This window comes from Physella acuta, unplaced genomic scaffold (assembly GCF_028476545.2).
Source record: "Physella acuta isolate Inbredline_101_S28 unplaced genomic scaffold, ASM2847654v3 ptg000802l, whole genome shotgun sequence".
Classification (NCBI taxonomy): Eukaryota; Metazoa; Mollusca; class Gastropoda; family Physidae; genus Physella; species Physella acuta.
The window spans coordinates 305,099-377,187 of NW_026732320.1; the positions used below are offsets into that span (position 1 = coordinate 305,099).

At 34.9% G+C, this 72,089-nt stretch overlaps 1 protein-coding gene and 2 long non-coding RNA genes across 4 annotated transcripts; 2 read left to right on the top strand and 1 right to left on the bottom strand.

Moving 5' to 3' along the window:
• Positions 1–11,097: 11,097 nt before the first annotated feature.
• LOC131951165 (uncharacterized) lies at positions 11,098–13,316 on the top strand. The gene is made up of 4 exons (XR_009388399.1): positions 11,098–11,462; positions 12,025–12,137; positions 12,425–12,482; positions 12,721–13,316. It is a non-coding gene; the product is annotated as an uncharacterized LOC131951165 (long non-coding RNA).
• Positions 13,317–23,628: 10,312 nt separating this feature from the next.
• LOC131951161 (zinc finger protein 723-like) lies at positions 23,629–30,109 on the top strand. Of its 2 annotated transcripts, none has more exons than XM_059313479.1 (2): positions 23,629–23,735; positions 27,390–30,109. In XM_059313479.1, the coding sequence occupies exon 2, from the start codon at positions 27,422–27,424 to the stop codon at positions 29,246–29,248; it is 1,827 nt and encodes a 608-aa protein (XP_059169462.1). In that variant the 5' UTR covers positions 23,629–23,735; positions 27,390–27,421; the 3' UTR covers positions 29,249–30,109. The 2 variants fall into 2 exon arrangements, with proteins under 2 accessions (XP_059169462.1, XP_059169463.1); XM_059313480.1 differs by having other exon boundaries at positions 23,733–23,769.
• Positions 30,110–44,537: 14,428 nt separating this feature from the next.
• Positions 44,538–45,272, bottom strand: LOC131951166 (uncharacterized). The gene is made up of 2 exons (XR_009388400.1): positions 45,016–45,272; positions 44,538–44,680 (listed from the first exon to the last, which is right to left on the bottom strand). It is a non-coding gene; the product is annotated as an uncharacterized LOC131951166 (long non-coding RNA).
• Between the last annotated feature and the right edge of the window lie 26,817 nt (positions 45,273–72,089).

A 72,089-nucleotide genomic window follows, 5' to 3' on the forward strand; every position in this document is an offset into this window, starting at 1 on the left:
ACTCCATAACACTAACTTTCAAAAACACAACAAGCCTAGATTCACTAACTTAACACTGAGCGTTGGGCCGTGTACTTGACCTCTTATCGTGACACGTCTGGCTGTTGACCTAGATACCACTAGGCTTGCGCGCGCTGTAAGAACACGGCGCACTGGATAGAAAAACAACCAAATCAAACTAAACTTAGTGCTTACTGATATAACCAACAACTGGAACGACAGATTAAATCCCGGACGAGCCCCCACTTTGTAACGTCCCCTATCTATCAGCCAGATAGAAGGTGAACGTCCCCGGATTCTTTTTTCGGGGTCATATGCAAATACCTTACGGCCTAAATGGATGAACACTAACACAACGACACACTAGGGCTCGAATTCGATGTCTAGGGAAAACTAGTGATACTATTGTAATTAACACTCATCCAATCTACATACAACCTTTAATAAGCGAACACAGTTGTGGCAGAACACAAGGTTAAACTAGATAGAATATTTAATGTATAAAATATCAAAACCCAACTTACAGAGTGTAGGAAAAAACACTAGAATCTATCACAGATTTCTACACTGCCTAAAAAAATAGCCACAGGCCACACAACACTACTATAGCTTCAAGAATTACTTGGCGACAAGTAATATTATACTAGAAGACTAAATCAACTTAAGAAAGCGTAGCACACACAGGACTTAAGTTCTCTCACGTTCAAATGGTCAGAGTCTATAGCCGGACAATATGGACGGCTGCCTGATCAAGGTAAAACTGCCTGCGACAAGTCTCAAATGGAGACTCACAGATCACTCAAGGCCACTTGAGCTACTGTTCTCGTGCTGGTTGTGTTTCCTATGGTGTGACACTTTACGTGGTTCTAACCACTAGGTCACTAGTGGTGTTCCTAACCACTATGCCACATTACTCGGCAGCAAGCCGAGTTTCTAAGCCACTAGACCACTAGACACCATAGACTCTACTCAGTTTCTCACCGAGTATTCGACCCTCGGCCGCCGCCGTGGCGCGCCGAGATCCTAGCCATTGAGCTATGGGGTAGTCATCTGACCAGAATCATTCAATCAGATCTTAATGGAAAATTTCTATGTCTTAGACCCCTTACTAAGTCAGTGGAAAAACCCCGGTTGTTGCACAATCACTCCATATAAGGTATTATACAATGTCAAAATAAAAATGGAACCTGACTCGACCTAAGTAGGTCACACGCGAATTAATATTTATAACGATATATATGGTATTTTTAAGCTACTTATCAATGTCGTATTAACATATAGACACTGATTAACAAATAATTTGTTTACTTAGAAGTGCTTTTGAAACGTTGCTTGTTTCTGTTAAGGCTTTTTGTTTGAAAAGTAAAAAATAAAACATATAAGCTTGAGACACGCATTAAAGAGACGATGAACGTCAGCTTCAAACCTGATTTTTTTTACATTAATGTTTATTTATGAAGATCTTACCAGTAAGTTCACAAACGAAAATCTACTTTTCTTGCCTTTCGTGAGGAAAATTCCATGATTATATCATCATAGTCCAAACTGGAGGCTATGTCTTTTCTATTGACAGAATCGACAGGCCGCAGAGCCTGTCTTGGGACATCGTTGACCTCAAATAGTTCTTGATCAACTTCAGTTTGGAGAAACTTCTTTCGGCGCTTGCTACTGTGACTGGAACTGTTAGCAAGGTTCTGTAGGCGATCGCCGTATTGGGAAAGGAATCCCGAATACTCCAAATGTACTGAAGGCACTGTTTGGCTGACTTAATACCTTCGGGCAACGCGCCTGCTTGTGTTTTATTAAATTCTTCTCTTAAATTGCGTTTCCTCGCTTTTGATGCACCTGATTCATACTTGCGAAATCTATCTCTGTCTCTTGTAGCCATGGTGTAGAGAGGAAAAATGGTGAAATCACTTTGAAGCAACGTTAAATCTGTCCACAGTGGCGGGTGAGAGTACCGATATTTTCTCAATTTATCGAGTGTTAACAGTGGCATTCAAAGTGTGTGTGTAATATATTAAGCTTTATTAATTGGAAGGGAACTCATTCTTCTTGTATTAGTCTTATAATGTTTGAGTGATGTCCCTTGCATGTTATGTTTCCGTTTTCGATACAGAATAAACAAGGCGTACATAAAATGGCTTCCTCGTCTGTTGTGTTATCTATCTAGAATTATAAAATCTCAATCCACTTCAGTGTGGATGCCGGGGAAAATAGCAAAACATTGATAGATTTCGGAATAAGCTCGAATCGTTAAAAACACTGTTTACGGCTATAGATATCCAAATGAAATTACTCTCAATGTAATCACGGACGCTCAGTAGGGAGGAACACTGGGGTGGGTGACAGTTGGTGTCGTGAGGTAAAGGATAACTGTACATTTAAATCTATGGGATGCCAAACTCTAAAAAAAATCAGTTCGGGTACTACGTTACTGGATCTCTGACCGCGGCCATTCAAGAGAATGTGGGTGTTTATAAAGCGTCGACGTATTACATTACAAGTTAAGACCGCGTTCTCACAAGAGAAGGTCCGTTTCTATAATTAGAAAGTGAACCATGTGACAGCCAGCTTCACCTTATTTATGAGTTTCGCGACGGCATGCTCTGACTGCCGGTAATTTAGACGTTTGAGAAATCAGGAAAACTTTACCATAAAACAGTCTCAGCCCGATGTATCAAACAGTATAGACTTTATAATTTGTGTAGTATGCCTACACTATTTTAAAACAAGGATCACTACGGCCTTAACTATTATAGTGAATATCCCTACAATTAATTAAAAATAAACATGTGCTTAATCACTTTACGAATACCGTTAAAGTTTACCAAAATGAAAATGGACATAATTATTGTATAAATGCCCTTCAAAAATATAAAAATTAATACAAGTATAATGTATTTAAAGATGACCTGACAATACATAAAATGCATAGGAACATAATTACTGTATGGATGCATATCAAACGTATCGTGGTGAATAAGCTCAAAAGATGCCCATACAGTGTATACATTATGATTTTAGGTATACATACTCTGGATTTTCGGGGCATGTCCTCATCCGCTCTCACCCCCTCCTCCTTTGCAAGCCATCATCAGGTCACTGACTGTTTACTACAGACACCCCCGCCTGCTCACTAAAAAAAAACGTCTTCAACGGTCCGCATACAACAATAGTATATCAATTTACGTGTTTTTCCCGATTTTACCTCCCATTTCAGGTTGGGGGCGAATTCACGACCGCCATCTCCAGTCACCTCAGGACAATAGCAAGTCGACCGTGCCAGCGATGTGTGACACTAACGTCTTTCTTTAGAATGACGGTCTGTCCCAGTCCGTGTAGAGGATAACTCACTAACATCAGCCGTGGCCTCAGTTTTAACATCCAACAATTTCGGCCATTTAGTTGGGTTTTTTTTAATTTAATTCAGCAAAGATTATTCAAGTTTACAAACTAATTCAGACAACAATGGCTGTGCTGAAGCGCTGGGCCCCTTCAAGCGCGGGGCCTAGGGCGACCGCCCCGTTTGTTACCCCCTAACGCCGGCTCTGTCTGTAAGTGTGAACGCAAAAGTTTACATGTTCTGCAGATAAAATTGTTCCAGATAAAAAAATTTTTTGGCGGGATTTGTGTTCTGGAAATGTATAGTATACATGTCGTAAGTGTAAACGCGGTGTAGTTTGGGAGCTCTTGTCTTCAAGGGAGATTACTCTAAAAAATATTCAAGATGGGGACCCAAGTTTAGTATCTCAAACGACAAACATCGCAAAATAAGTTAATGTTAGCAGTGTTTTAAGATTATTTACGACTTACAACATCAGATAAGAAAGGTCTAATGTAACTAAAGCTTACACACGTGAACAAGTTAATAGCCATAGGCCTATTTGATGTTAAACATATGTTGGAGAAAAATATTTTATAAAAATTAAAATAGTTAGATTCTAGGGTAAACTATCGTTTTGGGTACGTAAAATCGCCCGCGGCTATTAATGTACAAAAACGTTACCTCATTGTCCAGGCTTTAATAGAAGTATATTGTCATATGTTTGTGTCAAATATTATAGATAAACGAATAATAAACCTAAATCAATGGCTAAATATATCGATATAATAGGCCAGAAATTAACTTTAAACAGCAGTGTCTGAGAGCAAGATTTGCTATATTATATAAACAGCAGCCATTTGTAAAATAGAGTGGCTTCCCCCTGAATCTGGCGCGGCTATAATAAGCTTATAAAAATAAAACTTAGACAAGATGGCTGCTATAGTAAACGAGCCGGCCCGCGGCATAACATACGCCGCTATTTAGTTGTTTCTAATTTTCAATAACTCATAATTTGTTAATTCGACAGTACCAACGCTGACACTGAAAATATTTCTTTAAAACACTATAAGTAGCTCGTTAAGGACCATAACCCCCCCCCCCCTCCTTCCCTCCCCCCTACGTTTAAAATCGTTGGCTCTGCTTGTAAACATTTAGAGTGAACACAGCTCACTAAAACCATGTAGGGGTGGGGAGGTAGGGAGAGCGTTTGCAGCTTGTTTTCTAACGGCTCGAAGAAGAGAATTATATATATAGATGAGCATGGTTGCATCTGTTGGAAACATAGCTAGTCTTCATTTATTACTGAAAAGTTTTAATTCAATTGTTTTAAAACAGGTACATAAATGAAACAAGGAAACATTTTTGTATTTTAAAAAACATAAATCCTCCTCAAAATGTGAAATAATTATTACAATTTAAGGAGTCACCTGTTTTTCACATTACTAGTCGCGCGCGATTTTACGTACCCAAAACGATAGATTACCGATTCTAGATCTAGATCTAGATCAAGAATCTAGAGAATCTAGATTATTCGGTAAAACCCCATTTTAGCGTATTTTATTCCCGGCTTCAAGTTCACCTACAGTTGAGCGTATTTTATTATAAACACAACCGAAACACACAAAAATGTCAGGAAAACACCAGATCTACTTATTTTTTTTTCATGAATGTGATTTTTTATCAGAAAAGGTAAAAGAAAAAACAACATAAAAAGCATTAGAACTATTCCAATTAAATATCGTGTGATTGTCAGCGGGAGAAAAATCCTTACAGGGTCGCGGGTTCACCGTGAGTTCACATTGAGATTGAATTATCAGCATACGTCATAGCTCGGGCAATAGCTATTTGAAATTGTGTTGGGGTCAGTTTTGGGGTTATTGTAAATGCAATCAATATATCTTCAAATACTTTTTTTAATTTGGTTTTCTAATCAAGATTATTTTTATTTCAGTTTTTTTTGCAATAATTCATCAATCTAAATCTATGGAAAACACAAAGGACACTAATGGTATAGTTTCGGAGAGTTCAATGATGGTTAAACAGGAATTGAGTGATGAAATCATAACATTTATGGACATGAATTCAAGTTCAGAAGGAGTACAAACAAATATATCAACACTCTTTTCAAATTCTGAAGATATAAAGCAAAATGTATCAACACAATTTTTCAACAAATACTTTGAGGAAACAATGCCAATTTTAGCTTTAGAAGATAAAAATCTTGATAAAACAAAGCCTTTGTTTCATTTAGAAGAGATGAAACAAGATAACCCAACATCATTTTCATCTTCTGAAGACATGAAACCAAATATATCAACAGCATTTTCAATCTTTGAAGATATAAAACCTGAGATATTAACAATTTCATCTTTGGAGAGTGAACAACAAAATGGTTTCAAAGCACAGCAACAACTTCCTTCCCCACCAGATTTAACTGATTTTAAAGAAAAGTTTGCAGTTTTAAAATCAGATCTTCAAAATGAATTAAAAGAACTCAAGTTATTGCATACAAAATTGATTGATAATCACCCAACAGAATATCAGATCAATGATAAGGGACTGAAGACATACAAGTGTGATATGTGTTGTCAAAGATTTTTCCATTTTGATCACGTTAAACAACACATCAACATTCACACAATGGTGAATCCATATGGTCATGATTTTCATCAGCAAGAAATTGTTATGATCAGTGATGTTCAACAGATTAACAAAATAAACCTAGAACAGGTATACAATAAGTCTAGTTTGTCTAAAAATTTAACTACAAAGCCTGGTTTATCCACACACACAAATATTCATTCTGGAATTAATAAGCAATATGATTGCTATGTGTGTCATAAAAATTATCATATTAAAAATCATTTAGCAAACCATTTAGAGAGACCATATGAATGTGATGTGTGTCTTAAAAAATTAAGTACTAATGGTAATTTTTCAAATCATAAAAAGATTCATTCAGGAGAAAAACCATTTGAATATGATGTGTGTAATAAAAAATGTAATCATAAAGGTCATTTATCTACACACCTAAATATTCATTTACCAGAGAGAACTTTTGAATGTGATGTGTGTCACAAAAAATTTAGGTATAAACGTAACTTATCAAAACATAAAAATAATCATTTACCTGAGAGACCATATGAATGTGATGTGTGCCATAAAACATTTAGGCATAAACGTAATTTATCAAATCATAAAAATATTCATTTACCAGAGAGACCATATGAATGTGATGTGTGTCACAAAAAATTTAATCATAAAGGTGATTTATCAGAGCATAAAAATGTTCATCTACCAGAGGGACCATATAAATGTGATGTGTGTCACAAACAATTTAATTATAAAAGGAGTTTATCAAAACATAAATATACTCATTTACTAGAGAGACCATATGAATGTGATGTGTGTCACAAAAAATTTAATCATAAAAGTGATTTATCAAAACATAAAAATATTCATTTACCAGAGAGACCATATGAAAGTAATGTGTGTCACAAAAAATTTAATCATAAAGGTGATTTATCAGAGCATAAAAATGTTCATCTACCAGAGAGACCTTATGAATGTGATGTGTGTCACAAAAAATTTAATTATAAATGTTATTTATCAGAGCATAAAAATGTTCATCTACCAGAGAGACCATTTGAATGTGATGTGTGTCACAAAAAATTTTATCATAAAAGTGATTTATCAAAACATAAAAATATTCATTTACCTGAGAGACCATATGAATGTGATGTGTGTCTCAAAAAATTTAATCATAAAGATCAATTATCTAGACATCAAAAAAAACATTTACCAGAGAGACCATATGAATGTGATGTGTGTCACAAAAAATTTAATCATAAAGATGATTTTTCAAAACATAAAAATATGCATTTACCAGAGAGACCATATGAATGTGATGTGTGTCATAAAAAATTTAGTAAAAAACGTTCTTTATCTACACATAAAAATATACATTTACCAGAGAGACCATATGAATGTGACGTGTGTCATAAAAAATTTAAATCTAAAGGTCATTTATCTACACATAAAAATATTCATTTACCAGAGAGACCATATGAATGTGATGTGTGTCACAAAAAATTTAATTTTAAAGGTGATTTATCAGAGCATAAAAATATTCATTTACCAGAGAGACCATATGAATGTGATGTGTGTCATAAAAAATTTAATCGTAAAGGTAATTTATCTACACATAAAAATATACATTTACCAGAAAGACCATATGAATGTGATGTGTGTAACAAAAAATTTAATTTTAAAGGTGATTTATCAGAGCATAAAAATATTCATTTACCAGAGAGACCATATGAATGTGATGTGTGTCACAAAAAATTTAATTATAAAGGTAGTTTATCTAAACATAAAAATATTCATTTACCAGAGACCATATGAATGTGATATTTGTAATAAAAAGTTTGCTCGTAAGTCTAGTTTATCTGCACACACAAATTTTCACTCAGGACTTGAATGTGTTGTTGGTCATTAAATTCTCTTTCACAAGGATCTTCAATTATCTATATATAAAATTATTGCTTTTTTACTAATACCACATTGTGTAGGCTGAAAACACACCATTAATGTTTGTCATACAGGATATAATACTCTTCATAGTATTATTTGTCAAACAAAGTATTGGGAATGATTAATATGATATCTAGACATTTCATTTTGAAGATAAGTAAAATTAATGTATTATTTGTAACTAATGTTTTTAAATTGTGTGCATCTATGTTGTAAACATGAAATTTAAACAAAGTTAAAAAAGTTATTAAAAATGATTTAACATGATAATTTTTAAATATTCACACAAAGGAAGAAATACTTCATGGAAAGAATGGATGTCATGAATCACTATAGTACATTTATTATATTGTACTAGGTGTTTTTGGCTAGCTTTGTTCAGGTTTTTTGTAAAAAATGATGCCTAAATTCTTACCCATTACATTACTTATACAATAATACTAACCAGTAATAAACAACAACACTTTAAATGTACAATTATGATTTGAATCATTGAAGTAATATTTACTCTGTATTTTTTTTATATTGAATATATTCCATTTTATGTAATTCTAAATTTTGTATAAATAATTATATAACCCATTAAGTTAATCATAATTATAATAATTGAAGTGAGCAACAAAATGTATTAATTAATGTAGCTGAAAATTATTAAATTTTTAAGACATAAGATACAATTTGTTAATATGATTGAATCAGCTGTTATGATATATAGATCTAGACCAATATATATATATATATATATATAAATATATATATATATATATGTATATATATATATATATATATATATATATATATATATATATATATATATATATGTATATATATATATATGTATATATATATATATATATATATATATATATATATATATATATATATGAATGTATGTGGGTTTGCTTGTTGATTTGTCCTTATGGCATTACTACCATTGATGAATAGGTTTCTTTCTGTATGTGTTGGGGAGGGGCGGATGCGGAGAAAGATTCAATTTCACAAGGGCGGCGCACCAGCAAGCTATTTTTCTCTATATTACGGTATATAAAAAGTCTGATGCGGTTTGATACCGTTCATCCTAGTGCCCTAAATTTTTGGAGAGTTGATGAAAATACAGCTGTCTTAGCACTTGGTATCTGTTAACTGGTCGTCCTGCATACTGGGTAATGGGTACTACTATATTCAGCGGTAAAACTGCAACAGGCGCAGCCGCCGGCGCCCAGCGATTGCGGGGCCTAAGGCGCCTCGGACTCCCCTGTGAGCATTTTATCGCCTACGTTCATTTGAAAGAGTGCGCTAGGCTATGGATAGAATGGGGTTCTATAACAACTCACTAAATTAAATCATGCAATAGGCTATGTATACATTGGGGTACTATAGTATTTTAGTATCCGGCGCCTCGGCAGAGTGCGATTAGACGCCCTAGGCTATCATGTGAGCACTGTGGCGCCTACGTTAGTTTTAAAGAGCACCCTACAATATTGACTCATAGGCACAAGACATTCGAAGATTTAAAAATTAAACAGAACCAGGGTCCGTACACGGTGCCCCTGCATTTATTTAACCAGGAGCTCCCGAGAGCGCCGCTCTACTTTCCACACTCATGGGCTGTCGCCGAAGTGTGATCTGCCTCACTAATACGGAATGTGATTAACATACACTCAAAGGTTTTATACAGCACACATGCTGGTAGGCAGTAGCGTGGCGGGGGGGGGGGGGGGGGGACATATGTCCCCGGGCGCCGACCTTAGGGGGCGCCAAATTGAAAGTTTGATGGGGGGTGCAAATGAAATGTTTGAGGGGGGGGGGGGAGGTGCAAATCGAAAGTTTGAGGGGGGTGTTCGCCGGGGAGGGTCGCTACGCCTCTGCTGGACGGTAATGTGGGCAAATCCTTTCCCCGACAAATATGGCCCAATAAATATCGCTCAGGTATTGTTTACGTTTAAATAGCTTCGTGTTAGGCTATACGTCTAAGAATATAGGAGTGGTAACGCAATGATAAAACCCTCTCAAAATATTACAGCAGACTATATATATATATATATATATATATATATATATATATATATATATATATATATATATATATATATATATATATATATATATAGATAGATAGACCTTAGACCAGTAAACAGAGTTTCTTCCAGGCATCTTCGGGGGGGATCGGGCGCTTTAGTAATATATATATATATATATATATATATATATATATATATATATATATATATATATATATATATATATATATATATATATATATATATATATATATATATATATATATATATATATATATATATATACATATACATATATATATATATATATTTATATATATATATATATATATATATATAATATATATATATATATATATACATATATATATATATATATATTATATATATATATATATATATAAATATATATATATATATATAGTATATAGAGAGAGAGAGAGAGAGAGAGAGAGAGAGAGAGAGAGAGAGAGCACCCCATGCGAATGGCTATCTCTGTATTTGTCAATGATCAGATCACTGAGTAACATATAGATATACCCGCACTTCCTGTGTGGATCAGCCGACTAACTCAATGATAATTGCTCCGTCTCTAAGCAGTTTGAATCTATAAATAGAATAACAAAAGGAAGGAAACGAAATTTTAAACTGATTTCCGCCATTAAAAAAAATAACATGAAACCTACAGTTAACGACACATCGCATAGGAATTTAAAATAAATATTAGGCCTATAGGTTTAATACATATTGCATAGAATATAGAAATTTAGATCTAGTGTTCTGGTTAGTAGTTATTTCATGTTTATTAGAATATAGTCTAGAATCTAATCATACGGCTGCATAAAAAGAAAGTTTGAAGGAAATAGAATAGGAATCTAGAGAAGCGGATGTAAAAAGGTTAAATTAGTAATTTACATAATTTTTATTGTAGTTTCACTGTTTGTTAGGCCCAATTATTAAATCTTTAGATCAGAGGTCCAGCTTGATCATGTGTGGTATCTATTGTGGTGCATTGGAATGAAAAGCCCACATACTTAAATATAGAATCTAGTAGGCCTATACTATAACTGTACTGCCCTATACTTTAAATTTGTTGCCACAAGAAAAAAGCCTATTTACTATTAGGCCTATTAGTTATAATTTAATTAAATTGAAATATTTGATTATCTTTATAGTTTATAGTGAATGCATGCTAATGAGCGTTATTCAAGCTGCTATTATATTTAGGCTCATAGGCCTATATACTCTATAGCTTAGGCTATATACTATAGACTATATATTATATACCAATATTGTGCATAAAACTTAAAGCATGTAAGCATACACAATAATAATTATCATTAGACCTATAGTAACTTAGACTCGTACTATTTAGTACTACTTTAATACTACCTTTAAACTATTAGGCATAATGAAATAATGATTAATGATTTCAGTGTTTTCCGCACTCGAGAGGAAAGAGGTTGCAGGGAACTTAGAGACTAATCTTTGCCAACATACTGGATTTCTGGTGATGACAATAGCAGCAGATAGTATGCGGCTCAGTTAATACTAAAAACAATTGATTTTAGTAATTAGTGGTAAGCTCTTTTTTAAAATAATATATTATAACATGGTATCGCAAAGGTTCAGGTTGTCCAATAAATGGTAATTAGAGTCAGGTTTAGGACTATAGTTTAATGCTTGGTTAGTAATATGGATCAAGGTGGGATAGACATAGAAATGGAAATACATAGAATTTAATGTGTTCATTCGCAAACGTTACCATTTAATTTTCTTTAGGCCTGCTATTTATTGCTGAAAAATAAAATCACTATACTTATCCACTATATTATGTTTAAATAAAGTGAGTTTAGATCAGTCGAGTAAATAAATTTAATAGCAAGACATAGCTAAAATTTACAATGAATATATATATATATATATATATATATATATATATATATATATATATATATATATATATAATTTGATTGCTATTTTATAAAAGTATGTAAATCACAGACCAAACATTACTTTGTATTGTGTCTACAACTTAACGAAAAATGCTACTACTTTGATGGATTGCACTAAATAAGGGTTAGCTTTAATTTAATAATTTGTGAGATATTCTTGCTAATCTATGTGTAAATTGCTTTTCAGGACTATGAGTGTGTGTTTGGCCATCCAGATTTCATAACTACAACTGATGTTCAATTACAAGGGATATTAATCAGTCTCCGTGGACTATACACTGTGCCTAGTTTCATCCTCAGGTAACTGTACTATAGGCATAACCCATTTTTTAAAGTAATTATTATAGCAAGAGATAGCATTGTATGTTATAATAAATATAATGGATTTTAATCCAAAATATTTTATTAATTATTGTCTTTTTTTAAATTCTAATAAATCAGTGAGTTGTACAACATAGAGGGTATTATATTTGAATGATAATTGAAACACATATTGTTATAGAGCTCAAAACTATGTACTTATCTAATATAATTAATATACTGAAACAGTTTTATTGAAGCATATTATTTCATATTTTACCACACAGAGACTGATGTGTAAGCTTAAAGTAAAGACATCAAATCAAAGTATCAGCCATCAAGAGGGTAAATATTGATAGTCTACTTCATTAATCTTCAATATGAATGAATACAATTTTAAATCTATAATCTTTGCTGATAATGTTTGTTTCTTGTTATTCATCATGTTCAGTGCTTTATCTTTTCAAAGTAATTAGTTATAGTAAAGAAATATTAGAGATAGTAATATAAATTTGTAATTTATTTTTCTTGCAAGTTCCACAAAAGAAAGTATCAAAATATTTTGCCTTTATTTCATTTACAGAAAAACATTCAAAATCATATTGTGATACACAAGTCAAGCAAGTCTGACCAGCATTTTGATACAGGCCAAGAAAAAGCTGGATACTTGATTGGAAGGGTCGCACAAAAAAAATGAGTTATCACTAGGGAAACAATCTCGCAATACAGTTCACTGTTAGGACAGCAAGCCAAATACTTCTAAACTTATTTGAATCATTTTTGCTGTTTATTATAATTCATCCAATTGTCTTATTAAATATATAAATTTATATATATACACAATTCCTAATATAGAATTTCTAAAAATGTTTTATTATAATATTTAAAAATGAAACAAACATGTTCCCATAACACAGCCACATAATGTCAACATGTTCCCAGAACACAGCCACATAATGTCAACATGTTCCCAGAACACAGCCACATAATGTCAACATGTTCCCAGAACACACAAAATGGCAACATGTTCCCAGAACACACAAAATGGCAACATGTTCCCAGAACACAGCCAAATAATGTCAACATGTTCCTGAACTCACAAAATGGCAACATGTTCCCAGAACACACAAAATGGCAACATGTTCCCAGAACACACAAAATGGCAACATGTTCCCAGAACACAGCCAAATAATGTCAACATGTTCCTGAACTCACAAAATGGCAACATGTTCCCAGAACACACAAAATGGCAACATGTTCCCAGAACACAGCCAAATAATGTCAACATGTTCCTGAACTCACAAAATGGCAACATGTTCCCAGAACACACAAAATGGCAACATGTTCCCAGAACACAGCCAAATAATGTCAACATGTTCCATGAACTCACAAAATGGCAACATGTTCCCAGAACACACAAAATGTCATTATGTGCCCAGAACACACAAAATGGCAACATGTTCCCAGAACACACAAAATGGCAACATGTGCCGAGAACACAAAAAATGACAACATGTGCCGAGAACAATGCCCCTTACAGATGACATGTTCCCAGAACACAGCCCGTAGTTGGTCTGCCATAAAAAGTTAACAATACTTTACTTTTTCCTTAACAATTTTACAAGCAGGTAATAAAGCCATACATCTTTACTGTGGATATAGCCAATAAATAGGGTAACCTTCACTATATGCAATTTGTAGTTTTCAATGCCTGTCCCATGCATATTATTTAGCCTATTGTTTTGGGTCTTGCTTCATTTACTCAATTAATTATATAGGCATGAGCATTTTCATTTTAATCTGCAAAAGCTACATTCTGTACATTATTATTTTCAAACTACATCATATATTTTTCTCTTCTCTGATAAAAAATATTCCTCATATTGTTTGTGTCAAGTATTTTATTTTTATCTATGCAATGCTATATTCTTATTTTATAATAATTACTTTTATACACATTCTTTTGAAAACTGTTTTTTATTGATTTGTATCATTTTCTTTATTTCTGAAAAATAAAACTTTGTTTGGGAATCCTTTTTATGTTTCTGTACAAATTAATAAACATAAATACCTACCAGGCTTAATATCCAGCAACATTAAACAATTAAGTAGGGCCTATTGTTAGTAATGGTAAATTATATACTAATTAATGTGATTTCTCCTGGCCACCTTGTTCTGAATACCTTCAACTGTGTCAATGTTGCTACCAACTCCAACAATTAAAACTGAAGCCATTTACTATGAAGTAAAACTTGGGTGTAATCCAAATCCACCCAGTTGCCGGGGGCAAGGTACCAAACATGATGTCCAGTAGAGGGTTAAGAAAGTATCATTATTAAATCACTATTAAACCCCTCCTCGCCTACGCCATTGCTTGTATGCATATGGACGTTATCGGAATTTACTGTATTGCTTATAAGTCGAAAATGCGAAAAAGACACGTTTAACATTACTAGTTTGAAGAATAACATTCATGTTAGCCGAAACAGGTGTATTCTAAAGTTGTTTAAATTCATTTTATTGTTCATTACGATTATGATGTCGTAAAATATAGGCCTATTTAAAAAAAAGCATAACTAAAAAGTGTTTAAACGCATTTTCTTCTTAGAAAAGCCGCACATGCATGATATCATTAACATTACGGCAAATCAAACCCTTGAAGAAGCCCCATCAACCATTCAATTATTACGATGGGCAACAAATAAAACGCCCGCATCAAGGTACAGTCCTTATGCTATCGACATTAGCTCAACCCCGGCAACTAACGTGTCCCAAAACCAAGAATTGAAATCTTGACCCATTATTCTGATTAATTAGTGGTTAAACATCTTTAGGCATCTGAAAACGTTAGTTTTTAATCTAGTGTACTCAAAAAGGAACAACATAAAGCTTTATGCCGCCTTAAAAACCCAATCCCATGTTACGCAAGGCGTCGATAGAGAAAGAATAAGGCTTTGAGTCAGAACAGGCAAGGGCTTAGATAACTGCCAAAATACCTAATCTGTAGACCTCATAAGTCTAGACGATATATTTGTTCCTCTGTTTTTAGACTTTCAGAACAAATGCATGTGATGTGGTCAGTAGGTACAAAAAAGAGAAAAGTAGTTTTAATCTAGAGACTTCAAACATTTCTGAAGGACCGAATTTGAACTTGTAGGCCGTGGTGTCGATGCCAAAGTTTAGCGTCGTCCGCAAAGATAAGCTATCGTTATATCATCTCTATGCCCATATTGTGACAGATATTTACCAATGTGTCTAATATAGGACAGAATACATAGCTACTCAACAGAGATAAGCGCAATCACTTGTCCACGACTTAAGAAACCACCGTACTGCAAAACCCACCTAAATGGAAAATGTCTTAGATGTGTGTTTTAATACAAATGTGTACCTCGTCGCGAGTTAGGACCAGGGGCGTAGCGAGGGGGGGGCGGGGGGTGCGGACCGCACCGGGTGACACCATTTAGGGGGGTGACACCAAGGCAAAAAATAGCAAAATATATAGAGAAAAACTCGAGGGGGGGGGGGTGCAAATCGAAAGTTTGAGGGGGGGGGTGCAAATCGAAAACTCGAGGGGGGGGTGCAAATCGAAAACTCGAGGGGGGGGTGCAAATCGAAAGTTTGAGGGGGGGTGCAAATCGAAAATTTGAAAGTTTGTCCCTGGGAAGGGTCTCTATGCCTCTGGGGGGGGGGGGGGGGGGGGGGGTGACACCATTAAGTGCCGCACCGGGTGACACCCGACCTCGCTACGCCACTGGTTAGGACCTGTAGGTAGTCTGTTACTACTCTATATCTAAAAACAATAAAAAGATAACGTGAATTTTATTTGTTCAATTTCTTGGTTAACTGTATTTGTTGCATCTTGTTCAATTTTGTTAATATTGATTAACCTAAAGGGTTCAAATGTAACAAAGAAAATTGTGACTAAGTTTCCGGGTGCGGGTATGCGGACACTAGTTAAAGTAGGCCCTATATATCTATTTATATTTATAGAAATGAAAGATTGTTTATCTGTTTGTCCTATATGAATAAATAATTGAGGATATCAGTCATGTATAAATCTGTTTTCTTAAATTTTACTGAAGAATGAGGATTTTTAAAAAATTGTCTACCCCTTTTGGCGCCCCATTCGATCTGGGGTCTCTGACAGGAAGCAATGCAATTTTTCTCCATAAAAATAAAAGCCAGATGCAATTTGACACTGTTCGTACGAGAGTCATAAAATTTTGGGTAGTTGGTGAAAAGGGTTTCGAGAAAGAAAAAAATTCTTAAGTGTGGCACCCTGGGAGGGTTCGATTTTTCTCATACGATTATGAGCTCAGAATCCAGAGGGGAATCCAGATGGGGCTATCTCATCAATTGCGGTCATAGGTATTACTAGATTCAGCAGAGGCGCAGCGAGGGGGGCGGGGGTACATATGTCCCCGGGCGCCAACCCTAGGGGCGCCAAAATGGTTGGAAAAATTTAAAAGCTCATTTTAGCTATAGTTTTGCATTATAAATATTTAAAAAATACGGGGATGGGGCGCCAAATTGAAAGTTTGTCTCCGGCGGGAGGGGGGGCGCCAAATTGAAAATTTGTCCCCAGGCGCCAGGAATGGTGCTACGCCTCTGAGATTCAGTGATAAAACTACACCAGGTTCATCCGCCAGCGGTTGAATGGCCCAGAGCGGCCAAGACCCATCTCGGGCGACACTACGGTTTAGATGGGCTACTATAAATGTTCACTAAGTAGAATAATGAGCGCCCGCCGGCGCCCTGGCAGTTGGCGACAGCGAGCGCCCCGGGCTCTACAGAGAGTGCCTCCTTAAAGAGCACCCTACAATAGGGACACGGTGGCACACGACATTTTATAATTAAACCGAATTAGGGGCGCCCCTGCGGAAATATAACCAGTGGCTCCCTGGAGCGCCAAGGGACGCGTCTCTAACACATGGGCGGTCGCCAATGTGTGTTCTACCTCACTATTACAGAGGTTGATTAACGTACACTCAAGGCTTTCATACAGTGAGCCTTGGTGCGTCTAGGCGGCAGTGTGGACAAACCCGCGCCCCAAAAACGAATATGTGGGTTTGTTTGTTTAAGCATTATCAAAGATTTCATTCGTTTGTCATTCGAATTTGAGAAGTTAATGCTAATACCCCTGTGGTGGTTTCTACGAAAAAAAATTCGATTTGGTGGCGCCCTGGCAGGGTTCCATTTAGCTCCCCGGGTTTTCCCGTGAGTACTATGGTACCTTTGTTCGTTTTAATAATTGCGAAACGCTATGAATATGATGGGCTACTATAATCGCTCACTATACCGAGTGAGGCGCCTTCCTACCTAGGCCCACCTACCTACATACCTAACTCCCTGCCTACATACCTACCTATCTACTAACCTGCCTGCGCTGCTGCCTGCCTACCTACTTTTCTACCTACCGTTATTCCTGCCAAACTGCTTTCCTTCCACCCCGCCTGTCTACACACCTCACATCCTACTTACACACACACACATATCTTCGTATGTATATATGTATGTGTTAGTGTGCTCTAGGACTATGTATTTTTACATTTTTGTTGTTACGTAGAACTATTCAGTATAAAGGAGTTTCCTTTTTTTTTGACGTTGTAACTGCCGCTAAAATATTCTTTTTTGTATGTGTGCATAAAATAGTGTAGGTTTATTAACAAAAGTAAATTTTAGTATGTATTTAAGTGTATATAATCATTTTCGTCAAGCCAATGTGTTCATAATCTTAAATTTAAAAACCGATGAAACTCGATAGCCAAAGATTTAGAATGAGAATAATTGCTATTTAACCAGTAACGCCTATTCTAATTATTGTAATAATATTTTTTTTAAATAAATATACACAGAGATAGATTGTTTTTTTATATAATTTATTTAAACAGTCAACTGTATTTCATAACGAAAATTAACACAAAATACATTCGAATAGAAACTGTCAAGGGAGACTACTCTAATATTTGTAGGAATAATAGTTTTTCTTTTGAGTTTTTTTTTTTATTATTAGAAGAAAAGTTAATCATGTAGGTTCTATAAAAGATTACCTTGCATTTAAAAAAAAAAATATTCGATAAGTTTAGAATGAGAAATAGTCAAAATTATTTATTATATTCATTAGTTGTTTTTTTAATAATATAGTACAAAGACCTGTTTTAATTATTTTTAAAAAATCTTATTTTAATTAATAAATTATAAATGAAGATCGAGGATCTATATTTTTAAAAAAATAGTTTAACTGTCCCTAAACAATTGTATCAATCGCTGAGAAATTAAGGATTAATAATTACGTTTAACGCTTTATTAATTAAACGAGTTGAATTATTTCCGTTTTGATAAACTCTCTCTCTCTTTATAACTACTAACGCTTTATCATTGAGTTTCTTAAGAGAAAAATACAGGAGAGCGGTAGTTATCATTGACTCTGTCATTGATAATTTCATTGAGTCTTTCATAGAAAATAGTGTTTGATCGGCTGGAGAGAGAGAGAGGGAGAGAGAGAGAGAGAGAGATAGACCATAGACCAGTAAACAAAGTTTCTTCCAGGCATCTCTTCGGACCCCCCCCCCCCCCCCCGAAATTTTTTTACCGCCCCCCCCCCCCCCCCCCCCCCCGAACGAAATGAAATTTATATAATTTATATAGAAAATATATACTTGAAAATTAAATCTATTCTCGAAAACTCAATCCATTTTACGTTTGGGTATGAATGGTGAATACTACACCAAAATTGTGTGTGCAGTTTTTCAACTTACGCGGAATCATTCTTCAAATCAAAGAATTGTAATTCATCGGGAATGCTGGCAACATCAAGGGAAGAAGAGAATCGGTAACGTGTCAGTGCAGATTCTTCTTCTTTTAGCTCAGAGAAATAACGCAGCAGTTTGTTTTCAAGATATTCAAGATGCCCAGAAATCGCTTCTTTCAAAATTTTAATTATCTCACAATCAGATCCATCTACCACACTGCAGAGTTTCTCAAATTTTCAAAATATTTCCAAGATTTATTTTCTTTTCCAATTTTACAGCTTTGATAACATTGCTCCGAGATTATCATGGAAAGGCAATATTTCCAAAAAGTATTTTTCTTCGCCAAATTTGAAGTTTTGATAAAAATGCCAAGAGATTATCCTTAAAACAGATAATATTCGTTCATTTTCCCTGAAGCTTCAGGCTAAGCTTATGTTGATGTTCGAATATACCTGCTAGGTATGATTTTCCAACCACTCTATGTCGTTTTAAGCATATCAAAAGGTCTTGTTTCCTTTGCACTTCTAAGAAATTTTTTATTTCAGATTTTAATTTAAAAACACGATTCACAACATTTCGTTTGGCAGCCAGCGTACTGTAGTGTAGAAAAGCAGAACCTCGTGATCTTTATTTGTCTTTGCACAGTTCTTTGAAAGCTCCAAATTTAATATAATTTACGTCTTTTACTAGGAATATGGCTGGTAAGTTGTTCACCAACCAGTTCTACGGCTCAATAAAACTTGCATGAGCCGTAGAACTGGTTGGTGACCTACTTACCCGCCCTATTGAGTCGGAAGCGTCTTGATTTCGAAGACATACTGGTGAATCATGCAGTGGTTAGGGAGCTAAATCTTTTCTGTTTTCTGAACGCCCGATTTTGACCCAAACATAAATGGCGTACCATCCGTACAAACCCCACAGTCGTTTTAACCCATTTTAATCATCCAGTTTAAAAAAAACCGTATTTATTTTCTCCATGTTATCTTCACAAAATAGCAACACATCTTTGCTATCATCTGAATGAATATAGACAAAGACCGGCAGCAACTGCGAACACGAACTTACGTCTGTTTCTTTATCAACTTCAAGAGCAAACAATTGTGGAAGTTTGATTTCATTAAAAAATTGTTATTTAACATGTACGGAAATGTCAACTAAAAGCCGCTGAAGAGTATTATTAGGCATAGATATGCGTTGCATCTTTACTGCACTGGAATCCCCAAGAATTAACTTCACCATCTTCAACATGCAGTGTTTGATGAGATTATCTCCTATTGTGTTTTTTTTTTTTGCTTGGTATTTTCTATGATTTTCATTTGATGCTTGGACTAATGCTGTGTTTCCTTGGTGAAAACTTCCGGTTCGATCAATTCTCTGACGTTTTCAACTAGCTTCATGCCGACGAAAGAACTCCATATCTTTTTTGTTGTTTTCCGAATGACTCGTCTGGAAATGACGTTTTAGATATAAATGTTTCATAGACTCATGACTGAGAACAACTTTGCACAGTACGCGATGTTCCTTCTCTATTCCATTTGTAGTGATGTTAGTAAAGCCGAATTTCAGATATTCTTCTAAATATTTATGTTTTGTTTCTCATTGCTAAGGTTTAGTACAGGGGTCTCCAAATTTTTCAGTCCGTGGGCCGCATTAACTATCAAAGTTCAGTTCGGGGGCCAGGTTCTTTCAGGCATGTTTTTGATTTTTCTGGGTAAAGTTGCTCAGCCATCAACAACAAACGTTTTATCCGTGGACAAAAATATCTTCTCGGGCCGGATGAGAGGACATCGCGGGCCGCATCCGGCCCGCGGGCCGTATTTTGGAGACCCCTAATTTAGTATATCAGTTGGCGACCCCCCAGAAAGCCCTTCGCGACCCCCAGGTTGGGAACCCGTGGACTAAAGGAATACAGCGAGGTTAATTCTGTGCTTGAGGGAGATACTGAATGCTTAGTCTTGTGCGGATCGCATCGGGTGACACCATTTAAGGGGGTGACACCAAGGCAAAAAATAGAAAAATATATAGAGAAAAACTTGAGGGGGCGGGGGGGGGGTGCAAATCGAAAGTTTGAAAGTTTGTCCACGGGAAGGTTCGCTACGCCTCTGGTAGGGGGGGGGGGGCAGAAGCGTAGCGACAGGGGGGGGGGGCGGGGGGGGGGACATATATGTCCCCGGGCGCCGACCTTAGGGGGCGCCAAAATGGGTTGGAAAAATAAATTGAAAGGTTTAGGGGGTGGAAATCGAAAGTTTGAGGGGGATGGGGTGCAAGTCGAAAATTTGAGAGGGGGTTGCAAATGGAAAAGTTTGTCCCCGGGCGCCGGGAAGGGTCGCTACGCCTCTGGGGGGAGTGCCACCATTAAGTGCCGCACCGGGTGGCACCCGACCTCGCTACGCCACTGGGTTAGGTACTATCAGAGCTGGTTCAACTCAAGGACATACTACTCACTTTAATCTGCATTCCAACTGGAGACTTTCGGTTTAGCAGTCGCGCTCTGATGACCCATTAAATGGAATGCAATAATATGTTGATTAGTTTGAGTCATCAAATGAGTGGTGAGAACGTGGATCTTGATAGATGATCTAAATGTTGAAACGCCTACTTAAGAGATGCTAAAACCATCCGAAAGTGCAGGTAAAAATATGGCTTCCAAAGAGACTGAAGAACAATTATCATAATAGAGTACGGCACTCGAGTTTGTGGATTGTAATCTTAAAGACAGTCACAGTAGTATTGATTTTCGTCAGTTATGTTTCGGATTTTGCCTAATACTTACGGACAGATAATAAGGGATTTTAGTTAATGCATTAGTTGACGCAGAAGCGTAGCTAGGGAGGGGGGGGGGGGGGGAGGCTGCCCCGCGCGCCGACCCTAAGGGGCGCCAAAAGGGGTGGACATTTTTTTAAAACTGATTTTATGCTGCAGTTTTTAATTATAAACAGTCTAAGTTAAGAAATGTAATGGCTACAAGCCTTTACATACTTATTTAACTATTTTTTTATCTTGATAGTTTAACTGTCAAATATGTAACATTTAGAAACAGTGATCGGCAAAAACCGCTAGATATGTGTGTGTGGGAGGGGGGGGGGGGGCTTTTTCGCGACCAAAATCGTAAAAATTTAAATTAGATTGATTAGTGGTTAAACGTTACCACTTATGAAAAAACCCAATCGTATTAAAACGTATTGTACGATTTTTTAACCGTAAAAATGTTGTGACTTTTATCAAGATAGTAAAAGGGGGTGGGCGCTTTTTTTGCTAAATACAATTGCAAGGATTTACACTGGATTATTGATGAGATAACCCAGATCGCTTAGAAAAGAAACTATTTTACCAAAGTGCATGGCACGGTTAAAACCTGTTCTACGAACCTTGTCCAAGATGGTGGGGAGGAGTGTGGGGGTGGGGGCGCTTTTTCGCGAACAAAAATCGCAAGTATTTGCACTGGATTGGTTTTAACACCTAGAAATAAACTAATTATATCAAAGCGTATTGTGTAACAGTAAAATAAAAAAAAGTATGGTGGGTGGCCGTGGCACGTTTTTTTCGCCAATGTAAATGGGAAGGATTTACACCGGAACGGTGATTAGATAAATCGTATTACACTAAGACTAAGAGTATAAACCATTTGTATTAGTGCGTAATGTACAATTTCACTAGCCAGTTTTGTTAAGATATGACTCGAATAGTTCTTTGTAAGATTCTTACGATTCGCTCGACTTCAACATGAAAGATCAGATACTTTTATTTGATTGCATTACATCTTTCCTGGGTCACTGTAGTAAAGAGAATTAAATATCACGGATTCTTGAATCGCTATCCGATTATTAAAATAGCATGCAGTTGGAGCGGTTGGGTGGAAGACAATACTCTTGCCGAAATTTTAAGAGCTAAAAAATAGTATATTGTACAGAATTGATAATTTTTTGATTACTTTTTTCATCATCATTCCTTTGTGGCTGCAAGGGAGCAAAGGCAAGTCATAATACTGCAATTTTCATATAGTTAAAGCCACTAGACTTACTAAACGATGTAAAAATGGTACAAAACGATGACTGCTAATGCTTTATTACTTTGTTCAACCTAAATGATAATTTAAAAGTGTAATACACTATTATAGGAATTGTTAAAAAGACAAGGCAAAAAGTAGACCAAATATGCTTGCACCTTTTACAAAGTACACGCTAGTCTAAAGCAGTGTTTTTTAACCTTTTTGGAGGTACCGAACCCTACCAATTTCATATGCGCCTTCACCGAACCCTTCTTAATAGTTTTATCGTCCAGATAAAATCTTGAAACCTACGAGTCGGGTGTGCGCCATGACCTCCGCCAAAGCACTGAGACTGACTTACCGAACCTCTTGTGTTCGATAGAACAGGTATTAAGAACCACTGATCGAAACTTTTGTGATTTCTTCTTTTTATTCGTTTCGGTTTCATCAAGAGCATACGCGTAGGCAACACTTCGTTTACTATTTAAAGTGTATAAACATATTTTCTGTTTCAGTCTGACGTGAATAAATCTTTAGGCCCACCAGAACGTGCTCTTGGGATCACACTTAATCAACTGACTGTAAAAACGATGGGGGGGGGGGGGGGGAATGTGTGTCATAAGCCCTACTCTAACCAGATTTAAAAAAAACAAACTAGAAATGTATAGCATAGCCTACATGTCGTAAATGTAAAAGCGGTGTAGTTTGGGAACTCTTGTCTTCAAGGGAGATTACTCTAATAATATATTCAAGATGGGGACCCAAGTTTTGTATCTCAAACGACAAACATCGCAAAAAAGTTCATTTTAGGAGTGTTTTAAGATCATTTACGAATTACAACATCAGATAACAAAGGTCTAATGTTACTACAGCTTACACACGTGAACAAGTGAATAGCCGCATAGCCATAGGCCTATTTGGTGTTAAACATTTTGGAGAAAAATATTTTATAAAATTTAAATAGGCCCTAGTACTACTACTACTAGTACTAGTAAATAAATAGATTCTAGATCTAGAATTCTAGATCTAGATCTAGTTGTTAGCCCTATTGGTCAAAGCTAGTGACAAAGCAAAGAAATAACCAAATACTGAAATAGCTAAAAATACAGCACAAGAAATAACCAAATACTGAAATAGCTAAAAATACAGCACATTTAAAATAACACACACGTGAACTAGTCAATAGCTGCATAGCCATAGGCCTAAATTGATGTTAAACATGTTGGAGAAAAATATTTTATAAAAAAGTTAGATCTAGAATCTAGATCTAGAATTCTAGTCTAGATCTAGTTGTTAGCCCTATTGGTCAAAACTAGTGACAAAGCAAAGAAATAACCAAATAGCTAAAAATCCGGCACATTTAAAATAACAACGGCTACCAATACTTAGGCCATGAATATTATTATTAATAATTTATTAATAATAATATATAATATTATGGCCTAAATGCCAAATGGACACCAGTGAGTTGACGAAAAATTGACAAAAATCCTTCCGTAATGTTGTTGACATGGAATACAAATGTGCTTTTTTAGTTTTAGGACCGTAAAAATAATAAAAGATAGGCTAAAATTTTATAAAAAACTTAAGCCTAAAATTAATTCAGAAATTTAATATTTTTGAAGCAATGCTATACAAGTTGCAGATCCAGAGAACTTGAAAATAATGTGTTGAGTTTAAGGCTACATTTCAATTTATTTTCTCAAGCCTAAGTTATAACCCGATGTTTCACTTTCGTAAGACAAACATTGATTGGCTGTTCAGGAACTCCGTGATCGATTTCTGACAGCCCCACTTTATAGTTTTTTTGTTTACAAAACTTTGCAGATCAAGTTTTTAAATAACAATGCAAATTTAAACAACATGACCTAGTTTTTCTTTTTTTAGCTTACAATGTGTGCAATAAAATTTATGGTGGCCTATCGAATAACAGGATGCCATTGTTTAGGTCGCCATTACACATGAAAACCAAATTGTTTTTGCTTTTTTTAAATTTTTATTTAGTTACCGAAAATATTAAAAGCATCAGATACATCCAATCTTTAGTTAAGTCCAAAAAAAACCAGACAGGCAGGATTATTTACATTATTTGTCAACACAACACCATATTAAATGAACACACTGATTAAGTCTGATTAAGAGAATTAAATTGTTTCTTTAAGTAATTTGTATTACTTTTAGGCGATAAAATTGTATACATTTCATAGCGTACGTCCCCATAAGTAGATCTATAGATCTAAATCAAATTTGAATGAAATAGTTCATTTATTTATATTCTAAAATTGGAAGATGATGCCATTAGTTTTAAACTGTTTTGTGTTCTTTCCAAAGTTTAAAGATGTCACATGTGAAGTCATTGTTTATTTCATTCTTTTCACAACAATAAATGCTTTTCCGGTTGCATTATTAAAATTGTGTTTCTACATTCGAATATGCCTTAAATTTTATTTCCCTTCTTTAAATAAAATTTAGATAATACATTTATAACATCCACCATATATTATTTTCAACAAAAGCCAGTATCTTCAAGTTTTCCATATTTAGCTGAACATTCTGATCACAATCGCCTATAAAAACTTGCTGACAGAGAGAGAGAGAGAGAGAGAGAGAGAGAGAGAGAGAAGTGTGCATATGGACTTTTATATATTAAGATTAATATATAGATCTAGAGGTAATCTATCGTTTTAGCTGCGTAAAATCCGCGAGGCTGGTAATGTGAAAAAAAGTTGCCTCATTGTTAAGGCTTTAATAGATGTATATTATGATATATTTTTGTCAAATATTATAGATAACTGAATAATAAAGCAATAGCTAAATATATCAATATAGGTCAGAAATTAACTTTAAACAGCAGTGTTTGCGAGCAAGATTTGCTATATAAACAGCGGCCACCTGTATATTAGAGTGGTTTCCCCTGAATCTCTAATTATAATTTAGCCAAAAAATTTAAACAGGATGATTGCTAAAACAATTGAGCTTGGTTGCATTGGATGTAAACATTGCTAGATCTAGTCTTTATTTATTACTGAAAAGTTTTAATACATTTATTTACAGTTACATGAAACTTTGAAACATTTATGTAGCTTTCAAAACTTAAATCCTCCTAAAAATGTGAAATCATAAATTTAATAAGTCAACTTTTTTTCACATTACTAGTCTTGGCTGATTTTACGTACCTTAAACAATAGATTACCATTAAATATAGAAATTTTAGAAATTTTACACTTCACAGTAAAAAGAATTTGGTATAGACTATTATAGAGTACTATAGAGATCTAGATCTAGAAAACTAGATCCTAGTCTATACGTCTAGAGTTTGTTTCATGACATTGTGATTTAATAGGCCTATAGTTAGAAATTCAAATTAGGGTCAGGGCGTAGGCATATGGACTATGGTAGGTACTAGATCTAGGTAGGGTAAGAATTTCTGTCACATTACTAAATTAAAATAATTACTATATCTAGTACTAGCTGTGGCCTATTTTAAAATAATTTTTAGTACATAAAACTAAGATTGATAGTTATTATTTTTATTATTAGATTAGAATCTACCTTTAAATATGTAAATATAGGTTTTTAGGTAGGTAATAGACTTATAGATTTACAATATTTTATAACAAAGATCCGAAAATATTCAAAATATACTTACTTTAGGCCTATTAATATTATTAATTAATATTAATGCTTCTTTATCAACTCATAGCCCTTCTTCAAAATCTCATCAAGGCTTATTAATTTAAAATTAAAAAATTATTAAATAACAGGACTATTAATAATTAACTAGACTTACCCGGTCATCACTTGGATAACTGTAGGTTTTGGGGGTCATCCATAACATTACGTCTGTCATTTATCATCATAAAATAACCAGACCCCACATTCAAAAAGACGTTTTTTATCTTTTAAAACACCGATTTCAGCTGAGCATAGGTCTGACCACACTATCCTTTCATATATGATATCACAGGTGACCTACTCAACTCTACTTCAGTGTCCCGCCAAGTCTCAGACAACATGTTTTTATTGTTTAAATAAAAACGAATCTCGTCGAACATGTCTCTGACAACACTATGCCTTCATATGCTTAGGACAAAGAAACAGATGAACTCTACTTCATCTGCCCTGTATCCCGCCAAGTTCAGATAGTCAAATTTATCATTAACATCTATAAAAAAAAATTGAAAAAAAAAATATGAAGTATGAAAATTACATTTTTGAGTATTTTATCTCTAAACCATATGAGTTTGTGGGCATTAAGCTTTCCATTGGTACTAAATTTATGAATCTCGCTTTATTAGGAGAAGAGGAATTTTTTTCTTCTATTTAATATAGGTTGAACTAAAAGAGCAAGGGTCTAAGGTCTCTTACATCTATATAAATTCTAAAAAAAAAAATGAAGCAAGTGTAAAGTTAAGACATAAATATTTAAACATTTTTATAAATGCAATCAATATATTTTCAAATACTATTTTTAATTTGGTTTTCTAATCAAGATTATTTTCATTTCAGTTTTTTCTGCAACAATTCATCAATCTAAAGCTATGGAAAACACAAAGGACACTAATGGTATAGTTTGGGAGAGTTCAATTATACTTAAACAGGAAGTGAGTGATGAAATCATAAAGTTTATGGACATGAAATCAGATGAAACATCAGCTATTTCAAGTTCAGAAGGAGTACAAACAAATATATCAACACTCTTTTCAAATTCTGAAGATATAAAGCAAAGTGTATCAAAACAATTTTCAACTGTTGAAGACAAATACTTGGAGGAAACAATGCCATTTTTAGCTTTAGAAGATAAAAATCTTGATAAAACAAAGCCTTTGTTTAATTTAGAAGAGATGAAACAAGATAACCCAACATTATTTTCATCTTCTGAAGACATGAAACCAAATCTATCAACAGCATTTTCAATTTTTGAAGATAAGAAACCTGAGATATTAACAATTTCATCTTTGGAGAGTGAACAACAAAATGGTTTCAAAGCACAGCAACAACTTTCTTCCCCACCAGATTCAACTGATTTTAAAGAAAATTTCGCAGTTCTGAAATCAGATCTTCAAAATGAATTAAAAGAACTCAAGTTATTACATACAAAATTGATTGATAATCTCCCAAAAGAATATCTGATTAGCAATAAGGGACTGAAGACATACAAGTGTGATATGTGTTGTCAAAGATTTTTCCATTTTGATCATGTTAAACAACACATAAACATTCACACAAGGGTGAATCCATATGGTCATGATTTTCGTCAGCAAGAAGTTGTTATGATCAGTCAGGGTGAACAGATTAACAAAACAAACCTAGAACAGGTATACAATAAGTCTAGTTTGTCTAAAAAGTTCACTACAGAGTCTAGTTTATCCACACACACAAATATTCATTCTGGAATTAAGCCATATGAATGCTATGTTTGTCATAAAAAGTTTGCAAAGAAGAGAAATTTATCTAGACATAAAATAACTATCCATTCTAGTTTCAAGCCACATGAATGCGATGTTTGTCATAAAAGTTTTGCCCTTATTTCTAATTTATCTAGACATAAAAATATTCATTTACATAAGAGACCATATGAATGTGATGTGTGTCACAAAAAATTTAATCATGAAGATCAATTATCTAGACATAAAAATATTCATTTACCACAGAGACCATATGAATGTGATGTGTGTCACAAAAAATTTAATCAAAAAAGTAATTTATCTAGACATAAAAATATTCATTTACCAGAGAGACTATATGAATGTGATGTGTGTCATAAAAAATTTAATTGTAAAGATAATTTATCTACACATAAAAATGTTCATTTACCAGAGAGACCATATGAATGTTATGTGTGTCACAAAAAATTTAATCTAAAAAGTCATTTATCTACAAATAAAAATATACATTTACCAGAGAGACCATATGAATGTTATGTGTGTCATAAAAAATTTAATTATAAAGGTGATTTATCAGAGCATAAAAATATTCATTTACCAGATAGACCATATGAATGTGATGTGTGTCACAAAAAATTTAATCAAAAAAGTAATTTATCTACACATAAAAATATTCATTTACCAGAGAGACCATATGAATGTGATGTGTGTCATAAAAAATTTAATCGTAAAGGTCATTTATCTACACATAAAAATATTCATTTACCAGAGAGACCATATGAATGTGATGTGTGTCACAAAAAATTTAATTTTAAAGATAGTTTATCTAAGCATAAAAATATTCATTTACCAGAGAGACTATATGAATGTGATGTGTGTCATAAAAAATTTAATTGTAAAGATAATTTATCTACACATAAAAATGTTCATTTACCAGAGAGACCATATGAATTTGACATTTATCACAAACGTTTCCTCTAAATCTAGTTTATCTATGCACTCAGGACTTGAATGTGTTGTTGGTCATTAAATTCTCTTTCACAAAGATCTTTAATTATCTATACGAGCCGACCCGCGGCGTATCATACGCCGCTATTTACTTGATTTATTTTCTACTTTCAGTAATTCATAATTTGTGAATTCGACAGTACCAATGCTGCCACTGAAAATATTTGCTTTAAAACACTAACCCCCCTCCTTTCCCCTAACACCGACCCTACACCCCCCCCCCCCCGTGAAAGCAGCCTCCTCTTAGTTACCTCCTGTAAGTTTAAAGTCGGTTCAAACTTAATTATCTGCCCCTAATAGCCGTCACTAAACCTGGCTGTACGGTTTGTAAACATTAACGTGACCACAGCTCAGCAGACCATGTGGGGGTGGGGTAGGGTGGTAGTGATAGTGATAAAGAGAAAGAGAGGGGACTGTAAGGAGGCGCTTGCAGCTTGTTTTCTAACGGCTCGCAGAGGAGAATTATATATATAGATATAAAATTATTGCTTTTTTTTTTTTACTAATACCACATTGCGTAGGCTGAAAACACACCATTAATGTTTGTCATACAGGATATAATACTCTTCATAATATTATTTGTCATACAAAGTATTACAAATGATTAATATTCTAACTAGACTATTCACACAAAGGAAGAAAAACTACATGGAAAGAATTGGTGTCATGAATCTCCATAGCACATTTATTATCTAGTACAAGTTGTTATGGCTAACTTTGTTTCGGTTTTTTGGAAAATATGATGGCTAAATTCTTATCCTTTACATTACCCATAAAACAATACTAACCACTAATAAACACCAACATTTTAAATGTACAATTATAATTTGAATCATTGAAGTAATACTTACTCTATATTTTTCTATATTGAATATAATTCATTATATGCAATTTTAAATTTTGTATAACTAATTATTTAACCCATTAAGTTGATCATAATTATGATAATTGAAGTGAGCAACAAAATGTATTAAGTAATGTAGCTGAAAATGATTAAATTTTTAAGACATAAGATACAATTTATTATTATGATTATTATTGATGTTTAATTTATCTTTTTTTAAAAGACATAATAAATATTTTCAGCTATTAATTAATCAGAAAGTGTTAATTCCGTTTTTTAGGGTTATTATGATTGGATAGGCTGTTATGATATATAGATCTAGACCAATATATATATATATATATATTTATATATATATATATATATATATATATATATATATATATATATATATATGTATATATATAAATATATATATATATATATATATATATATATATATATATATATATATATATATATATATATATATATATATATATATATATATATATATATATATATATATATATATATATATATATATATATGAATATATGTGGGTTTGTTTGTTGATTTGTCCTTATGTCATTACTACACCTTTCACCTATCGCCATCACACTTTGGGGAGTTGCTGAATAGGTTTCTTTCTGTGTTGAAAGGGGTGGGGGGGGAAGAAGATTCAATGTCACAAGGGCGGCGCACCGGCAAAGTTCGATGCGATTTGTCTCTATAATACGGTATATAAAAAGTCTTGATGCGGTTAGACACCGTTCATCCTAGTGCCATAAAACTCTGGGGAGTAAAACTGCAACAGGCGCAGCTCACTAAATTAAATCAGGCGCAAAGGCGCCTACGTTCGTGCGATGTATAAATTGGGGTATTATAGTATTTTATCGAATGATATTGTTTGCTAAACTTTGCAATGACTCTTTCGCGATTAAAAAAATATAGTTCGGCCAATTCCAATTGAATAAAATGTGAACGATTGTCCAGTTAAGTCTGTAGAGCATTGGGGTCGCGAAGGGCTTTCTGGGGGGTCGCGAACTGGTAGACTAAACCCTAGCAATGAAAAAAAAAACAACAACAAATATTTAGAAATTAGAAGAATATCTGAAATTCAGCTTTACTAACATCTCAGGAAATGAAATTAAGAAAAACAATGCGTAACGTGCAAAGTTGATCTCAGCCATGGGTCTATGAAACCTTCAAAACTTAAACGTCATTTTGAGACGAATCATTCGGTACACCAAAAAGACATGGAGCTCTTTTGTCGGCATGAAGTTAGCAGTGTTTCTTCCAGACTTTTTTCTCCGGGGGGTGGGGGCGAACTGGAAGAAACTCTGGAAGTTAGTTGCAAATGTCAGAGACTTAATCGAACATGTTTTCAAGAATGAAACACAGCATTAGTGAAATCATACAATGAAGTCGCGATAGAAATTGCCAAGCAAAAAAAAAAAACAAAAAAAAAAAAAACAATAGGACAAAATTTCATCAAACCCTGCATGTTGAAGATGGTGAAATTAATTCTTGAAGGTTCCAGTGCAATAAAGATGCAACAAGTATCTCTGTATAATAATACTATTCAACGGCTTATAGCAGCTATTTCCATGGATAGTTAAAGAACAAATTTTGAATGAAATCAAGCTTTCACCATTGTTTGATTTTCAAGTTGATGAATAAACAGACGTAAGTTCGTATTCGCAGTTGCTTGTCTTTGTAAAATATATTCGTTCAAATTATAGGAGAGAAGAGTTGCTTTTTAGTGAAAATATCATGGAGAGAATAAATACGTTTTTTTGAAGCTTGATGATAAAAGATTTAGCTGCCTAACCCACGGGAAATCTACTGCATGATTCACCGGTATGCCCTCGCCAGTAAGACTCTTCCGACATCATTGCTAATAAACGTCGTAAATTATAATAATAAATCCGGAGTCCTAAACACACGTCTGTTTAAAGAACGGTGCAAAGAAATGATAAAAATCACGAAGTTCTGCTTTTCTTCACTACAGTACGTTGGCTGTCAAAAGAAAATATTGTGAATCACGTTTTTGAATTGAAAGATAAAATAAATAATACTTATAGGCTAGAGGATACAACACTGAACATTATATTATTGGAGTGATTGTATAATTGTGTTGATCTTGATGTTTTTCGGCCCGCTGTGTGTACGTGTTGCGTCTGTTCTGCAAAAAATTCATAAAAAACGTTTTAATAACAAGCTTTTATGTAATAATGCACTAAAAAGTAGAAAATAAATTATAGACTACTATTTAAATAACTATAAAGAAAAGCGTGGGTCACTTTGGTACTTTACTACCTATTGGATACCTTTACCAATATTTGAGAAGAGACCCACGCTTTTCTTTATAGTAATTTAAATAGTAGTGTATAATTTATTTTCTACTTTTTAGTGCATTATTACATAAAAGCTTGTTATTAAAACGTTTTTTATGAATTTTTTTTCAGTACTTTACATGTTTTATTTACAATAGAGTTACATGACTAAAAACCATTGCGCGCCTAGCGCAGCCATTGAACGTGATTGCGCAGCTATTGAACGTGATGAAGCGTGTGGTGTGGTTGGATAGACATGCCTACTAATTCGGTCCAAATTTTATTTAATTCTTAAAAAATTAATTAGGCATCCAATTGAGTCAAATTTAATTTCAGATTGAATTGTCTTCATGTCTTGACCCACGTGCCAAGTGTGAATCGTATCGGTCAAGTAGAAGTTTCCGAATTTTCACTCCGGCGTTTCAGTCTAGACAGACTGACGACTGACGACAAAGGAAGTGAGTTAAATAAAAGCTTTATTATCTAAAATTTCGTTGCCGCGGGGTAGAAATAAGTTTGACGAAATGTATTAGGATTTCAGCAACGCGTTACCAATTATATGTTCTAAGACGCGTGACCGTCTTTTCTAAAAGTGAGTTATTTAAATGTAAACAATGCCTGCGCTTAAATCATAAATATCGGGACACAGGTTTACCTACACTACCGTATGTTAACATTGAGTGTACATTAATCACTCACCGAAATAATGTTAGAACACACTTCGGTGACCGCCCATGTGTCAGAGACGCACATGGGCGCTCTCAGGGCCCCCACCCCCACGATTAGACTAGGCTGTTGCTCGTAATTTTTAAACTCCACTAATTTCAAGTAAAATTATACCACAAAAAAACAGGATTTTTTTCCCTACACATTGATACCAATTTTGTGTCTCTAGCTTAATTAGGAGCTAAGATATGGCCTTTTAAAAATTTGTGGGCGTGGCTAAAACAGCTTGGACCTTCGTCATTCAAGTCTATGTTACGCAAGAAAAAAAGTTGGCACCGATGGTTTTTTCATTGCATCATCACGGATTCGCATTTTTCGAAAAATTAAAAAATTATAATTTTATTGCATCATCCGGGATTCGCATTTTATTAAAAACTAAAAAATTATAATCAAGCTTAAAGTCTAAGTTATACTGGACTGGATGTGATTTGAATGAGTAATAATTATTTAATGCCATTCATATATTGACTTATTACTTGTGTAAAAAAAAATAATGTAGATCTACTCTAGGTTTAAACTAAACTAGATCTAGTTATTGTAAATCGATTTATTAATATTTAATACTGTTACTACTATTATTATATAATAGAAATGCATAAGCACATATTACTGCACAAGTTCTTTATATCTAATTGTAATGAACGATATTACTTGGGTAGATGAAGTAGAGTAGACCTACATACACACACACTACATGATAAATGGAAGTAGCAACTGGTTGCCTTTACGTTACTTTCTCAGCCCCCCCCCCCCCCCACTTACTTGATATTCAGTGTCTATATCAGGAGGCCATAATAAAATTATAGAACAAAATAAAAATAAGAAAACAGCTGTCAAAGTGTGTACCAGTGTTTATTACTACTAAACTATGCAATGTAAATTATTAGAATGTGAGAAACACAGTATTAAAATACAGTAATCAGATTACCACATGAATTTTAATTTTGTCTAATAAGATAGAAACATTTAGGAGAATGGCAAAGTAAAAAAAAAAAGATTATTTGCAATAATTTAAAAGTATGATTATCAGAGCAAAGAAATAAACTACATAGTGACAACCTAAATTTAGCCCTTGTATAATCTACGACCATCACAGTACTGTAAAACAGTTACATAATCATAATTAGTGTGAAGAAACAAATCTACAGTACTAGAAATGAGCCTCGTCTCATTACGATCTCTTAAGAAGAAAAGTAGTATTAATTATCAAGGAATAAACATTAAAATATTGGTTTAAAATATAATTACTAGTAAATCTAACCATTCATTGAATGTATGCTGGAAAAAAAATAGGCGTCGAAAAATTTCTTGGACCACTTTAGTCTCTTTAGTGTTAAAACAATTTTCTAAAGTATCAATTATAATTAATCTTTAGATACAATTAGCACATCTGAGGAAAAAAAATATATTTTAAAAAGCGTTAGTACTTGTGTGATAAATTAGTTTGGACCAACATTCTTGAAGCACATTAACTACTGATTCTAGGATTATCTAGCTGATTTCAATTACCCTGAAAAATGAGTTAAGTAATTAATTAAAATGTAATTTTTTTTTACACTATGAAAACTAAACTTAATTATAAACATTGTTAGTATTAGTTTTCAAAATAAGTTTACAATTCACAGCAATCATTTTTTCAGTAACAATTTACAAAAACACTAATGTTTAAAAAATAAAGTTCATTTGTATACTAAAAATGAAAGAAGTACTCTGAAATTCTGATTAGCTATTTTTCAGAACGTAAAACAAGATTCCTACAAAGTCAACAACTGGTGATTCTGCCAGATGACCGAAATCCTCAGCATTATCCTCATCCTCTGCCTAGTAGCTTATGGTGTAAAGAGCAGACTTTTATTTTGTTGCTGGCACCCTTTTAATAGTCCTTCCACTGTATTGCCTTGCTCCCACTTATGAGTCAACATATTGCAAAGTAAATAAAATAAGTATAAAAATTAGAAATAAATTCAGTCTCCATACTTACTAAATATACTTCCACCTGAGACATTGGTTGAACATAGAAAGGGCTGTACACAAGTTCCACCAACTTATTCCAGTCACGAGCCTCTTTTCTCCTCAGCCGCTTTATCTCAGCCATCAAGTTTCTGATTGCATTAGCAATCCTCTTTACACATTGTTGGTCTTGCCTATAAGTAAATAAGATGTACAAAGAAAACAAATTAACCCAAGTTGTAGGCACACAAGTCTAGAAATAAATTAATATTAATAAAATTATCAAGTACTAAAATTGTCCTTAATAAAGAGGCATAGGGCTTTATAAAATTATATTATTATATAGGTCTAGTTATAGATATATACATAGGCCTAGGCACTATATATAATTATATTAATTTAAATATATAGGGCTACTTGATGGAGAATTATACCTGAACTAGTCTAAATCTATTCTTAACCATTTAACAATGTCTCACTATTTTTACAAGTTCTAGATCTAGACTAGTACTTGTATGAAATAGAATCTAAGAATAGTTTCGGCAAAAATAAAAACATTGCTGTAACTGTAACTAAAAACATGTAAAAATACAACTAAAAAATTAATGTAGAGTCCTAATCAAACATAATGATTAAATGATTATGTTCATCTAAATGTACTGCATTAAAATAAATATTAAATAGGCTAATTAGTAATTACTGAAATGGTATAGGCCTAGGCCTACTTATATTACTTAACTTAGTACTTAATGCATAATTAGTAGGGTGTGGGGAAATTGCGAGACGCGAAAAGCGAAATGGCGAGGCGGGAAAATGCGAGAAGGTAATGCGAGACATACCTGCGGAATTAAGGGTAAATAGCGAGACTTTTTGCGAAAAAAAGTTTTTTCCTTTTTTTTCCATCTTTATTTATTTAAATCATTTTTTTTTGTTTTAAAATAAACAAGCATTTAGCCATACCCTTTAACACGAGTGTTGTATGATGTTATTTTTTTATCTAGATACTAAGAAGATAGATAGATCTATATCTAGATCTATCTATTTAAAAATCCTAACATCGTTGCTGTGCTACTGTCATCGCCCGCTCTCGTTAGCGAGAGGAAAATCCCGTCTCAGTCGGCATTAATTTAAAAATCTAGCCAGCTCATGTTTATACAAACGTGAGCTGTGTCATTGTGAATTGGTATAATCTTGTCAGCAGGAGAGATATTTTGCAACATCTATTTATGGATTTTTGTACTTGCAAAAAGTGTAAAAGTATAAACAATTCTAAAAAGTGCAATTTATTTTTTTATTAAGTAATTTTAATTACAAACAAAATTTACAAACAAAATCTTCTGAAACAGTCCTCAAACACACCTCGTGACACCATCTTTCACACATAGTACACCCAACCCAGTTCATTAGACTCCCATTTATACATTTTTCTTTTGCTACTTCTTCCAATCCACATTCACAACATTTCACATTCTCATCACAGTTGACCTCCTCGTTCATCCCACAAACAACACTGGCACCCATGTTCTCATCATCATCATCCGCACGCTCAACATCTGTTTTCCGTTTTTTATAATTTGTATTTCTTATCATTTCTGTAATTTTGGCAATGTCTTGCTCATTGTTGTCACCAGCAGTTGAGTTTTTTTAAAACATCGATATTTTCCCAAAATCTTGTCTAATTTCGGTCAAAATAGAGTATTTTAATCAATTCCTATTACAATGTATTAAAACAGTTTTCTAAAACGCGAAAAAACGTCTAAAATTCTTTTTCTAACATTGCTTTTTTATAGTGTGACTTCACATCTAACACCCCCCCCTCTCCTCCCCCTCATCACACATCGTCATAAAATTACAGACCCCCCCTTACGAGTGTGACGTCATTTATGGAAGACCCCAAATAACACCACCACCAAAACCAAAAAATTCAGATAAGTTCAACTTGGTTTTAAAAATATTTGAAGTAGGCCCATAGCTTACGATATAGCACGAGCAACTAATAATATCGGTGACGTCACTTTATTTTGTTGTATCCAAATGATGTAGGCATTTCCTTGTGCTTAGATTTATATGGTAAAAAAAGCTAGAAAAAAAATCGTAGGTGGCGGCTATAATACAAAATTTCTATGCAACAATAGAAAATATGTTTGCGGCGGCAGCGGATCCGGGCACGGCGATCTTCAAAGACGGTAAATCAGGCGGCCTCGGCGTTCCACACAAAAGACAGAAGTTGATCTATCGTCGGCGGTATTTCCGTCGGTTTCGAACAAGGTGGTATTCTAAGTCGACACAAAAGATGGGGGGAGTTGACAAATCATCAGTATGTCTAGCGACGGAAAAATCGGAAGTTTTAACAATGTAAACGAAACGTCTTTGAAGTCTGGACCAAATACCACTGAAAATCGGGTGCGGTAAATTTTTCGCAGAAATCTTCGCCTTTCAACACCACCCAGCGTAAGTATCGGCTTGTGGTAAAATGCGAGACAAAAAGTCACGTGACTGACCGTTTTCGCGCCCTTCTCGCATTTTCCCGCCTCGCCATTTCGCTTTTCGCGTCTCGCAATTTCCCCACACCCTAATTAGTAACTATAGATCAATAGTAATAGAGCTAGATCTAGTAATCTAGATTCGTTTTTCTAAATCCAGAATTTATTAGGCTATCTTATTAATAATATCATCTAGATCCAGGCCTATTTGAGGCATAACCCTAGGCCCTAGAGTTACAAGAGTTTCTATTTTCTGAGTCTAGATCTAGAAATCTACATCAAAATTTAAGTCTACTTGTGTAAAAATCTTAAAATTAAATTAATGTAGAGTCTAGACCTAATTGTCCTAATCAACCGTAATAATTTAGTAAATGTATGTAGGCTACTTAATCTAAATTCTAAATTATTAATATTAGTAGGCTAATACTAATATCATAGATATCAAGTAATGCGATATTTTAATAATGTAAGAATCACAGGAAATTTGGCGCGAAATTAAGGCTCTCTCGCGGCCAGCCTTCCTAGGCCTGCGGACCATTGAAATCGTAATTTTAAAATATAGGTTAATTTTACAATACCCAATTATTACTATTTTCAACATTTAGGCATCTATTTCTATGCCTTATTAAGTTATTATATATAGACTCTTACCTTATATTTCAGCACATTGCTCCTCTGGTAGATAATAAACGAGATCCAAAAATTAAAATAGGTTTTGAATCTAAATCCTCTTGAGGTTAAAACAAAGATGCGCACGGCGACATGCGTAGATCAGGTGTGCTGTGGTAGAGCCTTAAGCGACACGGCCTTAATTAGCAATGGTCAACCGGAAACATGGAATTTAGGTTCAAGGTACAGCCATGATTACCATGGCAACAAAGGTCACGGCGCAAGCTGCGCAACTCGCTAATTAGACTACCGCATATGCGCGGCGTACGACCCCTGGCTCCTTAAACTAACAGGCGCCATCGTCCAAATAGCATCCTATTAATAATGATGTAGATTTCGTCATTCGCTAAAGTGACACAAATGAACAGGATTTTTTTCTTTAACACGTAAAAAAGTATTTAACGTGTTTTAAACATCAGTGTGACTGATGCAATATGCTAGCGTTACTAATGGTCTATTATTAGGTGCTCGATCTCAATTTCTGACTGGCTTGTCTAATAGTAGATGCTTATTGCATCATTCGCAAAGTGACGAAACTCTACAGTAGGCTCCTCATATTCAAAAAGTTATTTTTTTCATCTTTGGCAAGGTGACGAAACTGCACTGAAGGATTTCCTCGCGTTACAAAGCTATTTTTAGAAGCGTGTTGTAGTTTTACCGCTGAATATTATAGTACCCCTTTCTCGCAATGCGGGACGCTCGATTAACGGATGCTAAGTGCCAACATAGTCGCTCTAAAACTCTGGGCGCCAAACCGTGTATTGACGAAAGTTGTACCCTATATGACGCCGCCCATAAGAAACGTTAGTTTTCTTTTTCGCAGAAATATTCTCGGGAGTATTCTCATCTACTCCCTAAAGTTTCATGGTACTCGGATGAACCGCATCCGAGTTTTATTTTTTATATACCGTGTATAGAGAAAAAAATCGCCCCCCCCCCGGAGGGCGCCGCCCCCCCTTGCAATATTAAACAATATATTTTTTTGCAGAACCCTACTATTGAGTGATCTAAACATCTCCCCAAAGTTTCATGGTACACGGATGAACGGTGTGAAACCGAAATAGACTTTTATATTTATAAATCGTATATAGAGAAAAAATCGCAGCCTCCCGTGGCGCCGCCCTTGCGAAATTTAAAAAGGATTTTTTTTTACCGAACCCTTCTTTGAATTGTTCTAATTAACTCCCCCAAAGTCTCATGGCTATCGGATAACGGTGTCACACTAAAATCGACTTTTATTTTTATATACCGTATATAGAGAAAAATCGCACCCTCCCGTGGCGCCGCCCTTGCGAAATTAAAGATGATTTTTTACAGAACCCTTTCCTAGAGTTTTATAATGAACTCCCCAAAGTTTCATGCCTATCGGATGAACGGTGTCACTGCGATGCACTTTTATTATTTTTATATACCGTATATAGAGAAAAATTGCACCCTCCCGTGGCGCCGCCCTTGCGCACTTAAAAATGATTTTTTACAGAACCCTTCCCTAGAGTCTTATAATGAACTTCCCAAAGTTTCATGCCTATCGGATGAACGGTGTCACTGCAATTCACTTTTATTATTTTTATATACCGTATATAGAGGAAAATCGCACCCTCCCGTGGCGGCGCCCTTGCGAAATTAAGAATTATTTTTTAATAGAACACTTTCCTAGAGTGTTCTTATCAACTCCCTAAAGTCTCATGGCTATCGGGTGAACGCTGTCAAACCAAAATCTACTTTTATTTTTATATATCGTATTAAAAAAACAAATTGCGCCCTTCCGGGGCGCTACCCCTGCGAATTTGAAAATGTTTTTTAATGCAGAAACCTCCCCAGGAATATTCTAAACATCTTCCCAAAGTTTCATGGCGATCGTGTGAACGGTGTCACTGTAATTCACTTTTATTATTTTTATATACCGTATATAGAGAAAAATCGCACCCTCCCGTGGCGGCGCCCTTGCGAAATTAAGAATTATTTTTTTAATAGAACACTTTCCTAGAGTGTTCTTATCAACTCCCTAAAGTCTCATGGCTATCGGGTGAACGCTGTCAAACCAAAATCTACTTTTATTTTTATATATCGTATTAAAAAAACAAATTGCGCCCTTCCGGGGCGCTACCCCTGCGAATTTGAAAATGTTTTTTAATGCAGAAACCTCCCCAGGAATATTCTAAACATCTTCCCAAAGTTTCATGGCGATCGTGTGAACGGTGTCACTGTAATTCACTTTTATTATTTTTATATACCGTATATAGAGAAAAATCGCACCCTCCCGTGGCGCCGCCCTTGCGATATTAAAAATGATTTTTGTACAGAACCCTTCCCTAGAGTGTTCTTATCTACTCCCCAAAGTTTCATGCCTATCGGATGAACGATGCCAAACCAAAATAGACTTTTATTTTTATATACCGTATATAGAGAAAAACAAATCGCGCCCTGTCGGCAGTGGCGTGCAGAGCTATGTTGCTGCCCGGGGCAAACCCAAAGGAAGATGCCCCCATAAATTGTATATATATATATATATATATATATAAATTACGGTGTTAAAAGCGTTAGTAGCCCTACAATTGACGATAAATTATAACACACATTATGTTATTAATCAGAATACGAATAGAAAAGCATTTTAAAAAATTGACTTAGCTGAACTCTTGAGAAGACTCCATGCATATATATTCAAAAGAATGACTGACTCATTCGGGGAGGGAGAAAACAGTTTGGGGACATGCCGGATGTTGGGGGGGGGGGGGAGGGGCTATATGCCAAGCCCAACAAAAGAGTTTACAGTTTCCATTACCCTACCGGGGTCGGGCTGCGGTCACCGTTGAATTAAATTGGAAAAAAAACTAAAAGGTCAAAGTTCGCCATTGTTTATTGCTACGACTGAGGCCACGGTTGATGTTAGGCCTAGTGAGTTAGCCCCCCCCCCCCCCCATCTCGAACTTGAACAATGCTGTATTTTATAGAAACACATTAGTGTCACATCTCGTGGCCGGCGATGGGTCGATTGAGTGAGCCCTTCCCCCTCCGCCTCCACCCCCTTGTACCTGGTATGTAAATTTGGGATACCCTATTGTATTCTGACCAATGTAGGTGTATTTTTTTGGATGCCTGTACTAGTTACGGACCTAAAAAATGCTAGTCTTGTCTCGTACGTCGAAGTAGTCGGATACGTAGGAATAAAGCGTCTCGTCTTAACTCGATACATTGAGAAAATATCGATTCTAGTCATAGAGCACAGCGATTTCTGCTTGTGCGCATTGTCGATGTTTGATAGAATTTTAGTATCGCTAAACTTGGGGCCCGCACTTAATGGTCGGCTCTAGGCCCCAAGTATTCATATGCAAACCCTGTGTGGGAATTAATCCAGTAACGGCTACCAGGGCCGTTATAACTCCCACAATTCATTAAATCAACGTGAACTCACTTACTTTACAGGTGGCTCTACTATTTATAACATCAGTTCTATTTAAGCGCCCATTTACTTTACAGATAACTTTACTTTGCATTAAAATACTTTAACACAACTTTTAGTATGCCCTACAATTGATAAAAAATAAAATGGGCACAATTGTTTGAAATGATATCACTACAATGTATATTAAAAATCTGTTGATGCTTATTCTTGAGGGTGTCCTTACAGTGTCTCAGAAACAATACGGACATTCTTATTGTTTTGTATATTCATATGCATCAAAACCGAATAAATTCTCTTGGGTGCCCCTACAAGTTATCTAAAAATAATACGGGCTTACTTCATCTGCAAATGCCCTTTTAATCACAAGCAAAAATAAAATAAATTATTCGAAAATCGCTCTAATGCAATAAAGTGGTTTAAATTGTTCGTTCAATGGCCAGTGGTTAGAATAAAAGTCATGCGTTTAGGTATATTATATAAAGAGACAGTGTTAGTAAGCACACAATTTTAGACAAATTACAATATCAACAAGCATTAGTGGTTAAAATTAAAACAAATAGGAAAACATTGACAGATTAGGACACTTTATATAATTAGTTCGAATTGTGGGAAAAACACCGTTTTCGCCTATAGAATCCAAGAGAAATGTCTCTCAAATGTAATAAGAACGCTCAGTAGTGTGGGGTTTAGGGGTGGGTGACAGTAGATGCTTTGGCTTTGGGGTGGGTGAAAGTTGGGGGGGGGGAGGTGAAAGATCACGCAGACTGTGCATTTAAATTTATGGTTATGGGATGGAACATCCCCCAAAAAAAGTCTCCAGATTCGAGTACTACATTACTGGATCTCTGGCCGTGCCAATAGAGCGTCCAGGTATTACATTACCGGTCTTACAATAGGAGGTTTGTGCGTAAAGTGAGGGGGGGGGGGGAACAAGTGACAGCCAGCTACACCTTATTTATGTGTTTTTGGACAGTACGACCGGGCGGCCGCGAATGCCGGTAATTAAGAAGTGTGAGACTTAAGGACAACTTTAGAATGAGTTAACTCGGCCCGGCCCAGTGTATCAAAACAGTACGGACTTGAAAGTTTGTATTTAACCGTACACAAAAATCCAAATGGCCATGAATAAAGAATATCATTATAATAAGAAAAAAACCAAGAGGATGTGCGCTTAATCAGTCTACGAATGCCGTTACGTCCATCAAAATGAATAAGGATGCCCCACAAACATTATGCAATGAATAGAAACATAATAAAGATGCCCGATAAAATATGAAGCGAACAAGGGCATAATTACTGTAGGGATGCCCTTCAGACATTCAATAATGAATATAAGCATAATAAATATCCGATAATATATATACGAATATGGGCATAATTGCTGTAATTATATAAATACAAACGTGAATACAAGTAAATTACTTTAAAGATACCCTGACGATATATAAAATGAATGCGGGCATAATTACTGTTTGGATGCCCTTCAAAAGTATTATGATGAATATAAGCAAATTACATTAAAGATGCCCCTACAGTGTGTAAATTATAATCATGGACTTTAATACTCTATGGATGACCACAAGTGTATCAAATGATTATGGGCGTGTTCTCTAAAAGATGCCCCTACCGTGTGTAAATTATAATCATGGGCTTTAATACTCTATGGATGACCACAAGTGTATAAAATGATTATGGGCGTGTTCTCTAAAAGATGCCCCTACAGTGTGTAAATTATAATCATGGGCTTTAATACTCAATGGATGACCACAAGTGTATAAAATGATTATGGGCGTGTTCTCTAAAAGATGCCCCTACAGTGTGTAAATTATAATCATGGGCTTTAATACTCTATGGATGACCACAAGTGTATAAAATGATTATGGGCTTGTTCTCGAAAAGATGCCCCTATCTACACAAGTATCAGATACTGTATTAACACATTTCGGTGAATTCGGCAAATTGTGATAATTTGATAATTCTGCCTAGGTAGACAAACCTTAGTAGACATTTAGCTTTCCTAAAAAAAAAAAAAAAAAAAAAAAAAAAAAAAAAAAAAAAAAATTTTTTTACCCCCTTTGGATGCCCCTTTGATGTGGCTGCCCGGGGCCTGGGCCCCCTCCGCCCCCCCCCTCTGCACGCCACTGCCTGTCGGGGCGCCACCCCTGCGAATTTGAAATTATTTTTTTCGCAGAAACCTCCCCAGGAATATTCTAAACAACTTCCCAAAGTGTCACGGCGATGTGATGAGAGTTGTAGTAATGCATAAAGGACAAACACACAAACACCAGAGCCGGCGTTAGGGGGTGGCGAACGGGGCGGTCGCCATAGGCCCCGCGCTTGAAGGGGCCCCGCGCTTCAGCAATGTCATTGTTATCTTAATAAAACTTAATTAGTTTGTAAACTTTAAAAAAATGGTTGCTGAATTCAACTGGGGAAAAACTAAATGGTCGAATGCCGACGTTGTTGATTGTTATAACAGACCATGGTGATGTTAGTGAGTTATCATCCACTGAACTGGGACAGGCCGTAATTCTATACACAAAACAGTGTCACACACCTCCCCTTTGTGTAGGGTACGGTCGCCTGGCATTTGTCCTGAGCTGACTGGAGATGGCGGTCGAGAATTAGCCCACGACATAAAGAGATACCCTATTGTATGCGGACCCATGAAGACGTCCTTTTAGTGAGCAGACGGGATGTCTGTATGTAAGCCCTGCTAGGGGTGGGGGATACCTAAAATCTACCCTTCTAGGCTTATCTAACTTTCTACTGTCCGGTCAGTGCAAGCCCGGATAAACCCAGACTGGTTAATAACCTAACCTTAGTCTAAATAATAAAACTACTAAAAATAAAACAAAAACTTAAACAATATAATAAAATTTATTTAACAAAATAAATATGGAACCAAGCTTATAAACAAACTAGAATTTAGGTAAAACAGAACACTGGAGACATACAAAACAGAAACAGAACTCAACGGAACAAAACACCCAATTTCGGACCACCGTCCTAGAAAGAGGAAAAATAAGACAAATCAATTTAAAATGTAAAAAAAGTTATACACAAGGCAGTAAGCTGACACAATTGTCAGCCTAAACAAGAGGCTCTCATAAATGAAAGTAAAATCTACAAAAGAGGCTCTCATAAATGAAAGTAAAATCTACAATAATCCATGACTAAACCCAGGCCATCGTGCTACCACGTGGTCTGGATAAAACAAACCTTGAGACTTCTCAAAGTCGAAGTGACTAAATAGATCTAGTATATAGTCACTTTGTATACAAAATAAGCAAACAAAAATATGGAAAACATAATAAAACACTATAAAAATAACCCTACGTTACCATACACCACATAAACGTGACACAGAAACTCTTCAACACACAGGCCTCGACATTCCAGCAGAATGTCCCTCCCTGTCGACACACCACATTCACGAACAAAGAAACCAATACTACGAACAAAGAAACCAATGCTACGCACAAGAAAATAGTCCCTAATACAATAATAAGTAACATTCAGGACATAAAGCAAAGTGGAGCAACAATCCAAAACAAAGTTTGCATAAATAATAACATTAAAATATAAACAAGACACAATAACCAGGTTACAAACCATTGTAAAATCAAAATCATATCAGCGCCATAATAGCGGACTACTTAACTAAAAACCACAACAATCCTAAAAGGCACACAAAAAGCGACATTCACCTTTTTGTAATAAAATAATAATAATAACAGATAAACACACTCCAGCCGCTCACATGTAGTAGACAGTGAGTTAGTGACCTGATGAACTCTAGTCCTGACTTTCTTGTTGTAGATGTCGTATAATGTCGTATATGTACAGTGTTTCTTCCAGACTTTTTTCTTCGGGGGGGGGGGGGGGGGGGAAGGGGCACTTGAAATTTTCGGTGGGAGGGGGGCGTTAGACTTTCTTCGGGGGGGGGGGGGGGCGGACACTGTTAAAAGTATATATTTTCTATATAAATTATATAAATTTCATTTCGTTTTCGAAGAGATGCCTGGAAGAAACTCTATATGTAGGCCTACTTGTCTAGGTATAACAAAATTAACATTCAGTTGCGTGAAGAGGGGTGAGAGGAGGGCGACGAGGGGGGGCGCCTTAGGATCTATATCAGGCGGCTTTAAACAGAGTGATTTATTATTATTTTTTGGAAGAAAGTTAAAACTGTTGTTATGTTGTGTCACCTAAAGGATTCACCCGTTCAATAATTAAGATAATAATGTTTTTGGTTTTAAAATATTGTATGAATTCTAAAAAAAATTTGAAGTCTAAACTGTTTTGATACATCAGGCCGAGTTCGCTGTATTGTAAACTTTATTTTCCTAATTATTCGGCATGTGATTACATTTTCTTAAGTGATTTGGTATGAATTACATAACTGTCAAAAGTGATTTAATATCTTAGCAAAGGAAAAAAAACTACGAACATTGGGTTAATACAGGGGAGAGATAAAAATCTGTTATTATAGTGGAAAGTTTGACATTAGCTTATAAACTCCAAAACATTTGTGTTATTGTGTGTACATCACATTATATAGGCCTTTATATATATATATATATATATATATATATATATATATATATATATATATATATATATATATATATATATATATATATATATATATATATATATATAATGGAAAGGTCCCGCGCGGATGGTTGGCCCTAGGCCCCGCGTATTCCTAACGCCGGCTCTGACAAACACACAGACATACATTGCTTTATATATATATATATATATATATATATATATATATATATATATATATGTAACTAGGGTGGGCCTAGTTACTAGTCACTATTGTTGAGAACGCGATAGTGCAGGTGTTGGACTGATAAGCCAACTGATAACGATCATAAAGCCACGGCGTAGTTTGGAAGGATACGACAAGCGCTGTCAACTTTGACACGACTTGGCTGACGAAACAGTGCAGATGTTATATTAAATCGGACTGTACGACAGAAGCGGCGTAATTAACCTTCTGATGCAACAATTAGAATCGATTACGATTACGATTATGATAGAACCGAATACGACTACGGATACGAAGGGGATATAAGGAAGGCGACGGCTCAGTCTCTCGCTCTCTCGATCAGTCAGTCTGTGTGGCAGTATCAAGTTGGTTATATTGTGTTAAGAAGGACGATAGACATGTGTATTCAGTTATATGAAGACTAGTGAGGACTGTTGGGAGTCAGTTGATTCAAACTATTATTGTGAAGCATTCCTTTTGATTCCGTATATTATTGTGAAGCATTTCTTTGATTCATGTAATAAAAGGATCAATAGCGAACCTGCATCTTCGAGTATCTATACTGTGGTCGATGTTGTGTAGAATGAGTGGTTAGACTCGGTAACATTTGGCGTTGTCGAGCAGAACTCGTTAACATTTGGCGCTACAGGCAAATAGTCTCGTTACATTTGGCGCTGCGAGCAGGGTCACATTTGGCGCTGCGAGTAGCCTAGGGTCACATATGGCGCTGCGAGTAGCCTAGGTCACATTTGGCGTCGTCGGACAGGATGAATTCAACTAGACTTGCCGCTTTAGGCACCCATAGTCAACCTTGTTCATAACTGTGTTTCGTGTGTGTGTGAATTCGGACATTCAGGAACAGTGAAAATTGAGGAACGAGGAAAATTTTTCATACACACACGGTAAGAAAGGTCTTTTTTTATTTGAAGGAAATAAATAAAAGGGAAAACTGAAATCAGAATCGAGGAAATTGAAAAGAACAGAGATGAGACACCTTTCATTATCATTCTGGCTTGGTGTCACATGCTCTTTTGCTGCTGCAAGCATGTGGCTCAGTATACCCCTAGTTGTAGCACCAGCCACCCTGGGGACAGCTATGGGGCTGACCACCAGCATCCAGATAATTGGCATTGGTATCGCCAACTGGGTTGTTGGACAAATACTGGGCAAAGATGGCAACCAAGATATGGATGTAACTCTTAGACACTGGAAATGTGTCATGATCTCCCTGTTGGGCAACACTATCTGCTGCATAGCTGCAGCATTTTTCCTTGGTGTGAGTGGCAGACGCGGGAGTGATATTTTAGATATCGGAAAGGAACAAAAACTCCTGCTGGCCCAACAATCTGAGTCAGATAAGATAGGCAACGGTGAGGATGACCCTTTGCCTCCAGAGGGACCAGGACAAAATTTGGACAAAAAGCCGATCCATATTGTGGTCCTGCCCAGTGAGTCCCACATCAACAAATTTTACGGGGACGGTGATCCAACTTTAACCAACAGGTTCAGTGAAGAGGTCAAAGCGGCCTGGGCCTCGAGAGACATGTCACCAGAGGAAAGATTAAGACTGCTGATGGGCAGTATAGGAGAGACGGTTAGGGCAGAGGTCAAATGCCACGATAAAACCACCCAATCAGATCCAGATAAGGTGCTGGATCTAATTATGGAGACCTTTGGGGAGAGACGGTCGGGATCGCAACTGCTATCGGTGTTCGTAGGCGTAAAGCAGAGAATGGCGGAGAGTGTGATGGAGTATTCACACCGAATGAACGGGGCCTTTGAAGCTGTAAAAGGCAAAATACCCGACATGGATGCGCGCCTGCTGAGGGATCATTTCATCGAGGGGCTGGCGACCCCTATGGCAAGAAGATATTTGAAAGAAGAGGTCTACAAAGACCCACAGTTGACCTTCCTTCAGGTCAGGAACTCAGCGATCCGCAGGTCCGAGGATGAGGACCAATCGAACTGTTCGGTAGACAAAGTCTCGGTGCCGGAACAGAAACAATCCCCACCCACAGGGACCGGCACGATGGAAACCATGATGGCCCGACTGTTGGCCCACCTGGATACGGTTGGCCAACGATTGGAGAGGTTAGAAAGCAGGTCAACAGCTGAGAATCAGGGCAAAAACGGGACAAAACATGGTCAGGTTGGACAGCCGCGACCTGCTGGTCCATCGCTCCGGTGGACGGCTGACGGTCGACCAATCGGCTTGTCCTGCTCTCAACCCGGACATGTGGCACGGTACTGTCCGGTGAAACGATCGCCCTCTGTAAGGCAAGACAAGGCTACAGAGTGGCGAGGTTATGGCTTAAGAAACAAAATGGGACAAACAATGAAAGAGTCTCAAACAGGACTTGAAGAGAAATTATCAGATATTGAAAAAGAACTTCAAATTACACAAGGAAAATTAGATTTGAAGCGTTCTGAACTTCAGAATTGTGAAACTAAGCTAACAGATACTATAGCCTTGGTGGAAGAACTTAAGAATTCAAAAGACTTGTTAATAATAGAAAAAATGAACTGTGAAATGAACTTGGATGTTGAAAAGTTTCAAGTGAACAATTTGTTGGCAGAGAAAAATTATGATAAGAAAGAAATTGGTAAACTTAAGAATGAGATCTCAATGTTAACCATGAAACTGGATAGGGAAAGTTCATGCAAATTAAAAGCACAGGAGAAATGTTCATCTTTAAAGTGTCTGTTAGCTGAAGAAGAAAATAAAAACATGAGACAACAGAACAGTGTTGGCAAACTAGAAGAAATGATAGAAAAGGAAAGGCTATTGAATCAACAGTTAGAAAAGCAAGTATTAGAACTAATGAAAATGGTTGAAAATAATACACTTCTTATAGCAGATGAAGAAAAAGAAGTAGAAGTCTTGCACATTTCTATTGAAGAAGTAGAGGTGATGCAAAACGGGCAGACTGTGGTGGAGCACAGATCCACAGAGCCCCGTCATATGGACATTGGTGATTTTAATTGCCTTAATCACAAAGAGATAAGAGATGCCCAGAGAACGGATAGCGGCTTACAGCCGCTGTTGAAACACGTCCAGGAACAAAAATTCCCAGGAAGAAGGGAAAGAGAACAATTTGGTCGAGAAACAAAGAAAATACTGAGTCAGTGGGACCGTCTCAGTATAAAGGATGGTGTTCTCATGCGGAGAATTCATGACCAAATTGATGGGACAATACACCAGGTGGTGGTGCCTGGACAATTACGAGAAGAAGTGCTAAGGTTTGCACATGACAGGGCAGGACACCAGGGTCAGGACAGGACGCACAAAATTTTACGACGGAGGTGTTACTGGCCCAATATGGAAATGGAGGTCAAACGCCATTGTGAGGCTTGTGTGAGGTGTCAGCATGCGAAAATGCCAGTTGTCAAAATGAGACAGCCATCAGGACACCTACTAGCGACAAAACCACTAGAGATTGTGGCTATGGACTTTACGTCGTTGGAACAATCATCGGATGGGACGGAACATGTGTTGGTAATGACTGATGTATTCACCAAATGGACTGTGGCGGTGCCCACACGAGATCAGACTGCCAAAACAGTGGCAAAGGTCTTAATAGAACATTGGTTCATCAAATATGGCATACCAAGACAATTACACTCTGACCAAGGAAGGGCCTTCGAGTCAGAAGTAATTAACCAACTGTGCAGCCACTACGGGATCAACAAATCTAGAACAACCACATTTAATCCGAAAGGAAACGGACAGTGCGAGCGGTTCAACCGCAGCATGCATGATTTGCTGCGTACGCTAGAACCTGAACAGAAAAAACGTTGGCCTGATTTTCTCCCAGAGTTGGTATATCTATACAACTGCACCCCCCATGCCACAACCGGCTTTTCGCCACACATGTTGCTGTTCGGACGGGAGGCTCGACTCCCTCTTGACTTGTTCCTAGGAAAAAAGGAGAGTATGACTGGCTCATACACTGCACTGGAATATGTGAATGAACATATGAGACGAATTAGAGAAATGTACAGGGTAGTACAGGAAAGACTAGAACATGAAGCACGGCGAAGGGAACCGCCGGTACAGACAAAGGACCCGCCACTCAAACTGAACGACAGGGTATTACTGCGTAGCCACCCGTTAGGCAGAAACAAAATCCACGATCTCTGGGGACAGGAGATATGGCAAGTCGTGGAGATGCCTAAAGTAGCAGGTGGCCCCTTTAAGATAAGACCCATCGATCACGCCAAACCGGATCGGTGGGCGAATATTGCTCAATTAAAGAAATATTGTCATAGTCAAGAAGAGCAGTTACACACAAGGAAACCCAAGACAATTAGGGAACCGGAAACCATAACGGAAATTCACATACCCATCCCGGAACCATGTCACCATCAACAGAACAACAGCGAGACACAAGTGGAGGATAACGGCAACGAAGAGGATCCCGTTCCTCCCAGAAGCAGAGAGACAGTAGACCATCAGATAAGTGGTCCGCGGAGAAGTTTGAGAAACAGAAAGAATACGAAATTTGTTGTCAGCAACCATCAATTCTTTCATGGTCGCGCTGGTATGAGAACAGACTGTTCAAAAAGTCATAAAAGTGAACTGGTGAAGGCACCAAACGAAAAAAGGTGGATGTGAATTCTAGAACTGTTTTGTGTCTGAGGAATATGATGTAGACACATTTGATATGTGAAATAGGGATAACTGTCAATCTTTTACGAATGGGACGACATTGACAGTGAATGGAACAATACATTTTTTTTTACGATGGTGCGATGGACATTTAGGAAGTGCACCTACCAGGCGTTGTTTGTGATTGAAAACACACAAAAAAAGGCGGCGGTGGATGTAACTAGGGTGGGCCTAGTTACTAGTCACTATTGTTGAGAACGCGATAGTGCAGGTGTTGGACTGATAAGCCAACTGATAACGATCATAAAGCCACGGCGTAGTTTGGAAGGATACGACAAGCGCTGTCAACTTTGACACGACTTGGCTGACGAAACAGTGCAGATGTTATATTAAATCGGACTGTACGACAGAAGCGGCGTAATTAACATTCTGATGCAACAATTAGAATCGATTACGATTACGATTATGATAGAACCGAATACGACTACGGATACGAAGGGGATATAAGGAAGGCGACGGCTCAGTCTCTCGCTCTCTCGATCAGTCAGTCTGTGTGGCAGTATCAAGTTGGTTATATTGTGTTAAGAAGGACGATAGACATGTGTATTCAGTTATATGAAGACTAGTGAGGACTGTTGGGAGTCAGTTGATTCAAACTATTATTGTGAAGCATTCCTTTTGATTCCGTATATTATTGTGAAGCATTTCTTTGATTCATGTAATAAAAGGATCAATAGCGAACCTGCATCTTCGAGTATCTATACTGTGGTCGATGTTGTGTAGAATGAGTGGTTAGACTCGGTAACATTTGGCGTTGTCGAGCAGAACTCGTTAACATTTGGCGCTACAGGCAAATAGTCTCGTTACATTTGGCGCTGCGAGCAGGGTCACATTTGGCGCTGCGAGTAGCCTAGGGTCACATATGGCGCTGCGAGTAGCCTAGGTCACATATATATATATATATATATATATATATATATATATATATATATATATATATAATATATAGGCCTATATATATTATATATATATATATATATATATATATATATATATATATATATATATATATATATGTATATATATAATATAGATCTAGGCATATTTATATATATGTATATAATATATAATATATAGATCTAGGCATATATATATATATATGTATATATATATATATATATATATATATATATATATATATATATATATATATATATATATATATATATATATATATATATATATATATATAATATAGGCCTATATATATATATAATATATATATATATATATATATATATATATATATATATATATATATATATATATATATATATATATATATATATATAATATATAGATCTAGGCATATATATATATATATATAATATATAATATATAGATCTAGGCATATATATATATATATATATATATATATATATATATGTATATGTATATATATATAATATTATATATACTTCTAAAACTCAAGTTTGTTTACATGTTAGTATTTTTTTTGTCTGTTTGGTTACAGGAGAGAATCTGCACTATGTGTACAGCTGTAAAATATTATTTAGGTAGAGAACAATGTTTTTTTTGACCAAACTGTTAATCACAAATTAATTTAAAGACAATAATTAATTTATTGATATATTCATTAGTAGATTATCCACTTTAATTATAAAACTTCAGAACAATGACATTACTTTTAGTGACGTAACATGATTTATTTACTTTTTATAACAATAATGGCGGCTTCCATACAAAATTTTGCTGCCCACTCAAAAGTATAAAGCATTATACAGCTACTTTTCTGTCGGCTATAGCATTAACGATATGTCTGTTTGCTATTTTTATTAGTTTCAACTTTCAGCATTTCTTTTAATTTGAGTGAACAATAAATTTTTCTAGATCTAGAATCTACACATCAGCTGTCTAAGGAAGGAAAAGTAATAGATTTAGAATCTAGGTAAAACCAAAATAAATTAGTTAAAAATAAATACCAATATAAAATCAGAATAAATTATTGAGTTTCTTTATTAAACTGTTTTAGTCTTTAAATATTCTATATAAATCTTTGCTTTTTAGTTTCAAGCATCATCTTATTCAATAATACAAGGGATTTATTTATGCTATCTAGGCTCTACATCTAGAACTATGGAAAGCCTTGACTAGACTTAATGAGTTTCTATACTAAACTATTTCAGACTTTAATTATTTTTATTATTTTATATACATCTTTGTTTGTTTAGCTATGAAATTGGCTAATTTGGGATAAATTTAATTTGAAATAATACTAGGGCCTATTCGCGTAAATCAGGTTTCTTACGCAGACTCAAAGTATTGATATAGAACACAATTTTTTTCAATTTTTTACTTTCTCGTATATATGAAGTATAGAGAAATTCTTGTAATTGTGCAAAAAAAAAATTGAGGCATTATTACATTACACCTTTTACCTATCACCATCACACATTGGGTATAAAGAAAAGCGTGGGTGTCTTCCTTAACATTAGTAAAGGTATCCAATAGATACTAAAGTGACCCACGCTTTTCTTTATAGTTATTTAAATAGTAGTCTATAATTTATTTTCTACTTTTTAGTGCATCATTACATAAAAGCTTGTTATTAAAACGTTTTTTATGAATTTTTTTTTTACAAGCTTTTATTTAACTCACTTCCTCTGTCTGTCTGTCTGTCTAGACGGAAACGCAGGAGTGAAAATTCGGACAGTTCTACTTGACCGATACGATTCACAGTTGGCACGTGGGTCAAGACATGAAGACAATGCAATCTGAAACTAAATTTGACTTAATTGGATGCCTAATTAATTTTTTATTAATTAATTAAAATTTGGACCGAATTAGTAGGCATGTATAACCAACCACACCACACGCGTCATCACCTTCAATAGCTTCAATGGCTGCGTTCAAAAACCATTGCGCGCCTACTGAACGTGATGTTCAGTAGGCGCGCAATGGTTTTTAGTCATGTAACTCTATTGTAAATAAAACATGTAAAGTACTGAAAAAAAAATTCATAAAAAACGTTTTAATAACAAGCTTTTATGTAATGATGCACTAAAAAGTAGAAAATAAATTATAGACTACTATTTAAATAACTATAAAGAAAAGCGTGGGTGTCTTCCTTAACATTAGTAAAGGTATCCAATAGATACTAAAGTGACCCACGCTTTTCTTTATAGTTATTTAAATAGTAGTCTATAATTTATTTTCTACTTTTTAGTGCATCATTACATAAAAGCTTGTTATTAAAACGTTTTTTATGAATTTTTTTTACAAGCTTTTATTTAACTCACTTCCTCGTCAGTCTGTCGTCAGTCTGTCTAGACGGAAACGCAGGAGTGAAAATTCGGACAGTTCTACTTGACCGATACGATTCACAGTTGGCACGTGGGTCAAGACATGAAGACAATGCAATCTGAAAGTAAATTTGACTTAATTGGATGCCTAATTAATTTTTTATGAATTAATTAAAATTTGGACCGAATTAGTAGGCATGTCTAGCCAACCACACCACACGCGTCATCACCTTCAATAGCTGCGCCATCACGTAATGGCTGCGTTCAAAAACCATTGCGCGCCTACATCGTGATGTTCAGTAGGCGCGCAATGGTTTTTAGTCATGTAACTCTATTGCAAATAAAACATGTAAAGTACTGAAAAAAAAATTCATAAAAAACGTTTTAATAACAAGCTTTTATGTAATGATGCACTAAAAAGTAGAAAATAAATTATACACTACTATTTAAATAACTATAAAGAAAAGCGTGGGTGTCTTCCTTAACATTAGTAAAGGTATCCAATAGATACTAAAGTGACCCACGCTTTTCTTTATAGTTATTTAAATAGTAGTGTATAATTTATTTTCTACTTTTTAGTGCATCATTACATAAAAGCTTGTTATTAAAACGTTTTTTATGAATTTTTTTACAAGCTTTTATTTAACTCACTTCCTCTGTCGACAGTCTGTTTGTCTAGACGGAAACGCAGGAGTGAAAATTCGGACAGTTCTACTTGACCGATACGATTCACAGTTGGCACGTGGGTAAAGACATGAAGACAATGCAATCTGAATCTAAATTTGACTTAATTGGATGCGTAATTAATTTTTTATGAATTAATTAAAATTTCTTACAAGCTTTTATTTAACTCACTTCCTCTGTCGACAGTCTGTCTGTCTAGACGGAAACGCAGGAGTGAAAATTCGGACAGTTCTACCTGACCGATACGATTCACAGTTGGCACGTGGGTCAAGACATGAAGACAATGCAATCTGAAAGTAAATTTGACTTAATTGGATGCGTAATTAATTTTTTATGAATTAATTAAAATTTGGACCGAATTAGTAGGCATGTCTAGCCAACCACACCACACGCGTCATCACCTTCAATAGCTGCGCCATCACGTAATGGCTGCGTTCAAAAACCATTGCGCGCCTACTGAACGTGATGTTCAGTAGGCGCGCAATGGTTTTTAGTCATGTAACTCTATTGTAAATAAAACATGTAAAGTACTGAAAAAAAAATTCATAAAAAACGTTCTAATAACACGCTTTTATGTAATGATGCACTAAAAAGTAGAAAATAAATTATAGACTACTATTTAAATAACTATAAAGAAAAGCGTGGGTGTCTTCCTTAACATTAGTAAAGGTATCCAATAGATACTAAAGTGACCCACGCTTTTCTTTATAGTTATTTAAATAGTAGTCTATAATTTATTTTCTACTTTTTAGTGCTTCATTACATAAAAGCTTGTTATTAAAACGTTTTTTATGAATTTTTTACAAGCTTTTATTTAACTCACTTCCTCTGTCGACAGTCTGTCGACATTCTGTCGACAGTCTGTCTTTCTAGATGGAAACGCAGGAGTGAAAATTCGGACAGTTCTACTTGACCGATACGATTCACAGTTGGCACGTGGGTCAAGACATGAGGACAATGCAATCTCAAACTAAATTTGACTTAATTGGATGCGTAATTAATTTTTTATTAATTAAATAAAAGTTGGACCGAATCAATAGGCATGTCTATGCCGACCGCACCACACGCGTCATCACGTTCCATAGCTGCGCCATCAAGTTCAGTAGGCGCGCCATCACGTTCAATAGGCGCAATGGTTTTTAGTCATGTAACTCTATTGTGAATTAAACATGTAAAGTACTGAAAAAAAATTCATAAAAAACGTTTTAATAACAAGCTTTTATGTACTTATGCACTAAAAAGTAGAAAATAAATTATACACTACTATTTAAATTACTATAAAGAAAAGCGTGGGTCTCTTCTCAAATATTAGTAAAGGTATCCAATAGGTAGTAAAGTACTAAAGTGATCCACGCTTTTCTTTATAGTAATTTAAATAGTAGTGTATAATTTATTTTCTACTTTTTAGTGCATAAGTACATAAAAGCTTGTTATTAAAACGTTTTTTATGAATTTTTTTACAAGCTTTTATTTAACTCACTTCATCTGTCGTCAGTCGACAGTCTGTCGTCAGTCTAGATGGAAACGCAGGAGTGAAAATTCGGAAACTTCTACTTGACCGATACGATTCACAGTTGGCACGTGGGTAAAGACATGAAGACAATGCAATCTGAATCTAAATTTGACTTAATTGGATGCGTAATTAATTTTTTATGAATTAATTAAAATTTCTTACAAGCTTTTATTTAACTCACTTCCTCTGTCGACAGTCTGTCTGTCTAGACGGAAACGCAGGAGTGAAAATTCGGACAGTTCTACCTGACCGATACGATTCACAGTTGGCACGTGGGTCAAGACATGAAGACAATGCAATCTGAAAGTAAATTTGACTTAATTGGATGCGTAATTAATTTTTTATGAATTAATTAAAATTTGGACCGAATTAGTAGGCATGTCTAGCCAACCACACCACACGCGTCATCACCTTCAATAGCTGCGCCATCACGTAATGGCTGCGTTCAAAAACCATTGCGCGCCTACTGAACGTGATGTTCAGTAGGCGCGCAATGGTTTTTAGTCATGTAACTCTATTGTAAATAAAACATGTAAAGTACTGAAAAAAAAATTCATAAAAAACGTTCTAATAACACGCTTTTATGTAATGATGCACTAAAAAGTAGAAAATAAATTATAGACTACTATTTAAATAACTATAAAGAAAAGCGTGGGTGTCTTCCTTAACATTAGTAAAGGTATCCAATAGATACTAAAGTGACCCACGCTTTTCTTTATAGTTATTTAAATAGTAGTCTATAATTTATTTTCTACTTTTTAGTGCTTCATTACATAAAAGCTTGTTATTAAAACGTTTTTTATGAATTTTTTACAAGCTTTTATTTAACTCACTTCCTCTGTCGACAGTCTGTCGACATTCTGTCGACAGTCTGTCTTTCTAGATGGAAACGCAGGAGTGAAAATTCGGACAGTTCTACTTGACCGATACGATTCACAGTTGGCACGTGGGTCAAGACATGAGGACAATGCAATCTCAAACTAAATTTGACTTAATTGGATGCGTAATTAATTTTTTATTAATTAAATAAAAGTTGGACCGAATCAATAGGCATGTCTATGCCGACCGCACCACACGCGTCATCACGTTCCATAGCTGCGCCATCAAGTTCAGTAGGCGCGCCATCACGTTCAATAGGCGCAATGGTTTTTAGTCATGTAACTCTATTGTGAATTAAACATGTAAAGTACTGAAAAAAAATTCATAAAAAACGTTTTAATAACAAGCTTTTATGTACTTATGCACTAAAAAGTAGAAAATAAATTATACACTACTATTTAAATTACTATAAAGAAAAGCGTGGGTCTCTTCTCAAATATTAGTAAAGGTATCCAATAGGTAGTAAAGTACTAAAGTGATCCACGCTTTTCTTTATAGTAATTTAAATAGTAGTGTATAATTTATTTTCTACTTTTTAGTGCATAAGTACATAAAAGCTTGTTATTAAAACGTTTTTTATGAATTTTTTTACAAGCTTTTATTTAACTCACTTCATCTGTCGTCAGTCGACAGTCTGTCGTCAGTCTAGATGGAAACGCAGGAGTGAAAATTCGGAAACTTCTACTTGACCGATACGATTCACATTTGGCACGTGGGTCAAGACATGAAGACAATGCAATCTGAAACTAAATTTGACTTAATCGGATGCCTAATTAATTTTTTATTAATTAATTAAAATTTGGACCGAATAAGTAGGCATGTCTAGCCAACCACACCACACGCGTCATCACCTTCAATAGCTGCGCCATCACGTAATGGCTGCGTTCAAAAACCATTGCGCGCCTACTGAACATGATGTTCAGTAGGTGCGCAATGGTTTTTAGTCATGTAACTCTATTGTAAATAAAACATGTAAAGTACTGAAAAAAAAATTCATAAAAAACGTTTTAATAACAAGCTTTTATGTAATGATGCACTAAAAAGTAGAAAATAAATTATAGACTACTATTTAAATAACTATAAAGAAAAGCGTGGGTGTCTTCCTTAACATTAGTAAAGGTATCCAATAGATACTAAAGTGACCCACGCTTTTCTTTATAGTTATTTAAATAGTAGTCTATAATTTATTTTCTACTTTTTAGTGCATCATTACATAAAAGCTTGTTATTAAAACGTTTTTTATGAATTTGTTTATTACAAGCTTTTATTTAACTCACTTCCTCTGTCTGTCTGTCTGTCTAGACGGAAACGCAGGAGTGAAAATTCGGACAGTTCTACTTGACCGATACGATTCACAGTTGGCACGTGGGTCAAGACATGAAGACAATGCAATCTGAAAGTAAATTTGACTTAATTGGATGCCTAATTAATTTTTTATGAATTAATTAAAATTTGGACCGAATTAGTAGGCATGTCTAGCCAACCACACCACACGCGTCATCACCTTCAATAGCTGCGCCATCACGTAATGGCTGCGTTCAAAAACCATTGCGCGCCTACATCGTGATGTTCAGTAGGCGCGCAATGGTTTTTAGTCATGTAACTCTATTGCAAATAAAACATGTAAAGTACTGAAAAAAAAATTCATAAGAAACGTTTTAATAACAAGCTTTTATGTAATGATGCACTAAAAAGTAGAAAATAAATTATACACTACTATTTAAATAACTATAAAGAAAAGCGTGGGTGTCTTCCTTAACATTAGTAAAGGTATCCAATAGATACTAAAGTGACCCACGCTTTTCTTTATAGTTATTTAAATAGTAGTGTATAATTTATTTTCTACTTTTTAGTGCATCATTACATAAAAGCTTGTTATTAAAACGTTTTTTATGAATTTTTTTACAAGCTTTTATTTAACTCACTTCCTCTGTCGACAGTCTGTTTGTCTAGACGGAAACGCAGGAGTGAAAATTCGGACAGTTCTACTTGACCGATACGATTCACAGTTGGCACGTGGGTAAAGACATGAAGACAATGCAATCTGAATCTAAATTTGACTTAATTGGATGCGTAATTAATTTTTTATGAATTAATTAAAATTTCTTACAAGCTTTTATTTAACTCACTTCATCTGTCGACAGTCTGTCTGTCTAGACGGAAACGCAGGAGTGAAAATTCGGACAGTTCTACCTGACCGATACGATTCACAGTTGGCACGTGGGTCAAGACATGAAGACAATGCAATCTGAAAGTAAATTTGACTTAATTGGATGCGTAATTAATTTTTTATGAATTAATTAAAATTTGGACCGAATTAGTAGGCATGTCTAGCCAACCACACCACACGCGTCATCACTTTCAATAGCTGCGCCATCACGTAATGGCTGCGTTCAAAAACCATTGCGCGCCTACTGAACGTGATGTTCAGTAGGCGCGCAATGGTTTTTAGTCATGTAACTCTATTGTAAATAAAACATGTAAAGTACTGAAAAAAAATTCATAAAAAACGTTCTAATAACACGCTTTTATGTAATGATGCACTAAAAAGTAGAAAATAAATTATAGACTACTATTTAAATAACTATAAAGAAAAGCGTGGGTGTCTTCCTTAACATTAGTAAAGGTATCCAATAGATACTAAAGTGACCCACGCTTTTCTTTATAGTTATTTAAATAGTAGTCTATAATTTATTTTCTACTTTTTAGTGCTTCATTACATAAAAGCTTGTTATTAAAACGTTTTTTATGAATTTTTTACAAGCTTTTATTTAACTCACTTCCTCTGTCGACAGTCTGTCGACATTCTGTCGACAGTCTGTCTTTCTAGATGGAAACGCAGGAGTGAAAATTCGGACAGTTCTACTTGACCGATACGATTCACAGTTGGCACGTGGGTCAAGACATGAGGACAATGCAATCTCAAACTAAATTTGACTTAATTGGATGCGTAATTAATTTTTTATTAATTAAATAAAAGTTGGACCGAATCAATAGGCATGTCTATGCCGACCGCACCACACGCGTCATCACGTTCCATAGCTGCGCCATCAAGTTCAGTAGGCGCGCCATCACGTTCAATAGGCGCAATGGTTTTTAGTCATGTAACTCTATTGTGAATTAAACATGTAAAGTACTGAAAAAAAATTCATAAAAAACGTTTTAATAACAAGCTTTTATGTACTTATGCACTAAAAAGTAGAAAATAAATTATACACTACTATTTAAATTACTATAAAGAAAAGCGTGGGTCTCTTCTCAAATATTAGTAAAGGTATCCAATAGGTAGTAAAGTACTAAAGTGATCCACGCTTTTCTTTATAGTAATTTAAATAGTAGTGTATAATTTATTTTCTACTTTTTAGTGCATAAGTACATAAAAGCTTGTTATTAAAACGTTTTTTATGAATTTTTTTACAAGCTTTTATTTAACTCACTTCATCTGTCGTCAGTCGACAGTCTGTCGTCAGTCTAGATGGAAACGCAGGAGTGAAAATTCGGAAACTTCTACTTGACCGATACGATTCACATTTGGCACGTGGGTCAAGACATGAAGACAATGCAATCTGAAACTAAATTTGACTTAATCGGATGCCTAATTAATTTTTTATTAATTAATTAAAATTTGGACCGAATAAGTAGGCATGTCTAGCCAACCACACCACACGCGTCATCACCTTCAATAGCTGCGCCATCACGTAATGGCTGCGTTCAAAAACCATTGCGCGCCTACTGAACATGATGTTCAGTAGGCGCGCAATGGTTTTTAGTCATGTAACTCTATTGTAAATAAAACATGTAAAGTACTGAAAAAAAAATTCATAAAAAACGTTTTAATAACAAGCTTTTATGTAATGATGCACTAAAAAGTAGAAAATAAATTATAGACTACTATTTAAATAACTATAAAGAAAAGCGTGGGTGTCTTCCTTAACATTAGTAAAGGTATCCAATAGATACTAAAGTGACCCACGCTTTTCTTTATAGTTATTTAAATAGTAGTCTATAATTTATTTTCTACTTTTTAGTGCATCATTACATAAAAGCTTGTTATTAAAACGTTTTTTATGAATTTTTTTATTACAAGCTTTTATTTAACTCACTTCCTCTGTCTGTCTGTCTGTCTAGACGGAAACGCAGGAGTGAAAATTCGGACAGTTCTACTTGACCGATACGATTCACAGTTGGCACGTGGGTCAAGACATGAAGACAATGCAATCTGAAACTAAATTTGACTTAATTGGATGCCTAATTAATTTTTTATTAATTAATTAAAATTTGGACCGAATTAGTAGGCATGTATAACCAACCACACCACACGCGTCATCACCTTCAATAGCTTCAATGGCTGCGTTCAAAAACCATTGCGCGCCTACTGAACGTGATGTTCAGTAGGCGCGCAATGGTTTTTAGTCATGTAACTCTATTGTAAATAAAACATGTAAAGTACTGAAAAAAAATTCATAAAAAACGTTTTAATAACAAGCTTTTATGTAATGATGCACTAAAAAGTAGAAAATAAATTATAGACTACTATTTAAATAACTATAAAGAAAAGCGTGGGTGTCTTCCTTAACATTAGTAAAGGTATCCAATAGATACTAAAGTGACCCACGCTTTTCTTTATAGTTATTTAAATAGTAGTCTATAATTTATTTTCTACTTTTTAGTGCATCATTACATAAAAGCTTGTTATTAAAACGTTTTTTATGAATTTTTTTTACAAGCTTTTATTTAACTCACTTCCTCGTCAGTCTGTCGTCAGTCTGTCTAGACGGAAACGCAGGAGTGAAAATTCGGACAGTTCTACTTGACCGATACGATTCACAGTTGGCACGTGGGTCAAGACATGAAGACAATGCAATCTGAAAGTAAATTTGACTTAATTGGATGCCTAATTATTTTTTTATGAATTAATTAAAATTTGGACCGAATTAGTAGGCATGTCTAGCCAACCACACCACACGCGTCATCACCTTCAATAGCTGCGCCATCACGTAATGGCTGCGTTCAAAAACCATTGCGCGCCTACATCGTGATGTTCAGTAGGCGCGCAATGGTTTTTAGTCATGTAACTCTATTGCAAATAAAACATGTAAAGTACTGAAAAAAAAATTCATAAAAAACGTTTTAATAACAAGCTTTTATGTAATGATGCACTAAAAAGTAGAAAATAAATTATACACTACTATTTAAATAACTATAAAGAAAAGCGTGGGTGTCTTCCTTAACATTAGTAAAGGTATCCAATAGATACTAAAGTGACCCACGCTTTTCTTTATAGTTATTTAAATAGTAGTGTATAATTTATTTTCTACTTTTTAGTGCATCATTACATAAAAGCTTGTTATTAAAACGTTTTTTATGAATTTTTTTACAAGCTTTTATTTAACTCACTTCCTCTGTCGACAGTCTGTTTGTCTAGACGGAAACGCAGGAGTGAAAATTCGGACAGTTCTACTTGACCGATACGATTCACAGTTGGCACGTGGGTAAAGACATGAAGACAATGCAATCTGAATCTAAATTTGACTTAATTGGATGCGTAATTAATTTTTTATGAATTAATTAAAATTTCTTACAAGCTTTTATTTAACTCACTTCCTCTGTCGACAGTCTGTCTGTCTAGACGGAAACGCAGGAGTGAAAATTCGGACAGTTCTACCTGACCGATACGATTCACAGTTGGCACGTGGGTCAAGACATGAAGACAATGCAATCTGAAAGTAAATTTGACTTAATTGGATGCGTAATTAATTTTTTATGAATTAATTAAAATTTGGACCGAATTAGTAGGCATGTCTAGCCAACCACACCACACGCGTCATCACCTTCAATAGCTGCGCCATCACGTAATGGCTGCGTTCAAAAACCATTGCGCGCCTACTGAACGTGATGTTCAGTAGGCGCGCAATGGTTTTTAGTCATGTAACTCTATTGTAAATAAAACATGTAAAGTACTGAAAAAAAAATTCATAAAAAACGTTCTAATAACACGCTTTTATGTAATGATGCACTAAAAAGTAGAAAATAAATTATAGACTACTATTTAAATAACTATAAAGAAAAGCGTGGGTGTCTTCCTTAACATTAGTAAAGGTATCCAATAGATACTAAAGTGACCCACGCTTTTCTTTATAGTTATTTAAATAGTAGTCTATAATTTATTTTCTACTTTTTAGTGCTTCATTACATAAAAGCTTGTTATTAAAACGTTTTTTATGAATTTTTTACAAGCTTTTATTTAACTCACTTCCTCTGTCGACAGTCTGTCGACATTCTGTCGACAGTCTGTCTTTCTAGATGGAAACGCAGGAGTGAAAATTCGGACAGTTCTACTTGACCGATACGATTCACAGTTGGCACGTGGGTCAAGACATGAAGACAATGCAATCTGAAAGTAAATTTGACTTAATTGGATGCGTAATTAATTTTTTATGAATTAATTAAAATTTGGACCGAATTAGTAGGCATGTCTAGCCAACCACACCACACGCGTCATCACCTTCAATAGCTGCGCCATCACGTAATGGCTGCGTTCAAAAACCATTGCGCGCCTACTGAACGTGATGTTCAGTAGGCGCGCAATGGTTTTTAGTCATGTAACTCTATTGTAAATAAAACATGTAAAGTACTGAAAAAAAAATTCATAAAAAACGTTCTAATAACACGCTTTTATGTAATGATGCACTAAAAAGTAGAAAATAAATTATAGACTACTATTTAAATAACTATAAAGAAAAGCGTGGGTGTCTTCCTTAACATTAGTAAAGGTATCCAATAGATACTAAAGTGACCCACGCTTTTCTTTATAGTTATTTAAATAGTAGTCTATAATTTATTTTCTACTTTTTAGTGCTTCATTACATAAAAGCTTGTTATTAAAACGTTTTTTATGAATTTTTTACAAGCTTTTATTTAACTCACTTCCTCTGTCGACAGTCTGTCGACATTCTGTCGACAGTCTGTCTTTCTAGATGGAAACGCAGGAGTGAAAATTCGGACAGTTCTACTTGACCGATACGATTCACAGTTGGCACGTGGGTCAAGACATGAGGACAATGCAATCTCAAACTAAATTTGACTTAATTGGATGCGTAATTAATTTTTTATTAATTAAATAAAAGTTGGACCGAATCAATAGGCATGTCTATGCCGACCGCACCACACGCGTCATCACGTTCCATAGCTGCGCCATCAAGTTCAGTAGGCGCGCCATCACGTTCAATAGGCGCAATGGTTTTTAGTCATGTAACTCTATTGTGAATTAAACATGTAAAGTACTGAAAAAAAATTCATAAAAAACGTTTTAATAACAAGCTTTTATGTACTTATGCACTAAAAAGTAGAAAATAAATTATACACTACTATTTAAATTACTATAAAGAAAAGCGTGGGTCTCTTCTCAAATATTAGTAAAGGTATCCAATAGGTAGTAAAGTACTAAAGTGATCCACGCTTTTCTTTATAGTAATTTAAATAGTAGTGTATAATTTATTTTCTACTTTTTAGTGCATAAGTACATAAAAGCTTGTTATTAAAACGTTTTTTATGAATTTTTTTACAAGCTTTTATTTAACTCACTTCATCTGTCGTCAGTCGACAGTCTGTCGTCAGTCTAGATGGAAACGCAGGAGTGAAAATTCGGAAACTTCTACTTGACCGATACGATTCACATTTGGCACGTGGGTCAAGACATGAAGACAATGCAATCTGAAACTAAATTTGACTTAATCGGATGCCTAATTAATTTTTTATTAATTAATTAAAATTTGGACCGAATAAGTAGGCATGTCTAGCCAACCACACCACACGCGTCATCACCTTCAATAGCTGCGCCATCACGTAATGGCTGCGTTCAAAAACCATTGCGCGCCTACTGAACATGATGTTCAGTAGGTGCGCAATGGTTTTTAGTCATGTAACTCTATTGTAAATAAAACATGTAAAGTACTGAAAAAAAAATTCATAAAAAACGTTTTAATAACAAGCTTTTATGTAATGATGCACTAAAAAGTAGAAAATAAATTATAGACTACTATTTAAATAACTATAAAGAAAAGCGTGGGTGTCTTCCTTAACATTAGTAAAGGTATCCAATAGATACTAAAGTGACCCACGCTTTTCTTTATAGTTATTTAAATAGTAGTCTATAATTTATTTTCTACTTTTTAGTGCATCATTACATAAAAGCTTGTTATTAAAACGTTTTTTATGAATTTGTTTATTACAAGCTTTTATTTAACTCACTTCCTCTGTCTGTCTGTCTGTCTAGACGGAAACGCAGGAGTGAAAATTCGGACAGTTCTACTTGACCGATACGATTCACAGTTGGCACGTGGGTCAAGACATGAAGACAATGCAATCTGAAAGTAAATTTGACTTAATTGGATGCCTAATTAATTTTTTATGAATTAATTAAAATTTGGACCGAATTAGTAGGCATGTCTAGCCAACCACACCACACGCGTCATCACCTTCAATAGCTGCGCCATCACGTAATGGCTGCGTTCAAAAACCATTGCGCGCCTACATCGTGATGTTCAGTAGGCGCGCAATGGTTTTTAGTCATGTAACTCTATTGCAAATAAAACATGTAAAGTACTGAAAAAAAAATTCATAAGAAACGTTTTAATAACAAGCTTTTATGTAATGATGCACTAAAAAGTAGAAAATAAATTATACACTACTATTTAAATAACTATAAAGAAAAGCGTGGGTGTCTTCCTTAACATTAGTAAAGGTATCCAATAGATACTAAAGTGACCCACGCTTTTCTTTATAGTTATTTAAATAGTAGTGTATAATTTATTTTCTACTTTTTAGTGCATCATTACATAAAAGCTTGTTATTAAAACGTTTTTTATGAATTTTTTTACAAGCTTTTATTTAACTCACTTCCTCTGTCGACAGTCTGTTTGTCTAGACGGAAACGCAGGAGTGAAAATTCGGACAGTTCTACTTGACCGATACGATTCACAGTTGGCACGTGGGTAAAGACATGAAGACAATGCAATCTGAATCTAAATTTGACTTAATTGGATGCGTAATTAATTTTTTATGAATTAATTAAAATTTCTTACAAGCTTTTATTTAACTCACTTCATCTGTCGACAGTCTGTCTGTCTAGACGGAAACGCAGGAGTGAAAATTCGGACAGTTCTACCTGACCGATACGATTCACAGTTGGCACGTGGGTCAAGACATGAAGACAATGCAATCTGAAAGTAAATTTGACTTAATTGGATGCGTAATTAATTTTTTATGAATTAATTAAAATTTGGACCGAATTAGTAGGCATGTCTAGCCAACCACACCACACGCGTCATCACTTTCAATAGCTGCGCCATCACGTAATGGCTGCGTTCAAAAACCATTGCGCGCCTACTGAACGTGATGTTCAGTAGGCGCGCAATGGTTTTTAGTCATGTAACTCTATTGTAAATAAAACATGTAAAGTACTGAAAAAAAATTCATAAAAAACGTTCTAATAACACGCTTTTATGTAATGATGCACTAAAAAGTAGAAAATAAATTATAGACTACTATTTAAATAACTATAAAGAAAAGCGTGGGTGTCTTCCTTAACATTAGTAAAGGTATCCAATAGATACTAAAGTGACCCACGCTTTTCTTTATAGTTATTTAAATAGTAGTCTATAATTTATTTTCTACTTTTTAGTGCTTCATTACATAAAAGCTTGTTATTAAAACGTTTTTTATGAATTTTTTACAAGCTTTTATTTAACTCACTTCCTCTGTCGACAGTCTGTCGACATTCTGTCGACAGTCTGTCTTTCTAGATGGAAACGCAGGAGTGAAAATTCGGACAGTTCTACTTGACCGATACGATTCACAGTTGGCACGTGGGTCAAGACATGAGGACAATGCAATCTCAAACTAAATTTGACTTAATTGGATGCGTAATTAATTTTTTATTAATTAAATAAAAGTTGGACCGAATCAATAGGCATGTCTATGCCGACCGCACCACACGCGTCATCACGTTCCATAGCTGCGCCATCAAGTTCAGTAGGCGCGCCATCACGTTCAATAGGCGCAATGGTTTTTAGTCATGTAACTCTATTGTGAATTAAACATGTAAAGTACTGAAAAAAAATTCATAAAAAACGTTTTAATAACAAGCTTTTATGTACTTATGCACTAAAAAGTAGAAAATAAATTATACACTACTATTTAAATTACTATAAAGAAAAGCGTGGGTCTCTTCTCAAATATTAGTAAAGGTATCCAATAGGTAGTAAAGTACTAAAGTGATCCACGCTTTTCTTTATAGTAATTTAAATAGTAGTGTATAATTTATTTTCTACTTTTTAGTGCATAAGTACATAAAAGCTTGTTATTAAAACGTTTTTTATGAATTTTTTTACAAGCTTTTATTTAACTCACTTCATCTGTCGTCAGTCGACAGTCTGTCGTCAGTCTAGATGGAAACGCAGGAGTGAAAATTCGGAAACTTCTACTTGACCGATACGATTCACATTTGGCACGTGGGTCAAGACATGAAGACAATGCAATCTGAAACTAAATTTGACTTAATCGGATGCCTAATTAATTTTTTATTAATTAATTAAAATTTGGACCGAATAAGTAGGCATGTCTAGCCAACCACACCACACGCGTCATCACCTTCAATAGCTGCGCCATCACGTAATGGCTGCGTTCAAAAACCATTGCGCGCCTACTGAACATGATGTTCAGTAGGCGCGCAATGGTTTTTAGTCATGTAACTCTATTGTAAATAAAACATGTAAAGTACTGAAAAAAAAATTCATAAAAAACGTTTTAATAACAAGCTTTTATGTAATGATGCACTAAAAAGTAGAAAATAAATTATAGACTACTATTTAAATAACTATAAAGAAAAGCGTGGGTGTCTTCCTTAACATTAGTAAAGGTATCCAATAGATACTAAAGTGACCCACGCTTTTCTTTATAGTTATTTAAATAGTAGTCTATAATTTATTTTCTACTTTTTAGTGCATCATTACATAAAAGCTTGTTATTAAAACGTTTTTTATGAATTTTTTTATTACAAGCTTTTATTTAACTCACTTCCTCTGTCTGTCTGTCTGTCTAGACGGAAACGCAGGAGTGAAAATTCGGACAGTTCTACTTGACCGATACGATTCACAGTTGGCACGTGGGTCAAGACATGAAGACAATGCAATCTGAAACTAAATTTGACTTAATTGGATGCCTAATTAATTTTTTATTAATTAATTAAAATTTGGACCGAATTAGTAGGCATGTATAACCAACCACACCACACGCGTCATCACCTTCAATAGCTTCAATGGCTGCGTTCAAAAACCATTGCGCGCCTACTGAACGTGATGTTCAGTAGGCGCGCAATGGTTTTTAGTCATGTAACTCTATTGTAAATAAAACATGTAAAGTACTGAAAAAAAATTCATAAAAAACGTTTTAATAACAAGCTTTTATGTAATGATGCACTAAAAAGTAGAAAATAAATTATAGACTACTATTTAAATAACTATAAAGAAAAGCGTGGGTGTCTTCCTTAACATTAGTAAAGGTATCCAATAGATACTAAAGTGACCCACGCTTTTCTTTATAGTTATTTAAATAGTAGTCTATAATTTATTTTCTACTTTTTAGTGCATCATTACATAAAAGCTTGTTATTAAAACGTTTTTTATGAATTTTTTTTACAAGCTTTTATTTAACTCACTTCCTCGTCAGTCTGTCGTCAGTCTGTCTAGACGGAAACGCAGGAGTGAAAATTCGGACAGTTCTACTTGACCGATACGATTCACAGTTGGCACGTGGGTCAAGACATGAAGACAATGCAATCTGAAAGTAAATTTGACTTAATTGGATGCCTAATTATTTTTTTATGAATTAATTAAAATTTGGACCGAATTAGTAGGCATGTCTAGCCAACCACACCACACGCGTCATCACCTTCAATAGCTGCGCCATCACGTAATGGCTGCGTTCAAAAACCATTGCGCGCCTACATCGTGATGTTCAGTAGGCGCGCAATGGTTTTTAGTCATGTAACTCTATTGCAAATAAAACATGTAAAGTACTGAAAAAAAAATTCATAAAAAACGTTTTAATAACAAGCTTTTATGTAATGATGCACTAAAAAGTAGAAAATAAATTATACACTACTATTTAAATAACTATAAAGAAAAGCGTGGGTGTCTTCCTTAACATTAGTAAAGGTATCCAATAGATACTAAAGTGACCCACGCTTTTCTTTATAGTTATTTAAATAGTAGTGTATAATTTATTTTCTACTTTTTAGTGCATCATTACATAAAAGCTTGTTATTAAAACGTTTTTTATGAATTTTTTTACAAGCTTTTATTTAACTCACTTCCTCTGTCGACAGTCTGTTTGTCTAGACGGAAACGCAGGAGTGAAAATTCGGACAGTTCTACTTGACCGATACGATTCACAGTTGGCACGTGGGTAAAGACATGAAGACAATGCAATCTGAATCTAAATTTGACTTAATTGGATGCGTAATTAATTTTTTATGAATTAATTAAAATTTCTTACAAGCTTTTATTTAACTCACTTCCTCTGTCGACAGTCTGTCTGTCTAGACGGAAACGCAGGAGTGAAAATTCGGACAGTTCTACCTGACCGATACGATTCACAGTTGGCACGTGGGTCAAGACATGAAGACAATGCAATCTGAAAGTAAATTTGACTTAATTGGATGCGTAATTAATTTTTTATGAATTAATTAAAATTTGGACCGAATTAGTAGGCATGTCTAGCCAACCACACCACACGCGTCATCACCTTCAATAGCTGCGCCATCACGTAATGGCTGCGTTCAAAAACCATTGCGCGCCTACTGAACGTGATGTTCAGTAGGCGCGCAATGGTTTTTAGTCATGTAACTCTATTGTAAATAAAACATGTAAAGTACTGAAAAAAAAATTCATAAAAAAACGTTCTAATAACACGCTTTTATGTAATGATGCACTAAAAAGTAGAAAATAAATTATAGACTACTATTTAAATAACTATAAAGAAAAGCGTGGGTGTCTTCCTTAACATTAGTAAAGGTATCCAATAGATACTAAAGTGACCCACGCTTTTCTTTATAGTTATTTAAATAGTAGTCTATAATTTATTTTCTACTTTTTAGTGCTTCATTACATAAAAGCTTGTTATTAAAACGTTTTTTATGAATTTTTTACAAGCTTTTATTTAACTCACTTCCTCTGTCGACAGTCTGTCGACATTCTGTCGACAGTCTGTCTTTCTAGATGGAAACGCAGGAGTGAAAATTCGGACAGTTCTACTTGACCGATACGATTCACAGTTGGCACGTGGGTCAAGACATGAAGACAATGCAATCTGAAAGTAAATTTGACTTAATTGGATGCGTAATTAATTTTTTATGAATTAATTAAAATTTGGACCGAATTAGTAGGCATGTCTAGCCAACCACACCACACGCGTCATCACCTTCAATAGCTGCGCCATCACGTAATGGCTGCGTTCAAAAACCATTGCGCGCCTACTGAACGTGATGTTCAGTAGGCCGCGCAATGGTTTTTAGTCATGTAACTCTATTGTAAATAAAACATGTAAAGTACTGAAAAAAAAATTCATAAAAAACGTTCTAATAACACGCTTTTATGTAATGATGCACTAAAAAGTAGAAAATAAATTATAGACTACTATTTAAATAACTATAAAGAAAAGCGTGGGTGTCTTCCTTAACATTAGTAAAGGTATCCAATAGATACTAAAGTGACCCACGCTTTTCTTTATAGTTATTTAAATAGTAGTCTATAATTTATTTTCTACTTTTTAGTGCTTCATTACATAAAAGCTTGTTATTAAAACGTTTTTTATGAATTTTTTACAAGCTTTTATTTAACTCACTTCCTCTGTCGACAGTCTGTCGACATTCTGTCGACAGTCTGTCTTTCTAGATGGAAACGCAGGAGTGAAAATTCGGACAGTTCTACTTGACCGATACGATTCACAGTTGGCACGTGGGTCAAGACATGAGGACAATGCAATCTCAAACTAAATTTGACTTAATTGGATGCGTAATTAATTTTTTATTAATTAAATAAAAGTTGGACCGAATCAATAGGCATGTCTATGCCGACCGCACCACACGCGTCATCACGTTCCATAGCTGCGCCATCAAGTTCAGTAGGCGCGCCATCACGTTCAATAGGCGCAATGGTTTTTAGTCATGTAACTCTATTGTGAATTAAACATGTAAAGTACTGAAAAAAAATTCATAAAAAACGTTTTAATAACAAGCTTTTATGTACTTATGCACTAAAAAGTAGAAAATAAATTATACACTACTATTAAATTACTATAAAGAAAAGCGTGGGTCTCTTCTCAAATATTAGTAAAGGTATCCAATAGGTAGTAAAGTACTAAAGTGATCCACGCTTTTCTTTATAGTAATTTAAATAGTAGTGTATAATTTATTTTCTACTTTTTAGTGCATAAGTACATAAAAGCTTGTTATTAAAACGTTTTTTATGAATTTTTTTACAAGCTTTTATTTAACTCACTTCATCTGTCGTCAGTCGACAGTCTGTCGTCAGTCTAGATGGAAACGCAGGAGTGAAAATTCGGAAACT

Excerpts from the sequence above, each read along its gene's own strand:
- LOC131951161 (XM_059313479.1), top strand. The coding sequence starts at position 27,422 with ATGGAAAACACAAAGGACACTAATGGTATAGTTTGGGAGAGTTCAATT.